Source organism: Corticium candelabrum, chromosome 3 (genome assembly GCF_963422355.1).
Source record: "Corticium candelabrum chromosome 3, ooCorCand1.1, whole genome shotgun sequence".
NCBI lineage: Eukaryota > Metazoa > Porifera > Homoscleromorpha > Homosclerophorida > Plakinidae > Corticium > Corticium candelabrum.
Genome location: NC_085087.1, coordinates 2,162,932 through 2,235,020, shown reverse-complemented (window position 1 = coordinate 2,235,020; position 72,089 = coordinate 2,162,932). Strand labels below are relative to the sequence as shown.

The 72,089-nt window shown below is 42.5% G+C and overlaps 3 protein-coding genes and 2 long non-coding RNA genes across 5 annotated transcripts in view; 1 reads left to right on the top strand and 4 right to left on the bottom strand.

Moving 5' to 3' along the window:
* Window positions 1–22,913: 22,913 nt before the first annotated feature.
* On the bottom strand, window positions 22,914–26,580 carry LOC134177099 (52 kDa repressor of the inhibitor of the protein kinase-like). The gene is made up of 3 exons (XM_062643818.1): window positions 25,163–26,580; window positions 23,941–25,121; window positions 22,914–23,450 (listed from the first exon to the last, which is right to left on the bottom strand). The coding sequence occupies exons 1-3, from the start codon at window positions 26,538–26,540 to the stop codon at window positions 22,914–22,916; spliced, it is 3,096 nt and encodes a 1,031-aa protein (XP_062499802.1). The 5' UTR covers window positions 26,541–26,580.
* An 857-nt stretch (window positions 26,581–27,437) lies between these two features.
* Window positions 27,438–28,008, bottom strand: LOC134177545 (uncharacterized). Its single transcript, XR_009969542.1, has 3 exons — window positions 27,886–28,008; window positions 27,717–27,799; window positions 27,438–27,628 (listed from the first exon to the last, which is right to left on the bottom strand). It is a non-coding gene; the product is annotated as an uncharacterized LOC134177545 (long non-coding RNA).
* Window positions 28,009–39,775: 11,767 nt separating this feature from the next.
* Window positions 39,776–42,511, top strand: LOC134177324 (uncharacterized). The gene is made up of 4 exons (XM_062644098.1): window positions 39,776–40,574; window positions 40,719–40,938; window positions 41,001–41,282; window positions 42,019–42,511. The coding sequence occupies exons 1-4, from the start codon at window positions 40,497–40,499 to the stop codon at window positions 42,165–42,167; spliced, it is 729 nt and encodes a 242-aa protein (XP_062500082.1). The 5' UTR covers window positions 39,776–40,496; the 3' UTR covers window positions 42,168–42,511.
* A 13,437-nt stretch (window positions 42,512–55,948) lies between these two features.
* Window positions 55,949–57,636, bottom strand: LOC134177189 (uncharacterized). Its single transcript, XM_062643946.1, has 2 exons — window positions 57,372–57,636; window positions 55,949–56,649 (listed from the first exon to the last, which is right to left on the bottom strand). The coding sequence occupies exon 2, from the start codon at window positions 56,552–56,554 to the stop codon at window positions 56,006–56,008; it is 549 nt and encodes a 182-aa protein (XP_062499930.1). The 5' UTR covers window positions 56,555–56,649; window positions 57,372–57,636; the 3' UTR covers window positions 55,949–56,005.
* A 13,042-nt stretch (window positions 57,637–70,678) lies between these two features.
* Window positions 70,679–72,089, bottom strand: part of LOC134177550 (uncharacterized) — a 3,304-nt gene continuing 1,893 nt past the window's right edge. The window contains exons 2-4 of the long non-coding RNA XR_009969543.1: window positions 71,241–71,370; window positions 70,947–71,050; window positions 70,679–70,889 (exon numbers count right to left, since the gene is read on the bottom strand). This is a non-coding gene — a long non-coding RNA (uncharacterized LOC134177550). The remainder of the gene's footprint in view (window positions 70,890–70,946; window positions 71,051–71,240; window positions 71,371–72,089) is intronic.

Below are 72,089 nucleotides of genomic sequence, written 5' to 3'. Positions count from 1 at the left end.
CCGTAATAGGACATAAAGCGATACCCGTCCTCCGGAGATGAATATCCACACCCTGCCGGAACGCGTCAATTTTTTTTGACTGCATGAACCTAACTCTCATGAGAGACGGGTTCGAGAGGGAGTCCACCGCAACATCACTAACTGTCGCATGAACCAACGATTCAACGGCCGGTACAGCTGCCTAGTAGTGTAACTTCGCCCGCGCGTAGAAAACCAAAAAAGACAACCAACATCAGCCCAAAGCATCACCACGTCAAGCTCATCCACTCTTGGGGCCCAGTGGTCTGTCAGTCTGAGAAGTACACATCTGGAGTGATTGGTAATCGCCGCCGCCATTTGGGACCTGCCGTCGACCGCGTAACGTCTCGTAAGACCAGTACACCAACAGCGGCGACGACTGCAAGAGGGGTTTCCTAAACCGTGCCGAATGCCAACATAGAGCACCGCTAACAACGCAATTTTTGGGGGTAGAGTGCGCGATAGCCTCGTCCGCTAGGAACGCCACTAACAAGCATAGAGCCCGTTCAGATGTCGGGATTCAGATTGGTGCGACACTGGTTCGCTCGCAGACTGTTGATACCGTGAGTACCCTGATTGGTATGCACGCAACATGAACGTAACTAACCCAACGCCAAACAAGCAATAAACCGATCGCTCCAGCAGTCCGACGTCCAGTCGATGTCGCATATCAGCGTCGCCACGTTTGGTGTCACTGAACGCGGAGCCGGATCAAGAAATGAAACGCTCCTTGCAGTGATGGGTGAAGGGGGTTACAACAGATTGAGTCGACATATCAATCTTGTATTGTGAGGCTGAACTGTTACCTTGCTGACAGTTCTGATCCTTTCATACAGATGATACGGGAGTGTGACTCTGGAAAATCTTTACACTCGATCTAGCGCATGGCTTGTCGGCTTACTGCACAGCTGCGGAGGAGTCTTGCTTTGGACAAAAAGTCGCAGAACTTACACAGGAATGCATCCATCTCGGTTGAAGGTGGCTTCGAGCAAGCGCATAAAACAGATGCGAGACATTACCGTACGAATTGCAGTTCTCTTCGTGTGCGGTCCTGGAGCGGGAAGCCTATGCACGGGCAGTATCGTCGTCTCACTGAGCAACCGCCTGTGGAGATGAAAGAGACCTACGGATGGCTAAAGGCAGCGAATCTTCCTGCTGCAACTGAGGGACTGGTTGTTGCTGCTCAAGACCAAGCTCTTCGGACTCGGTACTATGTGCGCAAAATTCTGCATCGTGATGTCAGTCCTACTTGCCGCATGTGCAGTGTAGGCCTGGGGACAGTCGACCACATTGTGGCAGGCTGTAGTGCTTTGGCACCGATGGACTACACTGATCGACACAATCTGGTGGCCTCCATCATTCACTGGGATGTTTGTCGCCATTTTGGGGTTCCAGTGGAGAGCCGATGGTACCGGTATCATCCTGATAGGCTTGTGGAGACGGATGACATTATTATGATGTGGGATACCACCATCCCCACTGCCAGGAAGATCAAAGCCAATCGTCTTGACATCTGTCTCAGAAATAGGAAGACAAACACTTGTCTTCTTATTGATATCAGCTGTCCTTCTGATGGCAATATTGGCAAGAAACATGCTGAGAAGTTGGCGAAGTACAGCGACTTGCGAGTGGAGATAAGCCGCATGTGGCATTGTCGAACACTGGTGATTCCGGTGGTCTTGGGAGCTTTGGTCACAGTGCACACAGGTATTGCACGGTGGCTGGACATTATTCCAGGTCATCACAACCTGCAGCACTTACAGAAAACAGTGCTTCTGGGATCTACTCGGATCCTTCGTAAAGTCATGTCTTCTTTCTAGACAGCCGTGATGCTCTAAGTACTTCTGAAGCAGGGTTTGCTTCCGGTACTTGCAATAGACTTTACAAACCAGACTGATCTGGTTGAGCACGACATAGAAAGCACTAGATGTGCAAACCCTCGGCCAGTATGCACCTTCAAGGTAATTAGTCGCACTATGACAAAATCGTATGACGGAAACGCATGATTTGAGTAACAAAATTAGATGTGGGAACGTTACAAAGTTAAAAATCAGCTAGATTAGCTAAGCTTTGTTTCTAAATGCATGTTACAAATGTAGTGGTTTCCAAGTAATGGAACAAGCCAAATGTGAGAAGTCGGAGAGCCTCGACGCTAGGCCGGCTGGCAATCTTCGCCTTACGTGATAAAGTAACGGGCGTGATCATTGTTCTTTTTTTTGTATTGGTGGGAAAACTAGGTTACAAACGAAGACCAAACAAGCAGCTCACAAGAATGTAAAAGTCTCGTTCTTTGTGCAGCTTCTCTAGGCGTTTTGTTGTTTGTGCCGCTTCTCTAGCTATATGTCGCCTGCTGTACACTGTACGGTATTTACACTGCTTTCGTCTAACCGCAATTCTGGTTGTTGTAATGAGGTGAACCCAGAGCCAAAAAACATTAATGTGGGAAAACATACACGTGCACATGTAGATTAGCTAGGCGTCTGTTCGCTCTGACTTTGGATACCGTAAAACAAAAATGAATAGAGACGTACTACCGTACTTACAGGTCAGCCGAGCCGCTTCTTCCGACAAACAAACGCTGTCGTGGACAATGCACGTTCTCCTTCGCAAATTCCCGTCAAACGCCAAATTTCTGTTGAAGACGACACTAGTGATCTTTGCAACAACATCACGGCCGCTCAGCCACTCACACCCAAAATTCAAGCTGGAAGACTGTAGAACCACCATGCAGAACACTGTGGAACAAGCAAAATGTTACAAGTCAGGTACAGCTACACCCCCGCTGCTGGTTGTTGTTGAGGAAGCATACAGGTACAAATGTATGTGCTAAACCCTTAAAACAAAGAACTAAACACCATGTACAAGACGGACGCCCGATGGCCGAATTCTCGTTAGCAGCTACCAAAGAAAGAGAGGTGGAGCGATGATGACATCACGTTCGTCTATTGGTCAGTAATGACACCACTTCTGGTCTATTGGTAGGAATAGCTCATTTGCGTCTGTGCTAACCAACTATATATACGGTCGGTCGTCGGGTCGTCGAACGACTACTATACCCTCCACCCGAATATCTGGGCCTCGGGTAATAAGATGGACGTCTAGCTGTATCGTTAGTCTCACAGCTAGCTAAGGACCTCATTCCTTGACAGGAAACCTCCTAGGACGGTGCTCGAAAAGTCGGCTTCTGGAATCACTGGAGCTGTTCGGAAGACCAGGAATAGTTCTGGGCGTAGCGCGACTGGTCTAAATATCTTTCGTGCGGCGTCTGATTTGAATTTGGCTTCAAGTCCCGCTGACGAGACTACTGTGATGCCCACATTTCCTAGAAGATCTTGTGTTTCGGCTAACAGAAGCTTCAATGCAACATTACGACAGAAATAGACACGACAAATAAATAGAGAAGTGATGTTTTGTTATTACCACGTGCTGTTGTCATGCAAGTTCTCTGCTTTCAGAAAACCCATGCATCAGCTGTGGTGTGAGCGAAATCCTTCTATGACTGACGACTCTGAGCAGCGTTTGGCAGACCAGAAGTGATATCTCCTAACCTCTGGAAGTCTGACTGAATCATAGTTGGACGAGATTAAACGCGAAGCCGCAAATGATGGAAAGCCCGGCGCAGGTTTGTTATCTGTTACGACTGATGTTTGTCCTGATGTGCAGATGTCGGCGTTGGATGTGGTTTCTGCTTTATTAACTGATAGTTCAGTTGTCACGCCTTTGCTTGACACTGTCTTACCTTGCATGGCTTCATTTAGGATTGAGCCTGCTGAACGTGGTGGGAACCTGTCGGGTCAATGATGCGAGAAGATCATGAGTCTGCTAATCACTTGGAAGATGGCTCCCTTGTTTATTCAGTCACTGATCTCCCTAAGGACTGCTCATCTGCAAGAGATAGTGGTGCTATCATATCCATAGATGACACTTTAGATCAGTTCAGTGCAGTTCTATAAGGGAATCACCATCCCCTTGTAACTCTGTGAGCTCTGATCTGATAACTACACATCCTAGTATAGCTTCTCAGGTAGAAAAGATGGAAACTCCTACATCTCAACTCAGTCCAGACTGCTGCCAAACGGAGGATGCTCTTTTGCTTGACAGTGATGTTGCTGTAGACCCTGTACTTCGTCGAGAGATGTTTGAGGAGTTGCAGAAAGAAGGCAAATTTCTATCTGCGAGAGACAACGCCTTTCAAGGATCTCTGTAAAAGTGGAACCCTGAAGCTTATTGGTGATCTTAACACGATCATCAATTCGTTAAAGGATAAAGCAGATATAAGTGAAATCAGTTCCTTGGTATACTCTGCTGCTTCACTAGTGTACAAAAGGCGGGGCTTAAAGTTGACAAAGTCAACAAATTCTCAAACACAGACATCGAGACGAAGGCTGGATATGGAGATTCTCACACTTCAACGTGCGATTGCTAGAGGTTAGAAAGGGTTCGTCGAGCAAGTGTATGTTACATGAACTTCGACATCTCCGGCATCAGTTAGGCATTTCCTGTTCGGAAAGTTGTGAGGTCACCATCAATCGGTTGAAAATGGAAGTTAAGTCCAATGTCGAGCAGACCAGGAAGCTGGAGAAGAATCATAAGAGACTTCACCAGAACGGTTTGTTTCAACGAGATGCTGGATGGTTTTACAGAGAGATGGGTAAGCAGACTATCCAGGTCACTTCCTCGCTATCCGAGTCTGAAATACAACAGTATTGGGGTGGTATCCTACAAACTGAGGTACATCACAATGAGTCTGTCTGCCTTCTGTCTAAGACGTCAAATCGATGGCGAGACGCACCGGAAAGACAAGCAGCAGTGGTTACCTATTTCAGACAATGAGGTCACATCGTTACTCAAAAGTATGGGAAACTGCAAGTCTCCTGGTCCAGAGAAGGTATGTTGTTTCTGCGTCAAGCGTATCACGTACCGTCACACTGATCTGACTCGTAACTACAACCTGATGGTTCAGAATCCAAACTCTGTAACGACTGGTTGTCTCAAAAAACAACGACTTTGATTCCTAAGAATGACAAGATTGACGGGCCAAAAATTACCGGCTATCACTTGTCTGTCTGTCTTCTAAAAGACCCTCACCTCGGTCATCAGGCAGAGGATGGCAGGGCATTTGGTTCAGACAAACCTTAAGTTTCCGGAGCAGAAGGGTTGCTGACAGGATCTTTTTGTGCAAAGAATCAGTTGTTGATTAACAAGCTGCTTACTGAAGACTGTAAGACCAGGGCACAATAGCTTGAGCATGGCTTGGGTGGACTACCAGAAAGCCTCTGACAGCGTGCCATACAGTTGGTTGGTCCAATGCCTTCATATGCATAAGGTCAGTCCAGTTTTGTGCGGGTTCTTGTTATGTGTGATGAAGAGTTGGAGAACATCGATGGTGCTTTCTTGCGGGAACAGTACGATCAAGGCAAGGCTTATGCAGGTCAAGAAAGGTATTTCCCAAGGTGAATCACTTTCCCCACTTCCCTTCTGTATGGCTCTAAACTCTCTGAGTAAGGAGTTGAACAGAACCGGTTACGGCTACCGAATGACTAATGGGCATGGTGAGACTGCCAAACGTCAGCTCAGCAGTCATCTACTTTACATGGATGATCTAAAGCTGTATGGCAGAAGCTCTGATAAGTTGGATGGGTTGTTGCACACAGGGCGTACCTTCTCTGATGACATCTAGATGAAGTTTGGTCTGGACCAATGTGCTGTTGCACACTTTTTCAACGGCAGGCTATCTGGACACAACAGTTACTTTGGAGTGACTGTAGGGAAAAGGGACACCATCAAGTGTCTGGAACCGGGTCAAGTTTGCAAGTACTTGGGTGTAGATGAGAGTAATGGTGTTCAGCACAGCATGACGCGGGAGAGACTCCGTCGTGTGGTCTGACCAAGATTCTAGCCATTAATGGGTTTGCACTACCGGTTCTCACTTACGGTTTTGCATCATTTATTGGGGGTGCACGAACTTACAGCAGCTCGATCGACAGACTAGAAAGCTCCTCTCTAGGCACGGTGTCCACCATCCTTCTCAGACGTTGACCGACTGTACCCTTCTTGCAGTGATGGAAGTAGGGGGTTACAACAGATTGAGTCGACATATCAATTTTGTATTGTGAGGCTGAACTGTTGTTACCTTGCTGACAGTTCTGATCCTTTCATACAGATGATACGTGAGTGTGACTCCGGAAAATCTTCACACTTGATCAAGTGCATGGTTTGTCGCTTTCCTGCACACCCGCAGAGGAGTCTTGCTTTGGACGACAAATTTTAGAGCTAACACAGGAATGCATCCATCTCGGTTGAAGGAAACAGATGCGAGACATTACCGTACGTGTTGCAGTTTGTCCGAGTAAGTCTGTTGCAGTTTGTTGCATTGCTTCGAGCTTCATGTGCAGTGCTGAAGCTGGAAGCCTATGCACGGGCAGTATCGCCGTCTCACTGAGCAACCGCCTGTGGACATGAAAGAGATCTACAGATGGCTAAAGGCAGCGACTATTTCTGCTGCAACTGAGGGACTGGTTGTTGCTGCTCAAGACCAAGATCTTCGAACTCGGTACTATGAGCGCAAGATTCTTCATCATGAAGTCAAAAAAGGATATTCATATCCTGAGATGAGGCATGAGTGCTCGAGCTCAAAGACTGCAGCTGGCTGTAACCAAACGCTGTTGAAGAGGCGGTGGCCGATGAAGCTCGTTTTCTTTCAATCGGTGCCGTCTCTCGTACAGAATCGAGGTAGCACTTCAGTGAGTCATAGTCGGACTGGAGTACCGCACAGATTCTTCGAGACGGTGCCTTCCAAAATTCTACGTCTGCATGCATTCAAAGCAACTAGGTTAACTAGTTAAAACGTATATACACACCAGCTAGAGCGCATGCATGCTTGCTAGTGCATTTGAGCATGCAAGGCTTTAGGGTGATCGACATACTCATGCACAGACAAATTAAGGAAGACCGCGCTGCATGCTGCAGACTCGTCTAGAGACACCTCGTCATGCATACTGTACATGCATAGATGTAACGTATATCGTACCTCTTGTTCCGTCGTCATCTGCGAACGGTACGCCGCGGTTGTCCACTAAAATAATTCAGTCGTCACACGGAACAACACCTTGAGCTTCGAAGTGACTCTGAACTAAGTCAGTAATATGTAGTAGGCTGACGTCATTTTCGGCAAAGCGAACGTACGTCTGCGAACGTACTTCGGCTAGCTGCAGTTTGTTTCGAACGACTTGCATAGACCACAGGTCAACACTTTTCTTGATTTCTCTGACTGCAGGTTGCGACGGCGCTTTCTTGCTGCTCGGCGCTACCGATCTAAACACAAACCAAGAGAAAGACCAAGAGTCACTTTGAAGCTCAAGGTGCTGTTCCGTGTGACGACCGAATTATTCTAGTAATCAACCGCGGCGTACCGTTCGCAGATGACGGCGGAACAAGAGGTAGGTTACACGTTACCTATAGGCATGTACAGTATGCAGTACGAGATGTTTATATAAGAGTTGGCAACATGCAGCGCGGTCTTCTTTAATTTGTTTGTGCATGAGCATGTCGATCATCCCAAAGCCTTGCATGCTCAAATGCACTAGCAAGCATGCATGCACTCTAGCTGGTATTTATGTACGTTTTAGACTGATAGATAAATAGACTAATCAAATTTGATCTTATCGCCATCTATTCCGTCTGTCTGTTTGTCATAACGTTATACCGTCTATAAAACGATCAATTTGAAAATATCTTGGTTGATAACTATATTTAACAATTTTGTATGATCTATATATTGAAAAATTCGGTATTTAAATGGATCGTTAGTATGAAATAAATTTGTTAAAAATTGAAATTTCAAAATACACACTATTATATAAAACATTTCAAAATTACAGCAAAGCGTAACTAACCGTTATAAACTTTGAACAGAAGAAACTAGAAAGGAAACTGCAGCAGAAACTTGATAAAACTGAGAATAAATTATTGATTAGTCAATTACGAAGTACACTGTAACCCATCTGAATCAGCTTCTACGGTTTCTATATTTGACATTAAATAGAGACGTAGTTTCTGCTGATGCAGAAAGTGATTGCAATAGTATGTTTGTAAAATAATTGGCCACCAAAGTACAAGGGACAACGGCAGAAAGTAATTAACTTCACAAACACATTGACAGACTTAACTTAATCTATTTTCAGATTAGAAACTAAAATCTCTATTCAAATTATTTTCTAAATAAAATGGCAACAGAGTCGTAAATCTGATTATTATAACATTCCCGCTTCATATCTCAATTAATTAACCAGTTATATTGGGAAGTTGAGATCTAAAGAATGAATGACACATTTTAGGGGTGTGCCTTCATGGCAAATTTAATTATTGGGCCGTTTTTTTCAGTACTCCAGTGGAACTCCCAGTTAGTTCAACATGCACTGTTCTAATGAATCTATGAAAATACATCTGCTTGGAACTTGGGACCCATGCCAGCACTTCAGCATGCAGTTATAGCTTATAAGCATACGATCTCTAGTGCAAATATTGCATGCAGAGCCGACCTAGTTGCACGGAGGTTGTTAGTTAAAATGTACACCTCTGACTGGTTCATTTGCACCCTCCAAACCTCTCTAGTTACAAGGCCGGGTCTCCTCATGGAATATTTAGCTCAATTTAAGTCAACGCTGAATGAAAGGCTTGTCTAAGTTAATACAAAATTGTAATGTTTGAAAATCTTTAGCTAGACAGTCTAATTACAAGTAGCTACGATGCTTAATATTGAAAGTTATTTATAATAGAAAGACGGACAAATAGTTAGCACCGTAGTATACATAAGAGATTCGAATTTCGATGTAAATATTGTTAGCGGGTATACACTAAACAATATATTAGGACAGTAAAAACAAAATAATAAATCAAATAAAAATTGAAAACAATGCTTGTTTAGTCGTTCCAACTGTTGATCTGCCGTTCGTAAACAAGCCTAAGGTCCTGTGCATGATCGTTATAAACTTAGCACTTTCGGTAAGTCTAGAACATCCAGTAACGCGAAAGGATCACAATGTAATGACCAACCGTGTATACGTAGCAGTGAAACAAATATTGTTTGAGAAGCTGCGAGACACCAATTTCGCCTTTTATTATGCACTGCGGGACCCAATTGTATATAATGTTTAGCTGCTGTAACGTGCCGATGCATGGGCGAGCCATGCAGAACAATTAATTTATTAAGCATTACGAGATTCGGAATTTACCCCAATGTCTTACTTTGAGACACGATAGTTAAATCGATTGTATCTTGAAGCCAAAACCAATTACAAATCTATAACCACATAAAATTATAAAATTAATTATAGTAATTTGTCTAGAAAATCGCCTCGTAAGATTTTTTGGGTCATGTCGTCTAGATATTTATAGTTCGCAGCTATCGAGTTTGCTTTAAGATAGCACCAAATGTGATGCGTGTGATCAAGAGTGGAGTCGAGAGTAGCGAGCGCCGGTTCATTGTTCCTAGGCGCAAATAGGAGATCATGTACGGGAGCTCATCCATATCCGGGCTTTCAAGCGCTTTCAAAGATGGCTGCGTCCAGCTTTCGCTGTTCGTGCGGTTGTACTATTGTTTCCTCTAGTTAGCCTGTGTTACATACTTGTACAGTTGATTCTGCAGTGCCAGAGAAAGTTTCTGGACAAGTATATACGACAAACTAGAATTTCAAACTAGCGTAGAACAGGAATTGTTAGTCTAGGGGAGTTAGCTCGCGCACGGTTGTGTGGATGGGAGTTTGGAGTGTTTTGCACTAGTCTTGGATCGCGGGCCTAGCGTCCTATTCGAACACAACACGCTTATTCAATGTTGGTGTCCCGGGGCTTTCACAAATTTCAAGTTTCCGTATAGATACTACTTGGTAGGGTAAAGTCGCCTAGATGTGGACACCGTGGACAGTTGAAGTTCCACGTTTTTCTACCAAACGAATTGGCCATCAACCGCGACGCGGTTGTAGTAGCAAGCACTGCGTCTTAGGGTAATCCGGGGTAACTCCGTGACCGGGGCAACTCCGTGGATATCAATAGCTGTTCCTCACCCTGTTCCAGTGTGAAGCGTCTTACCTCCAGTTTAGGATTTGAAACTCTTCTCCTATTAGTAAACTACTTGGCGCAGGATTATGAGTTTCACTGCAAGTTGCTATGCGGTATAAGAGGCGATTTTGTTGCTATCACTTCCAGGGCCCGGATGTTCTTCCAGGGGCGTACCGTGGCCATTGGAATTGGGGGGGCTGAAATACCCGAACACTGACACGCCCCTTTGACAAAAATTGTATTAGTAGCAACAATGCAGACCACAAAGTATTACGTTTACTCGTATACATATATACAGTATGGAGCAGACTAAACAAGCACCTATTTACTGAAAAATCATCCTGCGGTTTCCTCTTGCACAGAACTCTTACAGAAAGCTACGTAACGCTAGTTTTCACCTGACAAAATGGGAAACGCCCACAAAAATTGGGGGGCTATAGCCCATTTAGCCCATGCCACGGTACGCGCCTGGTTCTTCCATACGTAACTTTTTGTTGCAAGTAGCAATTGACTTGCTAAGGAACAGCGAAAGATCTAATAGGTGTGACTTATTTGTCGCTACCACAATATGTGCAGTAGATACGCTTGTCTACTCGTACCACTTCGTCTCCTCAACGTCGGAATGGGCGTGGTAGGTACATGTAGTAATTGCTTATTCTCGATATTGCAGCAAGCTATAATTTCACAGTTAGCAAATTGAATTGTCTGACTACCTAAACAGTAGCTATATAAACAGGTAAGAGGCTGCCAGGGAGACCAACTTCACATAGACTTGTAGTAGACTCTTCATGTGTCGGCTGACTAGCAAGACAACGCAGTTTACTACAATTTACTAATAACGCAGTGTTCTAAACCACTTTATGGCTGTCAGGGAGACTAATTTCACATAATAAGATCTTACACTCCTACTGAGCACAGATAAGTCACACCTCCAAAAGTCCACAAGTGAAAGCAATCTAGTCTACAACAAATCACAAATACCTTTGTACTTACTACTATTAACTCAGCTACAAACCACTAAATGGCAGTCAGGGAGACTGAGTTCACATAAGAGGATGGTACACTCCTGCTGAGCTTAAAAGAGTCACCCCTCCTATGGCCACATCCCCAGGCAATCTACTGCAGTGTGCCACACCTATGACTGTCTAGAAGACTGAGTTCACACAACAAGGTGGTACACTCCTGCTGAGCACCAAGTCACTCCTCCAAACAGAGAGGATATATGTAGCACCCAGCTTGCATCAACATTCATTTACGTGTCGATTGTGATGCACATCATTGTTACAAGTTCTCGAATTATTGGTTTCAGTTTGCTTTGTTATCATGGTCAGGAACTACAAACCCAAGTCCAGAAAGAACAAGTGGTCTGACGAACAACTTGCAGCGGCTCTCCAAGAGCTCCGAATAGGGAAGGAGCCATCAGTATCAACGCAGCAGCCAAGAAATATGGAATTCCCTGGTCAACTCTCCATGATCATTATGAAGGTATCTCTACAAAACGGTATGGAGGCAAATCAACAGTGTTAAGCAGAGAAGAAGAAAGGGAAGTGGTACTTACTTGCATCAGCTTGCAAGAGCTTGGATTTGGTTTGACCAGAGCCACTGTTGACCATGTCATCAAAGACTACCTGTTATCCAATGGCAGACTAAACCCTTTCAGACAAGGAATTCCTGGATATGACTGGTGGCAAGAATTTTTACGACGATGGCCCATTGTGTCTGAAAGAAAACCTGAACACTTGTCCGTACAGAGAGCACAAGCTGCCACCAAATCCAAATTACAGCAGTGGTTTGAATTCCTGGCAGAAAAGTTAAGCAATCCACAGATTCCAGTTGAAGACAGACAGAGTCGACTGTGGAACTGTGATGAAGCAGGCTTTTTCACTGACCTGACTTCAAAACGCGTTCTTTCACAGCTTGGAGCTCGTAATGTATACCACACTAGTGGTGGCTCTGGAAAACAGATATACACCGTCCATGCATGTGGTTTTGCAGCCGGCCACCTACTCTCACCATACATCCTATATCCAGGTAAAATTAATACAATTGTAGTTAAAGCTGAAGTGGTAAATTGCCTCCCTTCATTCTAGGCAATAATATATGGGATAGGTGGTGTTTGAATGGACCCAAGGGAGCTCTTTATGGTGTGAGTGAGTCAGGATGGATGGAAAGAGACTTCTGTAGCTGGTTTGAGAAGCTTTTCATACCATCTGTGAGATATTTGATTGAAACAGGCCCAGTAGTTCTATTTGTGGATGGCCATGCTTCCCACCTTGGACTTAGTCATTCAGAAGGCTAGAAAGAACAATATCCACCTAATAGCAGAGCCAGCCCATACCACACACATCACTCAGCCAGTTCGTGTTGGAGATGGTATCATTTCCGGTGTGGGGCCTCACTGAATTGCCAAAAGAAACAGAGGATTGGTACTGTGAGCACTGTTTGTAGCCTAGATCAATGTTTAGCTGTCAACTACGCTGTAACTTGTTCTGAACTGCGTAACAAGTAGTTTCCATAGTCTAGTTTCATTGTTGAAATATTCCTGCTATTGTAAGTAATACACATCAACGTAAGAAGTACTGCCTGTCAAGTGTTACAACCATTTTAAAGTCGTCTACTCGTCGCAAAGACTTACGTCTTGCGAGCGCTCAACTCCTTTGCAAGCTTGCAAGCTCTGTATACAACGCATAGGAATAGCGAGGTCACTGTTGAACGGATTTCACGCTCAATTTGAAAGGTTCAGATATCGAAACGATACCTTTCTAGTATACACGACATGCCATTTAATGTGCTATGTCTTTCAGTAGTCTAATAAAAAGGGGTGGTCGAGAAGGGCTGGGCTGAACATAGGAAGTGGTGATCATAATAGGGACCTTCGAATAGCCTCCAGACACCTGACAACATGGTCTACACAAATTCTATTTTTGACTTAGGTCGTTCTATGATCCAGCACGACTCTTTACATGCTATGTACAGATCTATACCATAGTTATCACTGTCAGTAATTGGGTTGACCATTGCTTGGAGCAGCTGAAAGTCATCATCATTCACTGGGCCATCCCAGTCAATTCCAAAGCTTTCCCGGTCCAACTCTTCCTAAAAAGCCACATCCTCTACAAAACAAACTTCAACTTGTTTATCTACTTTTACTTGCAGACACCAACATTTCTTGAGCAGGGGTGTGATTACTGCCAATCATGTTTAGAGTTTTTTCTGTCCAGAGCTGTAGGGGTGTTCTTGATTGACCACTTAATGTATTGTTATTCCAGCCTCAGCGCCAAGTCTTCAAATGATTTGATCCGAGGAATATAGATATGGTGCAAGCAAAACAAGTCCACATTATCATTTGGATTGAGAACTCCACATTCTTCCAAGTGTGTGAAAAGAGAATAATACAATGAAAGAACACAAGTAAAAACCTCTCTCCAAAGACGCTCAATACGCTGATTATGCACACTTCGACCAGTTATCATGCTCCTACGAGCAGGTTCAAGACGAGGATGATTTAAAATGTAACGTGCCACCTTGACATTTTCTCCTCCTTGATCAGACCGAACTGTTGATGCTACACTCGTGATGGTACACTCTTGATGGTACACTCTTGATAGTACAACGAAAAATGTAGTAGTTTCAATAAAGAGTCTCAGCACAGTGGAAGACGGGTTGTCAGAGCAACAAATATACACAGGTAGCCTTGAAAATCCATCAACACCAGCATGAATAACAAGTCTCCACCTATAAAGAAAATACACCTTTTTATTTTATTTTTGAAAATGAAGAGGCGAACTTCATGATTTAAAAAGTGATTATTTAGATACCTTACAAGTTTGTGATTCCCATCTATATGCCATATTGCCTGAGGACCATATACAGAGTAGGAGGCTCTAGGATGAATCTGACCCAGCCACCTTAGTACCACACCATGAGGATGACACCTTTGCATGGCTCTTCTAAGTCTTCCTTGCTGAATGCGGAGTCCACTCCATCGAAGGTACCATCCGTCATACGATATCCACTACTTGGAAACTCGTGGATCAAGCTTTGTATAACTGAGTCTAGCTCATCATCAGAAATGTCAGTGTAGATAGCAGACACAGAGAGATCGTACTCAGCCAAACGCCTACAAATAGTTCGAACAGACACAGAAACATCGCACTAATAGCAGAAGCAGAAGAACGCTGCTAAAGGTAAGTTCTAGTTTTCCCCAAATCTACCATGGCGCAAGAGCCCGGTAGTCATACTCTTCTTATAATCTTTATAGCTGTAATACTGAGATGATAAGACTAACTCCAGAGAACAAGTGGAAGCTGTTGGATACAAGTTGTCCTTATTGAAATGCAAAGAGGGAGCTGGAGAAAATTTAACAGCAGGAACTTCATTAGATCCTGAAAAGAAGATCATTACGTTCTTCAAATTAACATCAAGCGTGCCTCCTGTACGGTAACATATATGGTCAGCAATTATGCAGACAATAGCACAGCTAATGGAATGCTACTTTGGCATTCGTCCAGAAAATCCCCCCAAAATATAAAAATGTAGCTTCTCTTTCTCTCTCGCTTGTGCCCTTTTCTGAAAAGACCTTGTTTTCAAACAAGTCTCATATATACTCTGAAAAAAGTGATTCTGAATATGAATATAACAACTGTCTCTCTGTAAATGACAATGCATATCAGCAGTTACTTCTTCAACATCTGCTTAAAAACACGTGAAAACATGTCTGGCGCTAATCTAATTTGTCCAGTACTCCCAAATTTGCCATGTCCTCACACAGCTGATCGATTTCACCTTTCACTGCAAAAAGGGCAATGATGGAGACAGAGCATACGAAAAATGCAATCTTTGTTCTTTTGATTTTTTGCCTACATAACGCGCCATAAGTACGTGTTCATAGCGACTTAGATCACATGCAGGCGACTCCTGTTCACGGCGACTTTTCTGTTCACGGTCGACTAACTTGAACACAAAGTCCCCGGTGAACAGGCTAGTCCCCGCTAGAGCGGCGACTATTCTGTTAACGACGACCATTTTGTTCACAACGACTATTTTGTTCACGGCAACTATGTTGTTTACAGGCGACTATCCTGTTCACAGCGACTATTCTGTTCACACCGACTACACGTATTCTGTTCACGCGCGACTGTTTTAGCGAATGTTTTGTTCACAGCTACTACATCGTATTCTGTTCACGGTCGGCTATTCTTTCACGTGAACAGAAAAGTCCTCGGTTAGCAGGATAGTCCACTAGAGTGGGGACTATTCTGTTCACAGCGACTCTAAATTCGCGATCGATCTGCGCGTTCGCATCGCTTCTCCGTCAAATTTTCACATCAAAGGTTTATTTACAGCAATTATTTAAATTACATCAACAGTAACATCAACAGTAACTTTGCAAAAACATTTATTGTTCATCCAATCTTTATTTATAGTCTATCTAATTCAACGAAAAATTTGTCTCGTCTCAAAACCAAGTAATTAACGGTGCACTATTTCAAATAACACTTGTGCACTTGTATGCTATTGTAGCTGTAAATAACTACTAATTATCTACTTTGATACATCTCTTAAAACATAAAAGTATATTTGAGTGAGTCTTCTCATCTAGAGACGTTTAACAGGAATTGTAGGCAATGACCTGACGGCAGTTATGACATCCTTTTTTGAAAAAATGTTTAGGTCGGCCGACATAAAGTCATGATGGTCTAATCTGTTTATCAGACTGTCTCTGGCCTTTTGAAATATTAGTTGGCATATGCCTGCGTTCATGCCGGCAATCTGTTGGTCTTGTAGCTGGCTGATTGTCTCTTCAATTGAAGAGTCGTCATCGACGTGATATTGGTTCTGGATTATTACGGATTGCAAGATCTTTCCTAGCTCTTCGTAGAGTAGTCGGGGAAGTTTAGGACCAACGGTATACGTGTCTAAAGACCTGCATTACAATCAAAAAATTGTTTCATCTCTAGCTCTAGGATAGCCGGCGAAGATCATGACAGGATCGTGAATCTCCATCTCTCTCATACGCTCTTCTACAGCACACTTTCCGTAATCTTTTTTGCTGTCTCCTGGAGTTAGTATGTAGGCTTTTTCGACAAACAAAACGCCATCTTTGCTTTTTTGAATAACTGATCTTGTTGCTTTTTCGTTTGACTTATGTACTGATCTATTAAGCATTACCTCTGCACTTCCGTTAGCTTGGACTTCGTTAACCCAAGTAAATGCAGAATCTCTGTTATTTAACACTTACATCAATTATGATTTACGGTTTAATTAAGAAAACCTACAAACGTACCGGCCATCATTCGTGCTATAGTGATCTTTCCCGTTTCTGGATTTCCAGTGAATGCCATGTGTGGTGGCGGGTCAGGCACGACTGCTGTCTCCCTGGCGGTTCTGGCTTTGGCATAGACAACCCGCTTTGCAAACGATTCAATCTCTTGTCGTAGACTCGGCATTGCTTACAACCATCGATCCCTGTTACTGACGCAACTAACTTACTATGCATTAATTGCACTATACAAAACGCTATAGTTGCTGTAAATTTACTAGCTTCTTCCTACCACTCGCCAACCTTCTCCAGGGTTGTCCCCAGGATTTTTGTAAGGCATGGCGGAAATTCTCATGACCACTTCCCCGCACAATTTTTTAACGTAATGCATTTTAATCTAGAAGTCACTCAAACTTGCTTGACAGTCTTAGAGATAGTATATATAGACCTGTCTATATACCCAGTTTTCTACTGATGTGAACCAAACATAAAACTTATTTTGTTCTCATTTGTTGCAACATTTTTGGACAATTTCTACCGGGAATCAGATGCCATTGCCTGTTAAAGGGAAAGAAACATTTTTAAAAGTTTGCAACAGTACGCCTTTTTACCGCTACACTTTTGTACAAAATACTGGCAAGCGCATGCTATGCATATGCATGATATACTCAGATTAAAAAATTCTAACTAAGTTGTCCTCTAGATTCCTGTAAAGGATCGGCTATAATTATCGTATTTTTAGCAATCGGAATATAGAGAAAAGTGCATGCCTAAGTGAGTATGTAACACCGGCATTCAAATTTAAATGTACAAATTTTAATGACGTCATCATATTGTCACCTTCATCAGACCGCTATTTGCAGCCAGTGTGATTGAATCCATAAGATTTGCATTCTATGTTGGAAGGTTCAAAGCTGCAATTTGATTTAAGTTAAACTCAATCAAACAATTAGCTGTTCTCACATTGTGCACACCACTATGTATAGTACAGTACGTCGCAGCTGACTCTCATTTGTTTACGTGCTAGATTCCCCACATGCTAGATTTCCCCACGTGCTAGATTTTCCCACATGCTAGACTCCCCCCGGGGAGACGTGCAGCGCTAACAGTTTACTAGCTAGTGAAAGCTGTTAATTAACTAGCAGGAATCGGAGTTTACGTGCTACGGCTCAAAAGCAATGAAAACAGAAAGATGACGACCGGCGTCGACAGGTTGTCGAAAAGAGTCAGCAGCAAGGCAGCAGTGCAGCTTACAGAGTCTTTAGTCAACCAAAGCCTGATAAGAGATGTAGATGTTTACATACGGTGTACGTAACCCAAGCAACGGCCACGAACGATGACTTGGCAAATAAGACTCTAGAGACTACTTGCAGAATGAGGTAATGACACACGACACTGGCAAAAGCGGCGTGCGGTGCGGTGCTTGTTACCCGTACATGTGTTATATTATTTTAGCTGAAGACGGAGTTCGCGATGACTGGCTGGGTCAGCAGCAATTCGTCCTGATTTGGAGGTGATAAAGATAAGAAAATTACGAACTACCTTAGAGCTAGTTGGAAAATGCTTCACTAGAAAGAGGTGATAGTGTCCGCTGGTCACTAGCGGAGACACGTCCACAGACATGAAGAACAACAACATCGTTGGATACAGCACTACACGTTTAGACTACACAGCTACGTTAATTAAGACGCCTATTCTTTGATCTTGCCCAATCAGCAACTGCTGCTTCAAAATCAAATTCTTTAAATGGTGGCCCTTCTACTGATATGAACATCAGGTGATTCAGTGAGTATTCTGCGAGGCTGTTTCTGAGTTTTGTTTTTATCCTTCCTACGGCAGAAAATCCTCTTTCGCAATCAACCGTTGACATAGGCAGCACCCAGGCAACGCAAGCCAAGAAATACAGATTGGGGTAAAGGACCTTTAGAGCCTCGCTTTTTTGCGAACATCTGAGCTACTTGCTGAGCATTTTTTCATCTAGGTCCGCGCCATCAGTCTGCACAGAAGCCTTCCAGATTCTCCACTCTGACAGCAAATCATCTGCATTCACAACTGCTGGATTAAATTGCCTCGCCAAAAGCTCTACCTCTCCTTTACCATATCCAGGAGTTTTGCATTCTTGTAGAAGAGACGTACCGGAGAAAATTTCAAATTCAGCAATCAAGGTAGTATTTGGAAATCTGTCGTCGAGGTTGTTCACCACACTCTGAAGATATGGATCTTCAATTTTGGTGGCAAGGTTTATTTTCTGACGCTCAGGGGGCTGTTGCACGCCAACGTCTTCAAGTTGTTTGATCTTAATATCTAACTTGGATAGATACGTTCCTTTTCTTTGCACGAGGGCAGTGATTGCTGCCTTAGTGCCGTCTACGAGAATCTTAATGTCGCTGAAAGGAAGAGACTTGAGTTGAAAAGCCTTAGAAAGGTTAGCAAGAGGGGGGAGGACGTCAGATAGGAGAATGGAAGCTACAGACTCAAACTTTCGACAAAAGGTCAGCAATTCAAGTGCCTGAGCATATTTTCCTGTCATGCGCTTTGGTCTCCAGGTTCCGTATTACTGACGAATAGGTTCGTCTCAGTGCTCTCACAGCAGCGTCATAGCTTAACCATCGTACATCTTTTGCTTCGGTCAACTTGATGTTGTCGTTTCCCAAAATATTCTGCTCACAAACACAAAGGCTGTTAGTATTTCATTCTCCTCAAGGCATGCGTTCATGCTGATATCAGCTACAAACCACGTTTGAATCAACAGACTATGCACTTACTTACCTCTATTTCTTTCAATCCAGCCGTTCGCACTGCAGACTGATCGTAAAACCGAAGCAGTTGCGCTACAACTGATTTAAACTCGTTCAGGTAAGGTACGCTGTTGGCAGCCTGATCTGCTGCGAGTGCCAGTCGGTGCGCAACACAATGATGAGAGACCTGCGAGAGATGAAAGTCCTTATCAATGAAGTCACTAAGTTGTATTGCTGAAATCCTATATAGCTTCGTAAGTGTTTGACTAAACTTCTAATTGCCTTTGAATAAATACTTTGGCGGTGGAACCTTATTAATATTGCTTAGCAAATGTGGAGTGCACTGTCGAAGTTTTGACGCAACTCCATTGTGTCGACCTATCATCACATTTGCACCATCTGAGCCCAACGCAACCAGCTTGCCCTATAGACAGCGAAATATTCGAAATTACATTCACACAGACACGCGCGCGCGCGCGCGCGCGCGCGCACACACACACACACACACACACACACACACACACACACACACACACACACACACACACACACACACACACACAATGCATGCACCTGCGTGCACCCATTTACCTGGAAGTTGAAGTTTTCACCTTCCTCAAAGTTCCTTAGAGCAGTGTAGATGGTATTTGCTTGCCCGTTGTTGAAACTGATTATTGCCAAGAAAGAGATAGCTGGAAGACATTGAGAATTCAAGTATTTTGCGTACACGATTAGCTCCTTTGTTACCGAAACATCAGTGGATTCATCAACTATGAGCGCAAAATACGGTGATGCGGTGGCTTCTGCGTAAATTGGCCTTTCGATTGTCAGTGCCATGCTTGAAGTGTCTCCTGTATAAACCGTCGAGATGTGTACTTGGCGTTATCACAAATTTCTACGACTGAAAGGCATGCAGCACCCAAGAATTTGCCAAGATCAAGCCGAGATGTAAATTTGTAGTGTGTGCTATTTCCTCCTTACATAGCCAGTAGAGACACTTAAAACGACCGATTATGCTTCTCCTGGTGATGCTTGTGAGCTCGTCCTTGGTGTTTTGTCCAGTGCACAGTTGAGTTTCATCTTTAACGGCTTTTGTATGGCAAACTCATGTTTCATGAGCTTGAAGAGAATTCTTACGTAAGATATATATAATATATATTTCTAAATATATATGGCATAAGTAACTGAACGTATATACAGCGACCCTATTTATTTACTTTAGTATATCTTAATTAGAGGTTCCTGCTGTAGTTATCGATTGCCTTAATGCAATTTCTCCACGCAGACGGGCCATCCTCACCAGTTTGCAGGGCGAAACGTGTAAACACTACTTGCTGTACAGCCCCTATAACTTGAGGGTCCAGCCTCCTCTTGCCTCTTTTTCCAGCGACGTTGGAAGTTTTAGAACAGACGCTGGAAACAGCCTCCTAACAAGCCGAGAGGCAAAATTAGCTCTGTGCTTGCTGTCTTGCATCTCCTGGCTAGTGAGGGTCTCCGGAATTACAAATTGGCTTACGTCATTTCCGGCCGGTGCGGCAGGTTGCACATCGCAAGGTAGCTGCAGTTCCGCAGATTCAATCTCAGGCTGGTGCAACAGGCTCTCCACAGCTTCCTCGAGAGGAAGCTGGGTCGATTCGAAATCTACGGAAGAGCGAGCAAGTTGCAAGCAATTTGTTGTTGGACTCTCGCTGTTGGCAGCTGCAGAGTTTAGAACCTTCCATTCCAGCGCTTCCATTCCAGCGCTTCCATTTGGATGGATTGTTCCTCTAATTTCAACGCTATGGACTGGAGCGTCTGTAGGATATCTTGCTGCCCCTCGAAGATGGCAGCCAGCTTAGACTGTGTGTCTTTATTAAAATCTTGACAGTTGCAGAAAGGTGCGCATGCATGTTCGAAAGTATGTGCACTGCCAGCGTCGATCTTGGTCGGAGATGTACGAGCAGAGTCTGATTGGTACGCATCCTGATGGTCCAAGTCATGATCCAAGACTGTGTCTTGTGGCGGAGCATCTCCGGTTACAAACTAGAGAAATAACAGATCATTAAAATGGTTTCATGTACAGTAGCCCGCCAGTGTTTCTCAGTTTACTCAATATAACAAATATAAGCGCAGTCTCATCTTTGCACCTGAAATGTTTCCAAAGTCTTTTTTGGTTGCTTGTTTTTGTTGTTATTCTGTCTTTTTCCTGCTTTCATGGTGGTAGGCAGTTCTGTTACTTTCGCTGTAAATCTTCTCCTTCCCAAGTTGGCCACCACCGTCTCTCCAACATCAAATTCCCGAGGTGTTATGTGACGTTTGTTGACCAAGTTTTGTAGCCCTTTATGTGGCTCTTCTAACCACTCCAGAAGCGCCATGTTGGTCTTTGCTATGCTGCTGAAAGACTAGCACTAAACTAACTGAGTGAATTGCTTGCAGCTGCACTACATTCGCGGGAAAGTAGAAGTAGCAATGGTCAATTAGGCTTGTAGTGTACTTGCATACGGTATTCAGTCATACTAGCTACTCTTTCACACAAACTGTCTTTGCACCTGCACACTACTAAAAAATCCGCGTAATAGTTGGGAGTAGGCGTGGTCATATTCTATACGTACAGTAACAGCCTACTCTCTATTCCCCATAATCTGAACTTTTGTGCTTTTGCAAAGACCTTGATATCAGAAACCTCAAAACAGACATTTCTGTTTATTGGATTACCTATAGATGCTACAATATCGTCCTGCAGACATCAAAGGATACAAATGTGAAGGAGAGAGACACCACACCGCGAAGAGAACAATAGTTGATGGTAAAGATATATAATGAGCAAAGTTTCAGTAAAAACTTTCTGGCTCAACGTATGGCTAAGATGTTTAAGAATCTCTAACAGTAGGTGTTAAGATCAGGTTGTACGTCCTGTCGACAAATTGACTGTAGCCATTCTCGTCGTCTCTAGCAAACACAAGACAACTACACTGGAGCGGTGTTGACATTGATTCATGCCCTAGCTTGATATGAGTTTGGGTATTGCTGGTGCTAAGTGATGTCTTCTTCTGTTTTATTTTAATGCGTAAAAAAGGTGAACGAAATTTTGGTTTGCAAGGCCAAAATTGGTGAACTGCTATCAAATCTGGAACTACTTCTCATGATATATTGATAGCACACACACACACACACACACACACACACACACACACACACACACACACACACACACACACACACACACACACCACACCACGCACACACACTCACACACACACACACACACACACACACACACACACAACCAAAAGAGCACCTTCAATTTCTGGACGTCTGCCTGTTCACGCGACCACCAGAAATGGTTGACTATGGACCTTTTCCATGGTCTTAATTCTGCAAGCTCCTTTTTCTTTGATGCCTGGAAAAGAAACAAGCTATTGAACTGATTTTGAAATAAAATTCGTTTTAACAAAAGCCTAAAAACCTCAGACAACGCTTTTGCTAGCTTCTTGGCTTTATGCCAGACATGTAGGGAATGAAAGATCTCTTTTTATATTCAGCATCTCGTGCTACACAGTATAGTAGAAAACAAGAAGATAGAGTCGTACCACCTGTGAGTTAGCTGAAAAGGTTATACCCATCATTGCTTTTACACTTGTATCCGGATGCATCTGTGACAAGTTCTACTACGTTGATCCTGAGTCGGACAGATGTCATTCCTCGCTGAAGACCAAGTTTTTCCATCCTCATGCTCTTTCAGTCTACATCTCGTTTGTCAACAATTTGTACATCAATATCTTTGTGGCTCTCACAATCCATTAACGAGTAGACACAGTACTTTGCTGAGAAACCTGGTGAGTCGTTCCTCCCATCACCAGCTAGGACAACAGGGCAGTTGCAATGTCAGCAAGATTTGTCTCCCTGGTCTCCGACCAAAGTTCAAAAACTGAGGGACAAATGTAGAGTCTTTGAATTCGATAGAATGTTGATTGTGACTGGAACTTCAACCCCAAGAAACAGCACATGAGCTCAATCTTTGCAAACTGGTTGCCAGAGAGAACTATTGAGGAAGCAAAAAGCAGGTCGTTGGTGAAGAAGGGATATGACTTTCTTCCCTTGCAACGCTTAGAGCTACTCCATGAGCCTTCATGACGATTTCTGCAATGCCATTGTAAACAAAGTGTGCCACCAACATACGTTTGCTTCACTGATATCTTCTCTTGACAGAAGGGATGCCTGCATGCTGTCCCAAGAAGCTGCAAGATGTTGTCTGCATCACACACCGCTCGAGCACAAGTAGTCGTCTCTTCCAAATCATCCTCCAAGATGGTCCTTTGTGCTGGTATGGAGCTGCCATGAGCACAAAAGTTGATGACTTGAAGCACTGGATGTGGTCGTGTGTAATGGATTGGAACCTATAAAACATCCTGATACTACACATGTGAGTTAATAAATTTCTACCCTCTCAACCTCAGTTTCATTTTGAGAAGGAATTGGTCCTGCTGAAGAATTTATGTCTGAATTTTCTGGCAGAATAGATGTATCCAAGAAACTTGCGTCAAGTTCATCATCCAAGCAAGGGTTTCAGTGGCGGATCCAGGATTCTCACCAGGTACAGGCGCGGTCTGTCAGGTTCGGTAATGACGTCAACAGTTAGTCACGTGTCCATGTTCAACATTTTCGCAGCTGGCCCTCTAGGAATATCTTATAGTCATCAGTTCAAATGAGGTCGAGTTTGTGATATTTTCATATTATAACTATATTTCACTTTACTCAACACATGCAAAACAGGTTGATATATAACATCAGAAAACAGAGGAGTGTGGAAAAGTAACATCACTGATTCAGAACTGAAGAAGAAATCTGATGGACCGACAATACAACCATCACTGAAAACAATGTCACCGTCACTGTGATTGTGCTTCTTCTGTTGTAGCAGTTGGATCCAGGAACAGCAAGCGTCTCGGATATGCCTTCGCAAAAAGAGTCTATCACACGCTCATGGTTGACAGACAAGTCCTTGTGGACAAACATGAGCACTAGCGCATTTAGCCTGTCTTGTGCCATCGTGCTCCGCAGGTCTGTTTTGATCAGCTTTAGTGCAGAGTTCGCTCTTTCAACTGTGGCTGTGGTGACGGGTATTATCAACAACAGGCGAAGAATGCAGACAATATTGGGATATGCCACTTCATTCACAGCACCCAGCGTCTCTGTAACACTGGTTGGTAAGGTAGCAGCACCTGCATACTCCCACTTCCTCTTCCATCGGCGTATCTCGGCCTCGAAAGTTGGGTCATCAGGCAAATCTGGAGCATAAGCCTTCAGGATAGCTGCCTGGTGGTGAGGAGTGAGGCTCTGGCAGTGTTTTGGCAGGAGCAGCAGTCCTTGCACTGATGCATGGCTCATGTCAGTGAATCTACTGCCAAGTTCACTGATCATGCTGTCAATGAATGGAATGAAGACAGCTCTCCGCCAGTAGCTCTCTGGAGTTGATGCAGGATGATTGCTGCGTAGTGTCTGTCGTGCAGCTAAGCGAGGAACTTGTGGATGGTCTTGGTCTTGGTCTAAGACACGGGATGTAACTGCTGATGCAGAGGCGAAAATTGAAGAGAATTCTCTCTCACTGTTACTTCTGATCTCTTCTAACAGACCTAGAACTTGGTTGATTTCACCATATGCCTCCAGCACATCCAATTGCGATCCTTGCAGTAGAACACTCAGACACTTTGTGTAACCGAACAGATATGTGCAGCAGTGCAGAGCTACGATGAATGAATCTGACGTTATCGAGCGGAGGAGGCCATTTGCCTCAGTGACAGACTTCGCATCGTACTTAGAGGCAGCAGTTGGAGTGGCAATGATCTGGCCTGAAATAACTTGGAGGCAGTGGACTAAGGCAAAGTACATATCTCTGAAGTCTTTTAAGGCAGTATGCCGTTCTACCCAGCGAGTTTCACACAGTAGCTTTAGCTTCTGAGCTCTGATTGGCTTTTCACCGGCAGATGTCCGCTTGGTGTTTTCTTGTTCAACACTCTGCTCTAATGTACGTTGCCGTTTTGGGAGTACTTGAAGAAGAGCCCAACAGCCTTCAAGTCGGAAAGCATGCAGTGAACTTCAGACACATTACAAGACTTTGTCAACGCCAAGTTCAGTTGGTGACTACAGCAGTGATAGTACTGTGCCCGGGGTACATGGTCTCGAAAATTCTTCTGGCAACCGTTAAGGTGGCCAGACATAGCACCAGCACCATCATAGGCCTGGGCTCGACAACGTGTTTCATCAAGACCAAGCTGCCTCAAGGCATTCCGTATCTCAGCACAGATGCTACTACCTGTCCCAAAGCTGCAAGCAATGAACTTAATCAACTTCTCTTCTGCCTTGTTGTCCTTCATGTATCTAAGAGACACTGCCAACTGCTCCCACCCACTTACATATCTTACTTCATCTGCCAGCACAGCAAAAAAGGGACTACTTTTTACATTATCCACTATTTGCTGAATTATGTCATCTGCCATCAATTTCATGAGGTCATTCTGGGTAGTTTTCGACATGTAGGTGGCATTACGAGAACAACACTCAAGGTGCTCCTTCAGGACAATATCGCCAGAATCGATAGCAAACTTCACAAACGCCATGAAGTTACCTTGAGGTGAATGATCATATGTAAGGTCATCACGGTGACCGCGCAGCGCTACACCTTCACGTGCAGCTAGTTCTAAACACCTCAGAACAGACAACAGTATACAACGATTGGCAGATACCCTTTCTGTAGCTGCTTGAGACTGCATCAGGTCTATCCTCTCAGAAGGGTGCTTGTCAGTACTAAGAAATGCCAGCAACTTGGCAGCAGCATTTCTGTGGTACTGGGTAGATTCATGCTCAGCAGCATCAGCAATAAGATTCTTCCAATCCCTGTGAAGACGGACAACAAAATTATCACCACGGCATGATCCCTCTCGATAAACGGTAGGAAATAATACGCAGGGCAAACAAAAGAGGCCTTCTTCCTTGCGTTTGCCATAGTATCCTAGCCAATCAAATTGGTCAAACCACTTTTTCTGGACAAATCTCTCTGAGTAGCCACTCTTCCTGCGCTTATCAACATACATCCTAAAAGGCAATATTGTCTGCTCGCTTGGTTTTCTCCTAGCAATCACTTTCACCTTGTCCTCATCACTGAGTGCTTTCCCTTCCATGGCTGTAGCTACAGCCTCCAAGAATGATCCATGGTCACTATCACTAACAACCTCTGCAGTTGTCGCAACCACGTCCTGACTACCACCTCCAGACTTCATATTACCAACTCCGTCACTTACTGTCTGCACACTGTCATCGTCCTCACCAGCAGCAACCCCACTTTGACTGTCGTCCGAGATACAGTTAACACTTGTACTAGTGGCCGCATCTCTACACTCCTGGGATACTCTCTTCGCTGGCTGAAACATTTCTGCCAAGCTCCTCTGATCAGCAGCCCTCTGCTTAGGAGGACGCTTATGACCGTACATCTTTCAATGACTTCTCTCCGCCAACAACGAAAACTAGATAGTCGACCCTCCTGTGGAAAGTTCTCGCAACTTCCGTAGAACTGGTCTCGCGTAGCCAGACCTTACCCGCTAAAGCAAAGCGAAGCGAGTACTGTAGGGTCTGGCTACGCGAGGCTACCGAAGAACACTAGTAGTCCAAGACAAGCTCGTGTGCTTTGTGCCAAACTGGCGCGCTAAAGTTCCAGAGCTCGAGTTCATGCATGAAACACACGTGCACGTTAGCCCAAACGATACGTGGGAGTCGATGAAACGCGCACTACCAGTAGTCGACGACGTGTGAGGTACAGGCGCGCGCCTCTCGCGCCTATCCCTGGATCCGCCACTGGCTTTTCATCTATCAGTTCAGGTAAGGAATCACTGCAACTGGATAACAGACAAACGTACCCCTATTCATGCCCAAGCAACTTTGTAAATGAATGAAGAAATCTAGGTACCGTACGTTTCTAAATGATGGTCAATTTCAGATGTGTCATCTGATTCACCTTGAATTGCCAGTAATCGCTGTATCCTGCAAGCAGAATGTATGCAGAGAAAGTAATGAAACCATGAAAATGGCTTCCAATGAAGGATTTACTCAGATTGGTTGTGGATTTCTTCATCATCTTCTTCTGACCTACTCAAACAGAATCTAGAATCAGAGTACATGACAGCGCAGACAAGCATTCTACCCTGATGTTGATGAACTGACATCCGAGTGCTGCCACACACCTACGGACGCTTTTTCTTCGCTGTTACCTTGACTGCTGCTTGTAATATTTACTGGTGTGCACCCATCCTCGACCCCTGACAAGGAATCTTCACTAACCGTGTACAGAGAGTATATAAATTATGTAGAATTTACAAAACAACTTTATCAAAACAATCGAGAAGCAGCAATCTTCAAAATATATGAGCTATTGCCTCGATCACTAATACAATATCGTGGGCAAGAACGTAAATTGTCATCTAAAATATATTTTACCATTTCTGACTGATAGGACTCAGACGTGTGGCAAACCGTTGTCTTCCTTGTCTCACCTGGTTGGGTGTAGAGCAGAGATTTAGTACACCTGTGACACATATGTACATTGCAGGGAGAGAAGTACCAGTAGGCTGTACATGTCCAATCAACACACAATGCAGTCTAGTGTTGTTTACCTTCATACTCTCTTGAATCATCAGTTCTTATTCGCTTAGATGGTAAGGAGTCTTCAGATTCAGGTGCTTCATGTCTTTGGCAACTAAATTCATACGGAACGAGGGCGCACACATGCACACAGCATTACATAATACTACAGTGATTAATTCACATGCAACAATCTCTCACCTGCAGGACTCAACGAATACCAGAAGTAAACCAGCAAGCTCTCCAAAAGACGACACCTGCCACTGAACCTTTAATCGCCAAAGCCTACTATAGATGTCTTGCGACAGTTTAATAGTCTTCATAACACTTGTTGTGCACTTGTGGCGACGTCCTGCCCCTTGACGTGCACCTCCATGGCTTCTCTTCTGAGATACCGAAGTCATATCGGTGACAACTTCCGGGAATCTTGTCCATCACGTGCGGCTTGCAAAGGGCCCGTTTTCGCCGTAGAAAGTAACCGTTCGAAGTCGGAAAACAAACGCTATACTTGCTCTATATTTACAAAACTTATACGACGTATCAAATCCATGCGCAATGACCTAGTCAAGTACGACGATATCAGCTGTCAGGCACTCAAAGCACGACAAAAGTCGATCTATTGCCAAAACGTGGCAGATAACGCAATATAACTACAGGTAAAATCGCACTTGCCAACGATTCCTCATTTTGGAGAACTTGAAAAATTTCTACCTAAATTCAAGTTTGCGGGCGCGTTTACACGCTAGGTATCCGAGGATAAAATCTTGACAGTGTCGCTTTAATTTACATGCATTAGCTATAGTATATAGCTACAGCTAATTAAAATATACAAGTAAAATGCTGGTGTAAACAAACCAATCATCTGTTAGTGCTTGCATGTTTCTCGTTCTACTCACCGGTACGTCGTAACGCCTCGGATACTACTCCAGCAATAATTCGTAAATGTGACAATTCTAACAGAGTCTACTACCGTTTCTTCAATTAGTTAATTAACCGCCGCGGCGTTTATTTTTTCAAGATTTTTTAAGATAACCACACCTTACTGGTATACGCATTTCACACTTGAAGACGTCATGCGTTGAAACGGTAGTCGATGAAACATTTGCCACACCTATGCCTACGAAGAAGTCGTATAGCTTTCTTATAAATTTGAGCTAATGCATTAAAATGTGGCGTTTCTTCGAGGGTGCCGTGTAATCGAAAGTACGTTTGTTGTAATTATGGAATTGTCGTACGACTACGTACATTGTTTGACTTGTGGTATACACAGCTAAAGCTTAGGTAGAATATATATATTATTATTAGCCATCAGAAAAAGTACCGGTATGATGTTTAGAATTGTGCTGTAGATGCTACAGCTATAGAGATTAAACAGAAGTAACTGAACGTATATACAGCAGCCCTATTTATTTATTTTAGTATATCTTAATTATAGTTTCCTGCTGTAGGCATCGATTGCCTTGATACAATTCTCCACGCAGACGGATCATCCTCACCAGTTTGCAGGGCGAAACGTCTAAAAACTACTTGCTGTACAGCCGCTATAACTTGAGGATCCAGCCTCCTCTTGCCTCTTCGTCCAGCGACGTTGGAATATTTTAGGACAGACGCTGTAAAAGCCTCCTAACAAGCCGAGAGGCAAAATTATCTCTGTACTTGCTGTCTTGCATCTCCTGGCTAATGAGGGTCTCTGGAATAACAAATTGGCTCGCGTCATTTCCTGCCGGTGCGGCAGATTGCACATCGCATGGGTAGCTGCAGTTCCGCCGATTCAATTTCGGGTTGGTGCAACAGGCTCTCTTCCCGTTTAGTCTGTACTTTTTACTCTCTCTTTCTCACGAGAAGCTGTGTCGATTCGAAATCTACGAAAGAGCAGGCAAGTTGCAAGCAATTTTTTGTTGGACTTTCGTTGGCAGCTGCAGAGTTTAGAACCTTCCATTCCAGCGCTTCCATTTGGACGGATTGTTCCTCCAACTTCAACGCTAAAGACTGGAGCGTCTGTAGAATATCTTGTTGCTCCTCGAAGATGGCAGCCAGCTTAGATTGAAAGTCTTGTTTGACATCTTGACAGTTGCATATAGTTGCGCATGCGTGTTCGAAAGTATGTGCACTGCCAGCTTCGGTCTTGGTCGGAGATGTACGAGCAGAGTCTGATTGGTAGGCATCCTGGTGGTCCAAGTCATGATCCGAGATTGTGCCTGGTAACGGAGCATGTTACAAACTAGAGAAATAACAGATTATTAAAATGATTCCATGTACAGTAGCCCGCCAGGGTTTGTCAGTTTACTCAATGTAACAAATTTAAGCGCAATCTCATCTTTGCACTTGAAATGTTTCAAAATCTTTTTTTCTTTGTAGTTGCTTGTTTTTGTTGTTATTATTCCGCCTTTTTCCTGCTTTCGTGGTGGTAGGCTGTTCTATTACTTTCGCTGTAAATCTTCTCCTCCCAAAGTTGGCCACCACCGTCTCTCCAACATCAAATTCCCGAAGTGTTATGTCGCGTTTGTTGACCAAGTTTTGTAGCCCTTTATGTGGCTTTTCTAACCACATGTTGGTCTTTGCCATACTGCTGAAAGACTAGCTCTAAACTAACTGAGTGAATTGCTTGCAGCTGCACTACATTCGCGGGAAATTAAAAGTAGTAATGGTCAATTAGGCTTGTAGTGTACTTGCATACGGTATTCAGTCATACTAGCTACTCTTTCACTCAAACTGTCTTTGCACCTGCACACTACGTAATAGGTGGGAGTAGGCGTGGTCATATTCTATACGTACAGTAACAGCCTACTCTCTATTCCCCATAATCTGAACTTTGAAATCGGCATTATCTCCTGTATTTTGTACCTTTACAATGATCTTGATTTCAGAAACGTAACGCGCCGCTTTCAGAAAGAGCACATAAACAGAGTGTCTGTCTCTTCAGCTTGGTTATTCTGTGATATAAATGCTTGCAACTTAGGCCACTCGATTCTGCCGAGATTATCTGAAACGTGCACCCTTGATACATATTTTCTTTGGTAGAAGCGTTCACAGCTACAGCAAGCATTGTCTGTCTGAGTCATCAAGTAGCCGTGACTCGCTAAATGTGGATTCAGTATTGGTAGATGCTAAATCGTGAGATTGTTTATAGCTCCATTCCAAATCGCGGAGCAGACATTTGAAGTTTTCGATTTGGCACATTTCTATAAGGACACGAAAATTACCCTTTCCAGAAACTGGTCTATCTTCCCAACATTGATATGGCTTGTAATTGCATTATGTAAAGGGATCAAGAATGTTCTTAACTTTGGATAATGGTAGAAGCCGCTCTGAGAATCCGAAGTTAGCTGTCACATCCTCCGTCATTGAAACAAACCAGAGGATGACCTCGACTGCATGTAGTGCCAATGTCGAAGCACTTTGTGTCTTCTACTTTGACATAGCGTTCATTAGGACATCCACGATTATATGAGTCTAAGGCCTGGTTCACAATATTGACGGCGACGTCGACGTCGACGTCAACGCGGCGTCGTGACGTCCACCTGGACGTTCGAATTGTGAACAACGACAAAGTGGCGCGGCGTCAAAAACTGGAGTGGTCAGCGTCAAATGAAACCACGTGGGCATTTTTAGCGAATCAGCAGAGCTGTAAGCAACCCGGATCTAGAATGGAAGAACGCCGATTGACGCTGCAAGAGAAGCAGCAAGAGAAGATCATCATTGGAATCGTTGTCCATGATTAGACACGCGTGCGCGATCTGACTCAAGACTCGAGACCAACCTTGACGCGCGCAGCCTAGGTACGTCTCAAGATATTGTAAACAAGACGACGCTGACGCTAGCGTCACGACGCCGAGTTGACGACGACGTTGGTGTTGACGTCGACGCCGACGTTGGCGTCAATATTGTGAACTAGGCTTAAGGCAATTCGAACTTGATTCGTTGAAGTTTTAGAGGTTTGCGATAGTTCGACAATGGCATCTGTATTTGCTAGACGTAGAGTTTTACACTCGCTACTACAATTCCATTGCATTACAACATCACTATCTTTGTTTGCAGACGCGTCTTGCACGTTGTGACTAGTTGTTCAGCGGCTACACATTGACCACTTTCATTCACAGTTATGCTAGCATTCGTTTCTGTTATTTGTAAGCCGAATCGTAAAAGTATGGCTCAAACGACACACTATGACGACATTCTCCGAAATCATGTTTTTCAATGATGTTCAGTTTTCTTATATAGTTAGTCATCTTGATCAACGTTGTAGCATAGCACTTGCACAACTCTAGGGATTTGCTAACTAGTCTTCTAGCGGCTACTTTACAAGCAACTATAGCCTGATATTTCGCCTTTGCTGCATGTGCAGTGACAGCGAGTTCTTTCAATACTCTCACAAGTGGATCTTTGACTTCTGTGTCATGTAGCAAGTTGCACTGAATTCGGTTGATGTAGACCGGTCTAGCGTCATTTCTAGGCTCAGCTACATATAGCGCATACTTAGCACGCATATCCGCTTTCTTGTGTTCAGGTGCTGCCCTGTATGCGGCGAGCGAATGAATCCGCGAGAGGGCACGTCGTTTTATTGAGTGAGCCCTCTCTGCGGCTCACGAGGCTGCACGCTGTTTGATTGGGTCAGCTCTGTACCTGGCACGGGCAGTCGCCTTGTTCAGTTCAGGTGCAGCCCTATAAACAGCAACTGATCTAGCACGAGAAGCTTCCTTCTTCTCTGCAGACACTGGTTTACCAATTCCAAGGTCTTTAGTTTTACAGTAGTAAGTTTTGTTTAGGACACGCCTTTTTCTAATGCTGACCATCATACGCGATACCTTGCGTAGCATTATACGTATCGTACGTGGCAGGTGTATCGGCGCACATGTATCTATTGATGCTTGTTCCCTGTTTCAACTTAATTGCAAAGACACGTACGTACAACTGCCAATCCCTACATCACAAATACTACATGGATTTATATTCCAGCTACACCTTCTATACACGAGGCAGCTACCAAACCAAGGTTATGTGCAAATATAACTCTAGGCAACATGATCAAATGTAGCAGTGATCATTAGAAAGACCATGCAACAATAAACCTAAGACTCACAGCACTGCATGCCAACTAGTGATTGCATGGCCCTCCAATTCACTTTAGAAAGAAGACATTCAACAAGGAAACAGATTGATAGAAGCTAACGCTGGGTCGGCACAGTTCCTGTTGGAGGACCGACTGCTCCACTGTTTGTTATTTAAATGGTGCGAACCATCATTCACTTAATTGTCAAGAGTCGTAAGTATAACCGTTGATCGAACTTCCGACACATTTCCAAATTATTCAAGTGTGCACGTCCAAAGCGAGACTGTACAAGTTCAACATAACCTTTAATTAATCTTAAAAGTAAATGACTGAGTAGATCGAGCTATGCTGACATCAACCAAAACATATATGTAAGCAGTGACCAATATAACTTTTTGCAGTCAGTAGGCAAATGTCAGATCACAATGAAATTTGACCGCGCATATAAGAGTTTTGATCGGCCATGCATAAATTAAATATTCGTTGTACCTTGGTTTCTTAGGTCCATATTTTAGAAAAGCCAAGAAACGTAAGGCCTTACTTAGATTCACAGACTAAAACGCGTCCTACGCTAGAATCCCAATCATGATTTTTAGCAAAAGTTACTGGAACTGTATGGTAATAATGTAAATTCCTCGTATTTTAAGCATGACCAAGGTCAACTCCATGCCGGAGTGCTAGGTCTTAAATGCTGGGATATTTTGCAAATGCCAAATTCTCCTTGGCTATCATGTAAGCAATTTCAAATTCCCTCTGCATTCGTGCTCTTGTGGATTCATCCATAGCCGTGACAGCTCTGGCAATAGAGCAGCTACTGTATGCTGTAACAGACTTGCGCTTGAATTCTTTCTTTGCTCTTCTTGTTGCCGAGCTAAGGCCGTCTTGTGTTGGTCACGTGCTGCATGGTTCAGAATATTGATTGTTTTGTGATTGGTAGACCTGTCCAATCATACTCTAGAGAAATGCTTGACTTAAACAAATTTTAGCTTCAAAGCGACGACAAACTTTGCACCAAAGCAAAGCCACAAGAGACTTGTCAACAGGATCAAAACCACACCGTACCAAGACGTTGTCTGACTTCTACTCTGGTGTTTTTGCCACTTTAGGAAAGTTTTTGCAGATACTTGACTTTTTTACTATAATTCACAGAGGACACACTGACTACATGTTCCAACTTGAAGTGAATAATTCAGATTATCCAGCACAGCTTGTATGCCTTGTGAGGCAGTATCTTCTGTATTTAGTACCTTTGCAATGATCTTGATATCAGAAACCGCAAAAACTGACATTTCTGTTTATTATATTACCTATAGCTACTACAATATCGTCCTGCAGACATCAAAGGATACAGTCATTATCCAATTATCGTGTAATCTAGCTATGCTGGCAACATCGTCTGATTGCAACTGCTTTCCATCGTCTTTGTGTATATCTGGTTCATCTTCTTTTTGTTCAGAATCAGAGCCTTCTCCCTCTTCTTTGTACGTTCCTAACTTCCATATGATCGTTCAATGCCCAGTTCTAGGACTATCTACCCTCTGACAAACTTGTCTGTGTTTGCGACAAATGCATATCTCCTGACTAGCGGACAAGTCTCTTTCGCTTGCCGCAAGAGGAAGATGGGATTCAAGTATCACAAATGTAGCGTTTCTGGAAGAAGAGAATGGACTAGCTGCAAGAAGACTACGTGTAAATCAACCATATAGCTTTCAAACATTTCACATACTGTTCTCCATATTGCTACTCAATCAAAATTATCAACGTTGATAGTCAGTCGGCGCTAACGTTTCTACGCGCGATAGTGTGGTCGGTGGTGCCCGGGTAATCGTCCTTGTCTCGGTCGTCCCGTGGTGTGTCGTCGTTCGTCGCGGGTCGACGACTCGCGCGTAGTCTGATTCTGAGTTTGCGGGCGAAATTGTCGAATTCTCGTATGTGGCGTGCTCGATTGGGTCTCGTCTCGGTGGGTACGTATGTTAGTCCCTTGTCCAGTAGTGTTAGTTCGGTGTGTGACAGTGTGGCGTGACTTCTGTTTACGACGTATCTACCGACGGCGGCGGAGGCGTCGAGTGTGGACTTAGAGCTATTGTGCACGGCGGAGCGCGACACTGGTGTGAGATTTGTGACACGATTAAGATTCGTAACGATGCTATCATTGGTCGTATTGGCTACTGTTATTAGAACGTTAGAAGTAGAATTACTGTCTGTCAATGGTCTGTCTGGCGCTTCGTCTAGCGTGTGGTATCGGTCGTATCTCTTACGGCGTCGTTGCCGTAAGTGGTTGTTGTGGTTGTTGTGGCCGTTTCCGCTGTATTGCGTCTGGCGCGATCTATGTTTAGAAACAGATAATACATGTTCAGCGTGTTAAACATCATAGACGGGTATCAGTGTGTTAACGTGGCCCTTTCGGGTCCGTTCTGTGTTATTACCGTGAGCGCCGTTGCCGGCTTCGTACGGTTTACGTCGTCGGTTCAACCTCGCGGACGGTGTCCGGTGTTTCGGTTCATTTACTTTGGCACGGCGTCTGCTCTCGTTTGCCATTCTTGTTGTGATTAGATTGCGCTTGAGATCGGCTGCATGTGTTCGAACCAGAGACGTCTGTCTCGCTTTTGCGGTCGCATCACTCTCTGCCTCGATCTTATTGGCGATGAGTTGTTCTGTTCTGGCCTTGTCGTCTTGCAGTTCGGACTTGGCCGTTCGGTAATGTTCTGCAAGTAGGTTGAGGGCTTCACAGCCGAAGCTGCGTTTCAAGACTTCGAACTTATTTGCGACGTCCGTCCTCTGAGCGAGGACGGGTTCGATTTGATTTGTGACCTGTAGCCACGTGGGTATCACGCCTTCCTCCTTTGCTTCTAGTGCGTAGGCCTGGTGATGTACGAGGCTCTCCATTTTGTGTGTTTGATACGTATGCTTGCCAAGGAGGCGTTCGAGTGGTTCCGTAGTGACGTGCGTTTCGTCGTTCGCGGGAATGTCGTCCGTCTGCTGCAGGAGCGTGAGGATCGTTGAGTGGGGAGTCGGTTGGTTTGTGCTCATGAGGGGTGGTAGTGGTAGTGGTAGTGGTCGTTGTGTCGATGGAGGCTGTTGTTGGGTGGTCGTGGCGTGAGCGGCGGCGGCGGCCCTGCCGAAGCGTCGACCCGTCGTCCCGGAGTTCTCGACACCCTTCATGGGTTGTTGACCCGATTGACTCCTGGTCTGATGGCCACGCTGTTGCTTAGCTGTCGTCTTATCGGCGTTGGCCGTGAAAATGTGGCGCAAAGAGTCCGAGTATGATGACATCTTTCTAGATGGGTATAAATTTTTCAAGACAATCGATTTCTTTGTTTTGGAAAAGATGCTTGTCAACGAAGTCTCTTAGAGATGCTCCAAGAAGTGGTACTTCAGCACGCCTCATTCTGGAAGGTAGGAGTCTCATAGATGCGTTGCTGAATCATGATGATGAACTAACTTCCAAGCAAATAAAGGTTATCCTTCAGCGCGAACTCAGTATCTCCGTATGCGAGTCTACCATCCGTCGTGTCGTCAGAACACAACTTGACTGGGTGGTAACAAAACCATGCTACTGTCAATCCATGCGAGATGTAAACGAAACGAAGAGACTTGAATTTTTCAATCAACTATAACTTCAATTTTAAAGACATCATATTCTCGGATGAGTCAAGTGTGGAGATGATCTGGCACAAAAAGATCTGCTGCAAAAGAAAGGATTCTCTCTCAAACTGAAGCGAAGCCAAAACACCCTCTCAAGATGCATGTTTGGGGCGGAATCTCTTGCCGTGGAGCAACGCCAATTTGCGTTTTTACTGGCACCATGATATCGGATCTCTATACCAAAATTTTTAGCGATCACCTCCAACCCAGCATAGGCTTATGCAGGACAACGATCCCAAGCATGTGAACCTACACACCAAGCAATTTCTACAAGGTAGAGGCATCAACTGGTGGCCTACTCCACCTGACTCACCAGATCTCCATCCAATTATTAAAGTTTGGAACGAATTAAAACTTTTTCTTGAGAGTGAGATAAAGCCTTTTACCAAGAATGAACTGGTAACAGGATTCTTGAATTTTGGCGCACTAGGATGCCCCCACAGAAGTGCCAAACTTATATCGGCCATCTTTCAAAAGTGCTGCCAAAGATGGTAGAAGCACAGGACATACCAACTGGAGAATGACTTGTAGCCTAAAAACATGGCTCAATTTACATGCATTAGGTATAGTATATAGCTACAGCTGTTTAAAACATACAAGTAAAATGCTAGTGTAAACAAACCTATCACCGTTAGTGCTTACATGTTTCTCGTTCTACTCACCGGTACGTCGTAACGCCTCGGATACTACCCATGCATCCAGCACTCATCCGTAGAGTTGACAATTCTAACAGAGTCTACCACCGTTTCTCCAATTAATTAATTAACCGCCGCGGCGTTTATTTTAGCTAGGGTTTCAACCGCGGCGTTTAAACAAGGGCAGCGTTTAAATGATGTTGGTATTTACTCAATTGCGGCGTTTATTTACGCTTTCTGTCTGTGATTTAGGAGCTTGTGTGCATGTACACGCTTTAACTTTGACATCCATTTTTTCCAGAGAACCACACCATAATGGTATACACATTTCACACTTTGAGACGTCATGCTTTGAAACGGTAGTCTCAAGAAACGTTTGCCACACCTATGCCTACGAAGAAATCGTATAGCTTTCTTATAATTAAAACAAACGTACTTTCAATTACACGGCGCCCTCGAATAAACGCCACATTTTAATAAATTAGCTCAAAATTATGGAATTGTCGTGCGACTACGTACATCGTTTGACTTGTGGTATACACACCTAAAGCTTAGGTGGAATATATATTATTATTAGCCATCAGAAAAAGTACCGGTATAATGTTTGGAATTGTGCTGTAGATGCTATAGCTATAGTGATTCAACAGAAGTAACTGAACGTATATACAGCAACCCTATTTATTTATTTCAGTATATCTTAATTAGAGGTTCCTGCTGTAGGCATCGATTGCCTTAATGCAATTTCTCCACGCAGACGGGCCATCCTCACCAGTTTGCAGGGCGAAATGTCTAAACGCTACTTGATGTACAGCCGCTATAACTTGAGGATCCAGCCTCGTCTTGCCTCTTCGTCCAGCGACGTTGGACGATTTTAGAACAGACGTTGGTAAAAGTCTCCAAACAAGCCGAGAGGCAAAATTAGCTCTGCACTTGTTCTCTTGCATCTCCTGGCTAATGAGGGTCTCCGGAATAACAAATTGACTTGCGCCATTTCCGGCCGGTGCGGCAGGTTGCACATCGCAAGGTAGCTGCAGTTCCGCCGATTCAATCTCAGGCTGGTGCAAGAGGCTCTTTTCTTGTTTAATCTCTCTTTCTCACGAGGAAGCTGTGTCGACTCGAAATCTACAGAAGAGCAGGCAAGTTGCAAGCAATTTTTTGTTGGACTCTCGTTGGCAGCTGCAGAGTTTAGAACCTTCCATTCCAGACCTTCCATTTGGACGGATTGTTCCTCCAACTTCAACGCTAAGGACTGGAGTGTCTGTAGAATATCTTGTTGCTCCTCGAAGATGGCAGCCAGCTTAGATTTAACGTCTTGTTTAAAATCTTGCCAGTTGCATAGAGGTGCGCATGCGTGTTCGAAAGTATGTGAACTGCCGGCGCCAGTCTTGGTTGGAGATGTACGAGCAGAGTCTGATTGGTACTCATCCTGGTGGTCCAAGTCATGATCCGAGACTGTGTCTGGTAACGGAGCATGTTGCAAACTAGAGAAATAACAGATTATTAAAATGGTTTCATGTACAGTAGCCTGCCAGGGTTTGTCACTTTACTCAATGTAACAAATATAAGCGCAGTCTCTCATCTTTGCACCTGAAAATGTTTTCAAAATCTTTTTTCTTTTTGGTTGCTTGTTTTTGTTGTTATTATTCCGCCTTTACCTGCTTTCGTGGTGGTAGGCTGTTCTATTACTTTCGCTGTAAATCTTCTCCTCCCAAAGTTGGCCACCACCGTCTCTCCAACATCAAATTCCCGAGGTGTTATGTCGCGTTTGTCGACCAACTTTTGTAGCCCTTTATGTTGCTCTTCTAACCACTCCAGAAGCGCCATGTTGGTCTTTGCCATACTGCTGAAAGACTAGCACTAAACTAACTGAGTGAATTGCTTGTAGCTGCACTACATTCGCGGGAAATTAAGAGTAGTAATGGTCAATTAGGCTTGTAGTGTACTTGCATACGGTATTCAGTCATACTAGCTACTCTTTCACACAAACTGTCTTTGCAGCTGCACACTACTAAAAAATTCGCGTAATAGCTGGGAGTAGGCGTGGTCATATTTTATACGTACAGTAACAGCCTACTCTCTATTCCCCATAATCTGAACTTTTGTGCCTTTGCAATGATCTTGATTTCAGAAACGTAATTCGCCGCTTCCAGAAAGAGCACATAAACAGAGTGTCTGTCTCTTCAGCTTGGTTATTCTGTGATATAAATGCTTGCAACTTAGGCCACACGATGCTGCCGAGATTATCTGAAACGTGCACCCTTGATACATATTTTCTTTGGTAGAAGCGTTCACAGCTGCAGCAAACATTGTCTGTCTGGGTCATCAAGTAGCCGTGACTCGCTAAATGTGGATTCAGTATTGGTAGCTGCTAAATCGTGAGATTGTCTATAGCTCCATTCCAGATCGCGGAGCGCCATGATGCCGCTTTTCTACGTAGGGCGCAGCACTCACACGTACACAAATGCACTCACACGTTACAACGTGACAACACTAAACGAGGACTGATCCACGAAGCGATCTGTCCAAATTCTGTTCCAATATCTTGCTCGATATCCCGCTCCTCGTCACCAAATGCAACAACGTTACGTGTCGTCTTTCTTACGTACCAAGACTACAGGTGAACTCCATGGTCTCACCTTCGTTGCGAATTCCGGGCAGGACGTGATGACACAGTCGAATTTAGTCCGTTGAGCTGTAATGTTCTGGGTGGTAATTGTGCTTTTAACCTGTACAAACCATACTTCTGTGTCGGTAGGCCAAAAAGGAGAAAGTTTCACGCTGACGGCGGTAGCAGCGACTGAAGCAATGCCATTTCGTCTAAAATCCAGGCAGAGGCAGAAACATCATTTAATGTTGATAGATGGTTTCTCAGCAATATGAAGAAGGGCAGCTGTGTTGGTTTTAGACAAGCTGCCATCTGTCCCAGCAACCGACCAGGGAAGTGGCTCGAGAGGATATTCAAGAGCAGTTGCCAGATTTATTTTCCTAGTTTGCGCTTTTACTTTCATTCGAGAAAATATAGGTTTATCTGCTTTCAAAACAATAGTTGCTTTTGATGTTTTGTCTGTGGTTTTCGAGTCATTGCATCGAAAGTCTAGAGATTTTGCTTTGGTAGTGTACTGAGACAAGAAAGAGACCACGCGGTGGGCTGTGTGCACCATACTAGATCTGGGTCTTATCTTATCGCCGTGCCCGTATATGCGGCGTCTAAAGTACAGTCAGTCTAATAACACTACATCTCCCTTGCAAGTCTCTTGCGAATAGTTTCACTAAACTAGCAGAATGAACTTTTGTACATAACACAACACAACGCAACAGTGATAGTATATGTGTTCTCTATCAGTCCAATTCCTCCGGTTGTTGACAACGCGACCGCTGCGAGTAACGACTTATCCTGAAGAGTTACCTGGTGCTGAACCTTTTGGGGTGTCCGTTGGGAGGTCAGCAGCTGTTCTATTGCCTTTTCCTCCGTGTAGTGACGCATGAGCCGTGTCGTCAGAGGATTCTGTGTTGTTGTTTGCCAGCTGATCGTCTGTCAGAAGAACTTGTCAGGAAAAAAGGTAATACGACAACATATTCTTAATACTCTAAATGAGCGGCGCCGACGAGTCAGGAAAGGATTCGACTTTACGCAACTTTTATGTTCTCGCTTATTGCATGTGTATCTAAGTTTTTAATAATGGATTTTGCTATTTCTATTTTAGGACGGACGAAAGGTTAAGAAGGTAAAAGACCCGGAATCAGAAAAATCACCTAGTACTAGTACTAATTCTAAGGACGTCGACAATGAGCCATCTGCATCCGGTACGCGCACAGCTGCAGAGGAAATGCCGGTGCCTGATGCTAGTGCTATTTCAAATTCAGAGGCAAAAGACCCAGAAAATTTAGAGAAAGATGGGAATTCAAACTTACCTGCTATTGGCGGTCAGAACATGTTAGGTGCAATCAACTAACTGGTGCACATGTATTTGTCTCTGTTTTAATAGATATCGTTCACTTGCTTGACAATAAGAATATTAATGTAGGAACTGGACAGATATGTGGTCTTCACGGATCACTGTGCCACATGAGACCAGTACCACAGAGCCACATGAAAGTCAAAGTTCAGTCTCTTAGTGGAGGTCACAGTGAAACACCTTACCCATGGACAGAGAACATTTATTGGCATCATGAGCCAGTGATGCCCAACTCTTTCCTAGTGTGGCCTGCAAAATTTTTGCAGAAACTGCAGCTGGTTCAAGACGGCTCATCTTCAAGAGCCACAGAAGGTATGTGCAGCAAGAACTAGAGAAAATTTTCTACGAACATTACTCTGATTGCTTCTTTGCAAATTACTTCTTCTTTTGCTGTCTCTGCATGTTAAACTGTTCCATTATACGTGATATACCAGGCCCGACGGAAGCAACTTGAAAGTGGAGCGTCCTAGCGCGCGTTAGAGGGTGTGGCTTAGCGCACGCTAAGGGCGGGTTAGCACACATTCGTGAGTAGTGAGCATGCGCACAGAGGGCTGTCACAGAGTTCGGGGAATATAGTCCAGGTAACGAAAGAGAAGTCGTAGGAGACTTCAAAACAGTCACCAAATTAGTACAGTCGCAATCCGGTAGATGACCAAATATATTATTTTATTTTATCAGCTCTACCTTTAGACCGGAAGTATGCGGCAATAGTTCGCTGGCTGAAGTCGAGTTTTCACAAAAAAAGTGGGGCGGCTATGGGCCGCTGCTGCCGCTGCGACTCCGTCGGCCCTGTATACATTATATTTTTATAGACATTTCTACTAGCCTCGTACCAGACCCTCTCTCAGGGGTTGTCGTGTTATACGGGAACCGAGCACGACGGCGCGAGAGGGTCTGGTACGAGGCTAATTTCTTCTATGCATGTAAACTATAATTAGTCTTTGTACATGCATTTGTTATTAAAAATGTTTTACACGTCCAAGTTTATACAACACAATTACAAAACTGCTAAATGTTAAAATGTTAGCTAATACTTTTGTTGTTGAAGGTTGTGAACGCAAGTGCAAGTTGGAACTAGCCGTAATGGTTGGATTTGAAGTAGCAAGACTTCGAGACGTGAGTAGGACGCACTCATCAGCGCTTGCCGGAGTCTGGAAATTCAGCTTGGGCCAGACAAAAGCAAAGCCAAACTGCTGACGTTGGTGGGTGACGCCATGCTGAAGGAGGGAATTGTCAAGATAAAAGAGACAATGCAGTCGACGTCAGACGTCCTACGTAGAGATGACTTCTATAAATCAAAGACATTTTAGCTAAGTGTGTTGTTCTGGTACATGGTAGTTTCAGTGCAGCGTATTTTGTTGTTCTTTTTATGGATACTGCTAAGGTTTGGATTCTTTTTGTAGCATCAATGCATTGTTTTGAGTGCATCTTATGTACGTGCGTAGCAATTCTCAATGTTTGCTTCTGCTTTCAGCTACTGACACAACAACAGTAACCTAACTGGATTGTATTGTATTTTCCATTAATGTTATGAATAAACCTAAATGGAATGTACTGTATTTTCCATAATGATATAATTACCAAAGCAAAATAAGCATAGATTGCCATCAAGGTAAATGAGTCATTGTCCAACCACGGCATTTCAATTTTCAAAGCATGGTAAATGACAAGCCATTAATGGATATCATAAATATTTCCATACATTAGGGTCCACGTACTCACTTTTTTCCTAATTGTATTTGCAAGTATCAAAAATGGAACAAGAAATATACATTCATGGTATTCACGTAACTACAAACATGGAAAATGCCATTCTAGCCATGAATAGTAACTGTGCTAAATAACAATCATGAAAAACAATTTCCAAAAATGTAACCTACTATTGAATGCTACAATTTCCATTCATGGTATGTGTTTAACTATTCCATGAATGGAATATGTTAATGGTATTTATTGCATTTTCCACTGTATATACCATTAATGGAATTTGACAAAGTTTTCCTGTGAGCTAGCTAGCTAGCTATATAGTTCTTCTAGAGCCTCCTCCGCTTTGTTTCCCTAGCGACCGTATACCTTCAAGGCAATGGGACGAAACATGTACCCAAGATTTGGTGACTTTACAAGGTATTTGCGATCTTTCTCCGTCTCTTCAGCTGCAGCAAAATCAGGTTTACTACAACTGGAACGGACTGACCGTTTTGCCACGGAGTGAGTAATGGTTACGTCTAAAAGGAGGTTTTCTCCATCTGTATAGTTGCAATGTCCGGACGTTGTTTATTCTTGAATTTCGCCGTCAACTCTTTCCGGCAATGAAATCCCAAAAATTTGGACATGTCGTAGAAGCAGTCGAGTGCTTTGTCATGTCGTTTGATTGGGCCATCGCTCCACTTACACGTCATGGCGTTGTATCCTTCAACATCTATTGGTTGACCACACTGGGCAACACAACGATCCAAAGATTGCAATCATGGAATGGCTTTACCGAGTCGCAGACATTGACAATGTTGGCATTGCTGAGAGTGAAATGATGCGAACCCCGTATTGCATCCAGCCCAGCCCCAGAGTTTGGACAACCACAACCTTTATTCGAGCTTGATCATCACTATTGGTGCACTGTTGTAAAACCTGGTTAAGCTCAACAGCATTTTTGGCTTGATGAAGTTTTGCCCGTAGTTTATTTGGAGCATCTGGCAGTTTTGATGTACATGATAACAAGTTCCACGTATCGTCAAAGGACTGGTGGAAACTTGCCAAAGCACTTGACAATTCACTGAGAACTTGAGGCTCTTCTTTGCCGTTGACTCTCACAAGATTATCACACAAACTACTCAGACGACCATCACGATGAGGGAGATGGCCTACGGTGTTGGACCAACCTCCAAGAAAGGCCTCAAATGTAGAATGCTTTGCAGACCGAAGATCAAATCCTTCTTGTTGAATGTCAGGTTTGAGCTGTGAGGATTCAAGGGCATTGGGAGAACCACATGCAAAGTTGTTTTGAAAAGCCATGATAACCATGGTATCATGCAGTTCTGCCGCTTCAGATATTAGCGATAATGGAACAGATCGAAGATGATGAGTAATCTTGAGAACTGAACAATACCGTAAAAGCAGTAATGCAGACTGCATGTCATCTAAAAGAGACAACTTTGCTAAAAGGTCACTTTCGCACTTCACTATCTCTACGCAATTTTTCCTTGACAAAACATCTGATTACACTGGAGTGCCAGGTATTTCTAATCCATCTCTTACGGGTATAGGCAGATCCCAATCAACTATCCTGAAGGACAGTAAGCCTCACATTTATCTTCTCGCAAATCCAATCCCATGTTTGTTAGGTCGTCTTTCGTCTCAACAAAGGCGGACACTACCTCTTGTTTAGAACCAATGTGATTGTGGCGTCATTAAGGTAGCATGGAATCAAGACTTTTGGGTGCCTCTGGCTAAGCTTCGAAATGACTGAGTGTAGAGCAAGGCAGGAGAGGAAATGTCCTAGGGGATCCCCTTGTTGTACACCCTCCTCGGATAGAATGCTGGTATGCTGGTATGCTCACCATTGATTGATACAACCAGTGGAATTGAGTTGATGTAACTAACGTTTAGACACAAATAGATGAAGTTGCGAAAAAATGTGCATCTACTACTTCCAGAATGATGTCACGATGAATGCTATTGAATGCATTTTGCGTCAAATTATATAATGACAGATAATTATCCTGCAGGCATAATTGTATTAGGTGTGTTATGACCTCTGTTCCTCCAGGAGTCGACACTCGATACTGGAAAGGAGAGAGGTATTCTGCCATATCTCTCTTTAAATGTAAGCAAGCTGCCTTGGTTAACCGTCGCCTGATGCAATTGCCAATTGCAGCAGGACGAACATCCACTTAGTTCTTCTTAAGTGGAATCAATTTAGCACCAGCTAGTGCCTTTATAATTGAATCTGATACCTGGCCGCCAGGAATGACGGTGCAAACACTGAAGAGTAAATCTCGTGTTAGGTCTGGTTCCAATAACATTTTCAAATGTTTAAACTTCCAACTATTATTCCCACAGCTGGACCCATTAGGGCAATCTCGTAATGATTTAGTGCATGTTTTGTTGATATCTGTAAAGGTTGGAAACTGTGTGGGAAGTGTGGCTGAAAGCTAGTTGAGAATGACCTACGTACAAGGTGTTTCGCTTCCAGTTTCTTAATTAATAAGGTGTCATCCAAGTCTTCAGCAACCCCAGAGCTTGCTAACACACTTGCAGCTGTTGAGATTTCACCAGACTTGATCTTACTTCTAACAAAACGAACAAGGCAAGGATTGAGTAACATATCCTGGGCTGTCTCTTGATTCGAAATTCCTTGACTACGTTTGTGTCTTGTAGCCTTTGTGAGGTGAGACAGCTCCCCAAATCTCTCTTCTTTGAACAATCTAAATCTCTCAATATCTTTCCTTCCCGACTGGCCTTCTCGTGACTCTCGTTGTAATAGTAGTATAGGGACTAAAAGAAGCAGCTTCCATGCGGACTCATTTTGAGGATCTACTTTGAGAAGCTTCAAAGGCATGGCACAACATAGGGCAAAAGATTCTTTCATATTAGGTTTGATTTGACGAACAAAATATACAATGTGATTGCTTATTTCATGAACCTCAAGCTTTTGTAGAAACGTATATACGGGTATTCAGTGGGATCATGTGACAAACTACCAATCACAGATGGATCCAAATTTTGAATAACGTCAGATAACGACCAATTTTTGCAGAAAAACAGAGCACGACGAAGCAACCGATAAAGCTGACGCCGGCAGAGAATCGAAAGACCTAGCTGTGTGACAGTCTGATTGACGTATTGAACAACGTTTCATGTGTCTTTTCAGACGATTGCTGCCATTAGAAGAATTCTTTGCGGCATACGGTTTGCAACAGAATTTGCAGGTCTGTAGGGAGTGTTTCATACGAAAATGTAATATAATGATGGCTAGTTCGAACATGTTCGAACACGTGCTCGCGCACTCTCTCACTCACTCACTTATATTTCAACTCAGAAAAACGTAACCAAAACTGTTCGTAGCTAATTTAGTAAGCTCAATCAGCATAGAACAATACTAGAATAATATAAAAAGGAAACATGTAAAACAAGCAAATTGAAAATGAGAATAACTCTACTACATAACTACACCCTAAAAACCACACGAAAACCATACAACTACTTACGTAAAGTCACTAGCAAAGTATCTTGCTGAAATGGTAAAAGCAGCGTCACTCACTCACTCACACTCACTCACACACACACACACACACACACACACACACACACACACACACACACACACACACACACACACACACACACACACACACACACACACACACACACACACACACACACACACACACACACACACACACACACACACACACACACACACACATACACACACACACCTTGAACCTTGAACCCGCCCATTGTAAAACTGATGATGGCGGTGTCCTTAACTTAAGCATAGAGCCCTGGACAAATGACTAGATTGTTTCATTAACTGTTACAGAATCGGCTGTGTCTGGTGAGGTCTCCCTTCTGACGAAAACGTTTACCACAAACAATCACACCTTTGGTGCTGCTTGTTTCTGCCTTTCTCTAGTCATTTTCTCGTAATAATATCAAAAAATTTCGATTTGCAAGATCGAAATTAATTTCACCGCCGCAACAATCTGAACACGATAAGTAGTAGCGGTTGATCAACTTTCAGCCGTAGCTCCATTAAGAAACCTACGTCACCAGGGTACGCACGCACAATGAGTACGACTTTCACTCAGCAGTTGTTTACAATTTGTCTTTGATGAGCATGTTCATGTGAAAGAGTTCAATTCTGGAACGACATACTTGATGACAGATATTTTAAACTTTCTTTGTACCAATAATCAAGTTTGTGGTGTATAGTTGTGCCGAATTAGTCTCTTTTCTTCAATTTTGTCAATTCTGTCTTCCTCGTAACGATCTAAACCTAATCTCATATTTTCTTCCACACTGAACGGTCACATGCTATCATTTCCCAATTTGATACACACACACAGACACACACACACACACACACACACACACACACACACACACACACACACACACACACCACCACCACCACCACCACCACCACCACCACCACCACACCGCACACGCAACTACATGCACATAAATATACGCTCGTAGCTCTGATGCGCGTAGAACGCAGAATCATTTACTAGTCTAGTACAATATTTCATGATGATACGTATCATGACAATACGTATGCAACTGAAATACTATAACTGACTATATGCATGAATTTGAGAGTTTCTTTTAGAAAATATTTTGACGAATATACTTAAATATATGACAACATTTCAAGTAATTGTCAGCTTTCTAAAATTATAAATTACACAGTGATCCATTGCGGAAATTATTTGCGCATATAACGTCTGGAAAACAAGACGCTGAGGGCTACTACGGTACAGTACTGTCTGTGACCCAGAAGTCCAGATATTGCCTAAGTAAACTTACGAAATCCCCAGCAATCATATGAAACAACAAGTTGAACTACGTAGTGCAGAGTAATGGAAATATTACGATTTCAGTAACTGTTAAAATTAATTATAGTAATTCATGTCTCACAATTTTACTTTTCATAAAGATGACGCTCTCAAAATTGTGACTGCAGTTTCACGTGAGTGGTCGTAACTACACCAGACAACACCCACACTAGTAAAAATTTGCTGGCTGTACTGGTTTACAAGATTGTGACAAAAGTACCTGCTTTCTAAATAGTAATGACTTAAACCGTAGTTGATTGTCCAACGGAGGCAATCATCTGCAAAATTTTACGTTTGGTATTAATAAAATTATTTAAATTATTTTGCCATCAAAATCATGTTTATACTTACCTTCGTCTTCTGAAATTGTCTGTCTGGAGAGGAGTAGAGGTTTCGTCCATTGTTTTTCCACTTGCTAACGTAACAAAATATACCAAAAGTATATACAATGCTTGCCTTTAGTACGTGGGTTTATATTAATTAAATTATGTACACAAAATAATGCAGTATATGTGCATCTATAACTGCAGATATCATTATTAGCTCGACCTGATTCTTGCCTTCTTCTTCGTTCTTTAGAACAAGAAAGAGTACGTCGTCAAACACTACAGAACGTATAATGACGATTTTGATAACGATATCTGTTCGCAATAGGTTGTTTCTCATTGTATGTACTGTAAATAGTCAGAGACAGCCAAGACACGAAACAGTCGCATCGCTGCAGCTTTCGTGCTGACGGACTGGGGTTGAGCCACTTGACAGTGTCTTTCCAAACGTATGTATCCTTGTCGACAATAACACGAGCTTTCATCTAATAATTTATAATCGAAATTGTTAATTGGTTTTAATAGTCACCATGGTTATTACATTAAATATACATAATGCTGTCTAGAAAAGAGGACTATACAGCTGCTGCTACTGGACTACGAAACATGGAATGAAAAATATGAAATCATTTGGACAGTCGAAAACCAACAACATGCAATCAAGAGATAACTGCCCAGAGGTTTAGTATTATTACTATTATTACTATTTGTATTATTATTCAAATTGCATGTTTTGCTGTCTACCTCATTAGAGCACAACTTGAATGCTAGTCTTATGAAATTTTGCCACAAACGAGACTGAATCTCATTCTCATTTTGCGGGAGCGCTGTAGTTGTCGTATGTGACACTGTTGTCAGCTGTGACCAGACAGACATTTCAGACCAAGATGAATCGACAATGCTAAGCTCTAGTGAAAGGTAAGCCTGAACGCACAAAACAAAAACAACGACATGAAATATACCGTAAGCACGTAATTTTGCCTAATTGTAAGGTATTATTTAATGCTAAATGTTATAATATGATATCAATCTCTGGAATAATTTTGTAGGTTTGATAAGCGCTAATAGGAACATTTTAACCTTTTTACTCGCTCGGTTTTCTTTTTGTAACGCAGTTTGTGATACAGAATCATTTCTTCTAGCAGGAACTTCCACATTCTTTACAATTTCGTCGATCATTTCGTGCAACAACCTTACGAAAGTAAGATGAAACTAATGGCGTCACCCGACCATACAATGACAAAAGTACATTTCCACTTCATATCTCAGTTCTTCTCGTTCTGCGTCGCCATTTTTGTGGCAAACTGTTGCAATTGTCGCAGATTCTCTCAATTTGCTCTCGCTATGCAAAAGTTCATCGACGACTCTGAAACAGAAAATTAAAAAATTAATCACTAATTGTCAGTATATGACGAGTGCTATCACTCATTGTCTAAGCGTCCCTTAGTATGCTACAAAGTATTCAATGGTATTAATTAAGATACAATTCGTGATCGTAGTGTACAGTTTTCAGTTTAGCGAAATCAGACGTCTCAGGGAAAGTTTAAGCATCTAAATTCTACTCAACTGATGACAATATTGTTGATCTTCGATCATTGCGAGCAGTCTGTGCGGAAAGTGTCACAGACTTTATATATATATATATATATTCTAACATTTACGAACGACTTAATATCATTCATTTTTGTTGTTTACAACACGAGAATATTATTTTGTTGAGGACCATTACTCTAACACAACAATGAAATGTATCACTTTACAATTATGACGCCACAAATGGTTACCACGATTACAAAAACAGTCTTGTTACTTTGTACTTTCTTACCTTGCACGTACAGATGCAGTGTCTGAGATTTTGTCTTTATCATACAACAAAGTAGCGATAATTTTACCTTTTCTTCAATTTTTTGTTTTCATCTACAACTTTTCTTGCCTTCAGTAACTTGCTGATGTTTATCGTCATTCTTACATCTAGACCAACAACAGCCCATTTCTATATATGTATATATATATATATATATATATATATATATATATATATATATATATAACCAAGTTATCTCTCAACGCGCTTGTGAACAACAATATGATGCACTCGCACAATACACACTAAACAAAGTGACGCAAACAAAGGATGTCGATATTAATTAGTAATGCATGGGTATGCTATATATGTGGTACACAATACTAAAATTAATGCTTAGAAACATGAATATAAATTATGTTTAAAGAAAATATATGCGCAACAGCACCCGAAATGCGTTGAACTTTACTGCCACTTGTTATTGTCATTCTTACAATAATATTGATACCGCGAAGGCTTTCCAGAGCATGCGAAGTTCATTCACTTTACTTGTTGTGTGTGTTTCCAGAACGATACGCAGTGACGCGAGTTGGTTACTGCGTTTGCTAAACCTCTGGTTGTTGATTGCTGGTTTCTTTGGCGAGTTTAAGCGCTTAAAAAAGAAAGCCAGAGACTCGGGGCCAGTACATGCTTCGCTTGACAATAAAAGAAGCGTGCTAAGGGGTGTTGGCTGCAGACTGGTCAATTGAAATTGTCTCATATACGATATTGCTATAAAGTTAGTACATCTCAGTGTTTTTCTTACAATCACATCTCAGTGTCTTTCTTACAATCCTTTTTATCCGTACATGTAAGCAACTTTTGCTCATTTTACGCAACCCCGCTCTCTGAATCAGGTGTGCTTGTAACACAGCTACTAAAACTGATTTTTTACACTTAAAATAAACAATTCTATTTGATGCTGTATTTACTTAGTAAGTCTTAGGAATTATATCATGCATTTTATCCTATAGTATGCGGTTTGTTTGGAGAAAGTCCCGTGGCTGGTACATTCCAATTACAGCTCAAAACAATTCTGAACGCAAATTGAACAGCTCGGACGCAACTTGAATTGAGAGTTAGCTAGGAAAATCCCTGCAGCTGTAGAGCGCAGTTAGGTTGTATTGGTATAAGCACTTGATCGGTAAGCTATTTCTGAGAAGGGCACATAATTCTCCAACAATTACACTTTCTCTGAATGTTGAATTACCACTACAACAAGAGTTACTGAGCCAACATAAATGCATAAATGGCATTTATTTATTACTTAAGCAAACTCAAGGTTATTCATTGCCAAAATAGCTCTATTTCATCGCCATGCAGAGATAACCTTCCCTACTAGGTCTAGGGTATCACAGATAGCTAACGTTTAGCGGGGGCACGTGCTCCTACGACACCCGCACGTAATTAATTTCGTCGCCTATAAATCGCATCTTCTTTCGATCAACACGCGGATGTCCGATGGATGCGCTCCCACTTTTGTTGTATTTGCATCAACCGGCGACGTCAATCCTGTTTTCATTTCCTTCGTTAACCCATATTCACATATTAATTAATTGCATACAACAGCTACGGTATGTCCGAATTGTGCGTTTAACCCTTGTGTTGAGTAATCAAACGCGTAAGAACTCCCATTAACATGGAGGTTTACCGAGTGCATCACTCCGTATTTAGTGCTAATCACTAGTAGGCTTTGCAATGTTCTCCCTTCTTCTCCAACAACAAGCCAGTAATGCAACGGCAAACAGGGAACATGAGTTAGGCTTCCTACCTAGAGAGCAAACACGGAGAGGTGTTATTAATCAAATGAGCAAATAAATGAGTGTGCAGAGCAACCCTCAGTCATGTTCGTTTACGTCTGATATCGCTCTGATGACGAAGATGACTCTAACAACAGTTCTGTAGGTCGTTAGCGTTCTTCTCCTCTCTCACGGTGGCAGGAGTTTGCCATCTCACTATTGCTCAACAAAATGATGCAAGTGCAACTTCAAACTGTCACGATGAGATTTCTACAATGTATGCACTGTTGACACTGTCAGCAACTCTCGCCAATGCCAACGTTGGAGAGCCATACTCACTAACAATTTACCATGCACCAGCAAAGAAAGTCTTACCCATCTGTTACGCATTCCGTTGCAATAGTAGGTAATTTTCAAACTGGGCTAGTAGCTAGACGTTGTACCTACTCAAACAGAAATCCAACCTCTTCAAAGTTAAGTTGTTGATCTAGAATTACATCTCACGGACGGAGTTTATGCGATCGCTTTTCACACTGATGACAAGATTAAATTAAAGATTATTTCCTGTGCATCCTTTTGAAATGTTGAGCAGTCAAAATTTTAAATCACTAAACTGTACTAACAGAGAAGAGCGATGCTCATGCAACCTGACAACCTCTTATTCTGTAAACTTTCGGCTGGAACCAGACCAACCAGCATCAACCGTCTGTTACAATACTCTGATGTCTCTCCATCATCGGTATACACTGATAGACTACAACTTCAACGCGGCTTGTATCTGGAATTCTACCGTCAAATTAACAACAGTTATAACAGCTTATCTTTGATCGTTCTGGTGACTCAGTTGTCTCTAACAACTCCTCTGTACGTCGTTACCGTTCTTCTCCTCTTCCATGGTGTTACGAGTCTGCCACATCACGATTGCTACAAACGTGATGCTATAGTGTGACGTCGAACTGTCAGGATTGGATTTTCTATAACACACGGCTGGCGTCCTCGGCGAATCTCACCAACGCCCACGTTGGATAGCCGTACTCACTAACAAAGAGGAGGAATGTGTTTCATCGCCAGTAAACTAGGAAAACCAAACAATTTCCAAACTGTGCTGATAGACGTTACCCTAATGTGTGTGTGTGTGTGTGTGTGTGTGTGTGTGTGTGTGTGTGTGTGTGTGTGTTTGTGTGTGGCGTCTTTAGCTCAATTGGTGTAGTTCAGACCAACCTTCTATCTTGATTGCGTAGCTATACAATCAAGATTGCGAGGGCGTAGCGCTAAACGACGGAGTGTTTCTGTAAGCTGACCTTCCTAGTGTCTCGGTCACCAATGGATTGCCAAGGAGATGCTTAGGCAAGTCAGGCGGCTCTGTTACTGGTGCATGTTCATTGATCAACAGAATCGTTAGTTTATCAGTCGACAACATTTTAGAGTAAAAGGATGGCCGACTTCTCTAGCGGAGGTTGTTTTGCAAAACAAAGCTGCGACCACCTGTAGAATGTGCTTTCTCAATATGGAACCAATATCTAGAGCAACACTTCCATCCTCAATGACTCTTTGAAGAAACGAGCAATCCACTGTAATTGTAATTCATATACCCTCATTTTCTTGCGATGATTTCCCCTCATCTTCGAGTGACAAAACGGCAACAAGTTTAAGGCTTTTCAAGAGAGCGTTGTTCGAAGTCTATGGGTAATACTGACGTCCCCGTTGAAGAGAGATAGAACGATTTCATACTGCGATAAGTGACGCTTTAGGAGAGCAACTCCCCTCTGCTTCAGTCAAGCAAAATAACTGGATTACAGACAGAAGTTTGCAACTAATAGAAAAAACCTGACTTGTATCTTGTATCAGTACAAGATGGAATCGAGAGACCAGTATATACACGCTGGCAGTTACGTCGGTAGGTTGAAGCAGCAGTGAAACAAGACAAAGAATCTTTTAGAAACGCAAGCAAAAAGTACATAGGGGACATCACGGTCTGTGTGCGTGTGTGTGTGTGTGTGTGTGCGTGCGTGTGTGTGTGTGTGTGTGTGTGTGTGTGTGTGTGTGTGTGTGTGTGTGTGTGTGTGTGTGTGTGTGTGTGTGTGTGTGTAGCGTGTCCGTCTAGACTGAAGCAAGACAGGAGGAGGAGGATGTGTGTGTGTGTGTGTGTGTGTGTGTGTGTGTGTGTGTGTGTGTGTGTGTGTGTGTGTGTGTGTGTGTGTGTGTGTGTGTGTGTGTGTGTAGCGTGTCCGTCTAGACTGAAGCAAGACAGGAGGAGGAGGATGTGTGTGTGTGTGTGTGTGTGTGTGTGTGTGTGTGTGTGTGTGTGTGTGTGTGTATGTGTGTGTGTGATTGTAATGCACGTAGTTATGTTTGTATGACAGTACATAGGTATTTGTGTGGTCAAATTTCAAATGACAAACGCGAAAAACGTTTAATCCAATACAACCCCAATTTTCAAGCTAAATATCTATATCTGGACACATGGAAGAAGGCAAACAGGGTGCTCTTTAATTCCTGTTTTACAACAACAAGTACCTTTTTCAATATCAGGAAGAGGCAAAGGTGGTTCATTCAATGAAGAAATGACCTACAGATCTGGATACCTAACCGTGCCAAAGGCAGGCCATTTTATGTCTGACTACAAGCGGACTGTCCATTATGTGAGTGCTACAAGGACACAGGCGGCTTACGCTTATTACAAACAGAGAGGCTTAACAGTGTGTGGCCAGACGGGGTTTACGTAGGAGATAATTATTGCACAAGACAATGGCTACTTTAATGGTTGGGCGATGCAGATCTGACGTTCCTGCATGTCTCAACTAACCTGACTTGATGTTTGTGTGGCAAGTCCCCCAGCTATTTCACATGTCAATGTACTACTACTGGCATGTCTTTTTGTGATATTGATATTGTATGCCTCGGACAATCAGTTCTAGGAATAATTAAGTTTGCTACATGCAGGTTGTTGTGGTAACAAGCAATCGTAGAAATAGAGCAGAATGGATGTCAAATGTTGCTCCACCATGCACCGTAATCGTCAAACATTATGTCACCTGCTTGTAATAAATGACGTCATCATTTAGCTGTACAAACACTTATACATCCCCACTCATCCACACACTCTTTCATTTTTGGGAAGAATTTTTCTTACAAAAGTCTAATTTGTAACAAATTTTTCTATTATGATAACACTGGCGATGTATGTTTTGTTCTGGTAAGAATTAAAGTCAATTACAGTCTAATTCTTCTTGGCTTAGTTGCCCCTTCAAGTGCACTTTGTAGAATTTTGGCTGCACAAGGAATGCTTGTTGTTCCATTAGCAGAAAGATACTAATTATTCAATAATAATGCAACAAAACAACAGCAACAAGCCAATTTTTTGTATATATTTTGATAGTAAATACAGTAGTGAATATGATGCAAGAAATAAGGAAATTAAACTAAAATGTTGATGTCAATAATTACAAGAAAGGACTGTGATATCAATTATGAACGAATGCACAAAATTTAAAATGTTAGGTCAACCTCTTTTACTAGAGCATGATGTTTCACCAATTTTTTCCTATATTCCACTGTGTAAAAAATTCAAGGAATTTGTTTCGTTTTGTCTTCTGAAAAAAGCAAAATTAGGGTTTAGTGTACATGCACGCAGCAATAGAGTAAGCAATTCCATATGCAAATTTGGTTGTAAATCTTTCTACCTGTTTGGGGCAGTCCTTGTGATACTTTACTACCATACACGTAGCACGTTTGCAGCAGTCACTTTTCCGTTATACATATTGACAATCCTTTGTTAAACGTTTCCACGGATTCATGTAGTCATGCTTCATGCAGTTATGGCAATATAAATGATATTGAAAAAATCACTAAATGTGTGCATTTAATACTAACAACAGTGTAAATGTGCTAATCTCTCACAGTGGGTGACACTTGTACCAGAACGAACAATCAATAGTGCATAGTTTCGTTTTCTAACAGCGAGATTTCTCGCTCCAAGCAGTTTACATCCCACTCTCGGATTGTTCAACTGTTTCGTAAAAAGATGTGCTCATCGTAATCTGATGTTTCTTGCGTCACAAAAAATGCATGCTCCAAGCACATTCTGCCAACCTCAAACATCTACGTTGTTTATAGGCCAACATCGGGCTAAAAAATATGACAACACATACTTGAGTGTGACTGGTATGATAGCCTGCCATTATGAGCATGCTGAGTGAAAACAATACCTAGACTACTAATGTGAGTCCTTATATTATAGCAAACACTACAGTGGGCCTAGTCCAATCAGAAGCATGTGAATCAGTCCTTGGTACTACTGCATCACAATAGCTTCATCATCAAACATCATTCAATATTATCAAGCGTTTGACAATGACTCTTGCATTAGACATGTAAGAAGAGGTTTAAACACCGAACGAGCGTTGTGTGTGTGTTGTGTGTGTGTGTGTGTGTGTGTGTGTGTGTGTGTGTGTGTGTGTGTGTGTGTGTGTGTGTGTGTGTGTGTGTGTGTGAAAAGTCTAAACAGTTGGATTCGATAAGCTCACATTATCACAAATTAGTACAAACTACCTCCACCTCATTCAGAACACTATACATGCCTTGATTTGACTGCTGGATGAGGTGACAAGCAAAGCAGTGGTTCATCGACAAATGACACTGATAAATCTGATTGTTTATGAAAAGTTTGTACAGTTCTCCGCTTCTTAACTGGGATTGCAAGACTACAAGATAACGATCGTTTATTATACCTCCGGTGGTCAGGCATTGAATGTAGTGGTTTAGGTACATCAGTGGTGAGTGGTTTAGATACATCAGTGGTGAGTGGTTTAGATACATCGGTGGTGAGTGGTTTAGATACATCGGTGGTGAGTGGTTTAGATACATCGGTGGTGAGTGGTCTAGATACATCAGAAGAGCCTTGAAGAGGTAAAGGCGAAGGACATCCTTCAGACAGTTGGAATAGCCTTCTGGCCAACTTCCCACGATCCGTGAAAATGTGAGGCAATCCTCTACTCTTAATGTTACCAGTCGACAAGCTACAAAGATATGATAATTGGTCTTTTCCTGATAGAGTTGGATCTTTCACATCACTGTGTGCAGACACAAATACATGCCTTGTTGGTGGAGTGATCAGCATTGGTGCCACGCTAGCACATGGTTGTTGTTTTGAAACTGCTGCACAGGGAAGTTTTACAGCATTGGACAAGTCTTGGTCAGGCGTCCATGCAAGAGCTAGTAGAAAAACAAAGATTAACAAGATATTAACCCAAAGCTAAAAGATGCGCCCAAAACACATAGTATAGTAGTCAAGACATATCAATATGTGACTAAGAAAACTAAATAATTTCTGAACGTGCATCCACACTGAAAATATTACATGAGCTTGAGACTGTCCTCTCACTAGCATTGAAACTGTCCTACTGTTAGAACCAACTCAGTCTCAAGAAACAAAATGAGGAATACATGCAAAGCTAAATGAGTGTCTAAGCTTGTTTGTGTTAATTCTCTTGTCTGAAATGTTAGGAGAAGGCAGAGGGGTAAATTCTGAAAATAGGATGCCCCTATCTAAATCTAGGAAAGCCGACAGCTTCAGTATATGAAATATTCATATTCACAGTTCAGTCTCTTTCTAATACTATATGAAAGGCAAAGCTCCAAGTGCTCTTAAACAGCAATGCTTTGGTTGCTCTGCAGCATTGCATCACACAAACAATAGGAAAGTCATTCCATTCACTACCTATCTAGACCTACCACACACAACACACACACACACACACACACACACACACACACACACACACACACACACACACACACACACACACACACACACACACACACACACTTGCATGTGTACATACAGACGTGATTTCAAGCAAGACAAGGTTATTTGATCACGTCTCATTAGCCTTTAAAGCTGACTTCTGCTATCAGCACAAATTTTACATTCTTACTGTCTGTTGGAAGGTTTTCCGTATCCCATATGACATCACCACATTTTGTTTTTGGAACAAACTCAAAGATAACATCTGCCTGAGTTTCAGTCTCCTCGGTGTCTTCACGATTACAGTCTTGATCTCCATTAACAATATCTCCTACAACAAAAGTATCAATAACAATATTGCTGTCGCAAAAGTTGTTTAGGAGCCGGTCATTATTAAGTGTCAGGGGAAGGGCTAGCAAAAATGTAATGTGAGAGCCATCAGTTTGAAATTCAGTGATTTGCAGGGGTCACCATCACTAAGCATTTGGGTCATCTTCTATTGGGGGTCATAATGTTTCAGGATTTTCTATCTTTATCCTATACAATTGTATGCAAGAACTGTATATCTATTTCCAAGGGCTTTGCTCACTTGCATTGCTGAAAGCGGCAATTCTTGCTTTACTTGTTTTGTCAGTGGGTTGAATGGAAATTACCAACTTTAGAAATCATACCTAGGCCGCACTCGAACCCTGAAACAAACTACTTTTTACTGTACATACCTATATGATTATATATATAGCATATGCACATATCTGGGGTCATCTAAAGCTAAGCGACAGACAGTGGGGGCCAGAAGTTTTTAGCAGGCATATTGTGCCAGGTTCCACACAATTTTTTTGAACGAGGTTGCGACTTAGCTGCTGTAGCAAACATGGTCTGTTTGTAGCTTTATCTGTGTGGTGGTGCAGCTTTGATTCTTAGTAGTCAATGGACAGGTTGTAACAACAGTTTGTCATAAACCAAGTGCTGCTTTTTTGTGCATATTTCGAACAGTACCCAGCACTGTTTAAAAGGGGCTTGGTTTTGAACGTTGTTTGGTGAACATAGTTTTCTCGGCACAAATAAAATGAACAGTGGCAAGAGTGATTTAATTATTCTTCATGGTTAAACAAATTTTCATTTTTCCTAAAATCTTTTTTAGATGCATGTGATACGTACACTATATATATATATATATACATGGTTAAACAGAATGTAATTCTGATACGTTTCAACCCGAAGGCCGTTTTCAATTAGGTATAACAGTAATTGACTACTGTTTGTTGTTTTTAAATATGTTCTCCTGTTAAGTCACAAATGTGACCACCAATCGTTAACTACATTATGTCCAGCATCCTGATTCATACTATGCTATTTTCTAATCCATATAGCCTCTTTTTACTCTTCTTTGATAGCATCCTCCTTCTGTAGTGAGTTTTTGCAAACCTCCTAAACGCAGTGGCAGCACATTGTAGGAAACTAGGACATCAAATGGACTGGGGAAAGTGCAAAAAACTCACTAGGGTAATCCGGGGCAACTCCGTGAACAAATTAGAACATGCCCATATGTTGCTACGTGTGAGTGTTGTAGTCGCTTGATTTTACTACCGTGTGGAGCAGTAGCCTTCTGCCAATCAGCACGTGGGCAGTCATCTCTAAAATCTTAATCATTCTTGAGGTAATTCGGGACTTTCACCGACACTGTTAATCTTGTGGGTGGGGCAACTTCATGAACAGAGTTTTGTTCTGGCAACTACAACTTTAAGAATGGTTGTAACACTTGGCAGGCAGTACTTCTTACGTCGATGTGTATTACTTACAATAGCAGGAAGATTTCAACAGTGAAACTAGACTATGGAAACTACTTGTTACGCAGTTCAGAACAAGTTACAGCGTAGTTGACAGCTAAACATTGATCCATGCTACAAACAGTGCTCACAGTACCAATCCTCCGTCTCTTTTGGCAATTCAGTGAGGCCCCCACACCGGAAATGATACCATCTCCAACACAAACTGCAACCGATCCATGTGGACTATTCTTCGTAACTGACGTCTTCAAAGGAGAGTTGACAACCTTGGCAGTAATTGTCGTCTTGTTTAGAGTCCGTAGCAACACATGTTGGAGTGGCATTTGGTGCTTTCTTTGCTTTCTTCAGTTTTGATGCTGTGACGGTCGTTGCTGCTTTTGATTTTTTGCAGCTTGCTCTCGCAGGCGAAAGAACACTTCATCGGATGTCAAGGCATTCTCTGTAATGGGTTAATCCTACTTTCTTCCTTCCAACAGCTCCCTTGGGCTTTGTTTTCTAGTCATGTGCACCTTGTAAGACCTTGGTGTAGTGTTTCTTGAGGTAAGTCTTTACTATTGGTGTAGTTGGTGTGATCATAACTGTTCCTGTAAAGGTAATCTCTAAATCAGTGTCCAGTAAAGAGTCATTCAGTACTTGCTGGCTGTCGTTGTCTTTGTCATCAGAAAAGACTTCAGATGGCGACAACTTTTCATTTGGGATGGCATATGGGGAGAACGGAAATATTCCAGTTTTGTAAAAGCCACCTATCAAGGCTTTAGACCACTCGCAATCCCATAACTGAGCCACGAGAGATGGGAAGATAGCTTTGTCAACTACTGCTGCTGTAGTTTTCCTTCTTAAGTCATCATTTATTGCACGCCATTTCGACTTCACGGGTCCAAACAAGCCAACATCAAGTGGCTGAGTGATGTGTGTGGTATGGGCTGGCACTGCTATTAGGTGGATGTTGTTCTTTCTAGCCTTTTGAATGACTTTCAGTCCAAGGTGGGAAGCATGGCCATCCATAAATAGAACTACTGGGCCTGTCTCAATCAGGTATCTCACAGATGGTATGAAAAGCTTCTCAAACCAGCTACAGAAGTTGTCTCTTTCCATCCATCCTGACTCACTCACACCATAAAGGGCTCCTTGGGTCCATTCAAACACCACCTATCCCATATATTTTTGCCTAGAATGAAGGGAGGCAATTTACCACTTGTCTCTGAAAAATCAGATTTAACCACAGTTGTATTAATTTTACCTGGATATAGAATGTATGGTGGAAGTAGGTGGCCGGCTGCAGAACCACATGCATGGACGGTGTACACCCGTTTTCCAGAGCCACCACTGGTGTGGTATACATCATGAGCTCCACGCTGTGAAAGAACGCGTTTTGAAGTCAGGTCAGTGAAAAAGCCTGCTTCATCACAGTTCCACAGTTGACTCTGTCTGTCTTCAACTGGAATCTGTAGATTGCTTAACTTTTCTGCCAGAAATTCAAACCACTGCTGTAATTTGGATTTGGTGGCAGCTTGTGCTCTCTGTACGGACAAGTGTTCAGGTTTTCTTTCAGACACAATGGGCCATCGTCGTAAAATCCTTGCCACCAGTCATATCCAGGAATTCCTTGTCTGAAAGGGTTTAGTCTGCCATTGGATAACAGGTAGTCTTTGATGACATGGCCAACAGTGGCTCTGGTCAAACCAAATCCAAGCTCTTGCAAGCTGATGCAAGTAAGTACCACTTCCCTATCTTCTTCTCTGCTTAACACTGTTGATTTGCCTCCATACCGTTTTGTAGAGATACCTTCATAATGATCATGAAGAGTTGACCAGGGAATTCCATATTTCTTGGCTGCTGCGTTGATACTGATGGCTCCTTCCCTATTCGGAGCTCTTGGAGAGCCGCTGCAAGTTGTTCGTCAGACCACTTGTTCTTTGTGGACTTGGGTTTGTAGTTCCTGACCATGATAATAAAAGCAAACTGAAAGCAATAATTCGAGGACTTGTAATAATGATGTGCATCACAGTCGACACGTAAATGAATGTTGATGCAAGCTGGGTGCTATATACATCCTCTCTGTTTGGAGGAGTGACTTGGTGCTCAGCAGGAGTGTACCACCTTGTTGTGTGAACTCAGTCTTCTAGACAGTCATTTTGTGGTGTGTTGTTGAGGTTGTAATGGTCTGTGGTAAGGCATAGGTGTGGCACACTGCAGTAGATTGCCTGGGGATGTGGTCATTAGGAGGGTGACTCTTTTAAGCTCAGTAGGAGTGTACCATCCTCTTATGTGAACTCAGTCTCCCTGACTGCCATTTAGTGGTTTGTAGCTGAGTTAATAGTAGTAAGTACAAAGGTATTTGTGATTTGTTGTAGACTAGATTGCTTTCAGATGTGGATTTTTGGAGGTGTGACTTATCTGTTCTCAGTAGGAGTGTAAGATCTTGTTATGAGAAATTAGTCTCCCTGACAGCCATAAAGTGGTTTAGAACACTGCGTTATTAGTAAATTGTGGTAAATTGCGTTGTTTTGCTAGTCAGCCAACACAGGAAGAGTCTACTACAAGTCTATGTGAAGTTGGTCTCCCTGGCAGCCTCTTACCTGTTTATATAGCTACTGTTTAGGTAGTCAGACAATTCAATTTGCTAACTGTGAAATTATGGCTTGCTGCAATATATAGAATAAGCAATTACTACATGTACCTACCACGCCCATTCCGATGTTGAGGAGACGAAGTGGTACGAGTAGACAAGCGTATCTACTGCACCTATTGTGGTAGCGACAAACAAGGCACACCTATTAGATCTTTCGCTGTGCCTTAGCAAGTCAATTGCTACTTGCAACAAAAAGTTACGTATGGAAGAACATCCAGGCCCTCAAAGTGATAGCAACAAAATTGTCTCTTATGCCGCATAGCAACTTACAGTGAAACTCATAATCCTGCGCCAAGTAGTCTGCTAATAGGAGAAGAGTTTCCAATCCTAAACTGGAGGTGAGATGCTTCACACTGCAACAGGGAGAGGAACAGCTATTGATATTCACGGAGTTGCCCCGGTCAAGGAGTTACCCCGGATTACCCTACAGAAGGAGGATACTATCAGAAAAGAGTAAAAGAGGCTACATGGATAAGAAAAAATAGGCATAGTATGTATCAGAATGCTGGACTTAATGTAGTTAACGATTGGTGGTCACATTTTGTAACGTAACAGGAGAACATATTTAAAAACAACAAAAAGTAGTCAATTACGGTTATAACTGATTGAAAACAACCTTCAGGTTGAAATGTATCAAAATTACATTCTGTTTAACCATTTACGGTGGAATTCTCTTGCGATCTTCTTTCTTTCATGTATCGACACCGTACGACGCCATACCATATTATATATATATATATATAAAGTATAAAAAAATTGGGGAAAAATGACAAAGGTGTAGGGTTGCCGTATGAAATACAGACTGACTGAGCAATACTACATTGCACCACTTTTTAATTAGTAAAGTATAAAACACATTATAGCGTCTCTAATTCCAAAAATGGTGCAATGTAGGGATGATGTATTGCTCAGTCAGTCTGTATACAAAAGACGTCCCAGTACATTCTACATGGTCTTGTTTCTATTCTTTTTCATACGGCAAACCTATGTCGTTCTAATTTTTTCAAAATGTTTTATACTTTATTTGCATTCTTTCTTGAACTTCTTTAATTAAGAAAGTAAAAAGAAATATATTGAAAGCACGGGATTGTTGTTACCTCAGATCAATATACTTAAGAGTTAGGGGCCGGTCATTAACAAGTGTCCGGGGGGAGAGGGAGGGGGAAAGCTTGCAAATTTGCTGTGGGGCCACCCCTTACAGCAGGAGCTAGCACATTGCTAATGTACTGAAAGTCAAGCATTCATTAATTGTGACCTACTTGCACCACAACTAATAATTCATCTTATTGTAGAGCAGTCTAAACATGTCTTAGGAAAGTTCTCAGTATGGGATATTGAGGGTATGCTTGCCTATTAAAGTATTCTCAAAGTACTAGTACAGCCACCATCATTAAAACACCAAGGGGTGGCTCAAATTAAATAGACAATGGGAATGATGACACACTCTTCTTCATTTACATGTACAAAAAATCCAGCAAGGAATCACTTTTCCTAGCTCGAAAAATTCAAACAGATTTTACCTCCAGAGAACTTCGCAACAATTCTAAAACTACACATGTACACCCAGATTCAAACTGAGCGTAAACATGCACAGTAGGTGAATTTCATTCTGAGACAATAAATGCCGCCATTTTGCTAGTAACCAGATGTGCAGTGTACAAAGGTGGACACGCATTGACGGTAGAAATCGACACACTCCCCGTGTAGCGCTCAGTGCAGGGAACGTGTAAGTTGAATTCGGTGCAAATGTAATCAAAATTCAGAGAGAACTGCTAGTGTTAGAAGAGCGGCTTCAATCAGCCTGATGCCTTCAATTGCTGGAAGCGTCCCGGAGGGCGACGACAGGTACAGTCTACACGGGGCTGGCGTAGGCATGTATTCAAATGAACTGGGAGAAGTAACGTTCGCGTCATCATAATTCTACGTGGGCGTCGGTCCCTCGAGAGGGAACCATGCACTGCAATGACAAATTTGAGTAGCCATGGACATGTTCCACTGCAAGCGCAGAGGTTTGGTATAGAAATCAGCTTTGTAGCATAAACAGCTGATACTGATACCCGCTCTTACAGAAGAACTGAACACAAACTCAACCCTACATACCAACACTACCACATTGGTGATACACATGCACGCACACACAGACACAGACACACACGCGCGCATACGTATGTATATAGCTATTAACTGGATTGCATCACTTGTCAATATTTACACTGTTGCATGCATCAAATTGCAGGGTTATAGCCAAGCATGCTAAGGCATAGAGCCCCGCTAAGCCTTCAGAACTGACCACCATGCCTTCAACAGGCCGTGTTCAGAGCTGACAGCTACACCTCCAATATATGCTGCCTATACGTGTACTGTACAGGCACACATGAACACGTGCAATCCCTCTCCATTATGACAAGGGGAGGGACTAACTACTTGAAATGTTTATCAACAGAATGATTATGAGGGAGAAGGTAGAGACTTGTTACTCGTGAGTCTAGTCTCTAATTGCTTTGGGATAGCATAGTAATTGGATGTTGCCTAGTATTAAATAGTATTGAGACTGGTTCTTATATACACCATGCAGAGCGTGGTACGCAGTAGGTATGCTAAACCCCTTCCCCAAACCAGCGGTAGTTTTTATTCCTGAAGTTTGCACAGACACGTACATGACACGCCCAAGTGCCAGACTCATGTGCTATGCCCATACCGCTATGCCTTGCAAAAATTCTGGCTAGAACCCTGAATTGAATTGTGTACTATTTATTACGACTTTATTTCCTGTGTGCAATTAAATAATATGCAATTATTAATTAATGCAATTAGAAAAGTGCAAAGTACTCGGGCAATTTTATTCTATTTCACAACTACTACTACAAAGTATTTATTTACAGATAAGCATTACACAATTACAATGACAGCATATGATATGTGTGTAAATAATATTTATTAAAGCGTTATCTAGTTGGTATAAACTAGTATATTAAATTGATATAATGTATGCACACTTTAAAATCATTACAAAATTAAATCATTTAATGCAAGCAACATTTCAAAAAACAAGTATAGAAACACTTTGATAAATGAGAAAGATGTAGAGTTGCCATACGAAAAGAATAGAAACAAGACCATGCATATAAGGGTGTGCTTGTGACATCTTTCGTACACAGAGTGACTGAGCAATACATCATCTCTAGATTGCACCATTTTCTAATTAGTAAGGTATAAAACACATTACAGTGTCTCTTGTACTATTCTTTTTCTGCATGAGCATACATATGTGCAGCAGTAACAATGTACACAAGCAGATACAGTATGCAATTGCAATTGGCGAGATGGACAGTGAGGTTAGAAATCGACACAGTCCTCATGTAGTGCTCGGTACAGCAAATGTGTAGGTTGGATTCGGTGCAAATGCAATCAGAATTTAGAGAGAAACACTAGCAGTAGAAAAGCAGCTTTAATCAGCATACAGTCCCCGATCGCTGGAAGTGTTGGGGAGGATGATGACACGTACAGTCTACACGGAGTTGGTGTGGGTGTGTGTGTGCAAATGAACTGGAAGGTGTAGCATACACATCATCAAGAAATATTACACGGGAGTCAATCCCTCGAAAGGGGGCCATGCACTGCAATGATAAATTTGAGTAGCCATGAACCTGCTCCGTTGCAAGCGCAGAGGCTTGGTATAAAAATCAGCATAAACGGTTGATACTGATACCCACTCTTACCGAAGAGCTGAGCACAAACTCAACCCTACATACCAACACTACAGAGTTGGTGATTACCAGGTCCTAATGCATACAACATGATGAATGATGATGATGATGATGATGATGATGGTAATTTGCAACATTTGTACCTGATGCATGAGAGCCATTGCGGCTTGCCACTAAAAATCTATTTGCAGAGGAAGCAACCAAATCAGAATAAAAATGGCAATCATTGATGTCTTCTTTCATCTGCAATCCTCCAGGGAATTAAACAGCTTCTACCCTACATTCCCCAACCACACTGTACAAAGCCACATAAATACCAAAAATACTCTAATAACAACCCTGCCTTGTATGCAAGGTAATATGGTATACTTCGTTCTTATACACTTTACTTGACATTATTATTAGCTGCCCATGCTGGCAAGTTTGTTTCTCAGTAGAGCTAATGTATGATTCATCTACGACTTCTGTTATTCCATTGAATGCAATACATCGTGTAGCCTCAAACTTCCAGACCAGACTTTAGTCTGGACCAGAACCGTACTAAAATTATTTTGGAAATAACCTTCTAAGCCAATCAGCGTCTTAGATCCAGAACGTTGGCTCTAAATTCTGATTGACTTAGCAGTAATTAGTTATGCTAAGTACACTAACGCTGATTAAGTGCACGCCAGAGGCGCTAAGTGCACGCCAGAGGCGCTAAGTGCATTCCAGAGGCGCTAAGTGCACGCTAGAGTCGTGATTAGAGACTCTGGTGCATTAGATTTAATTTCAGCTCCAGTTCTCCAATCTTATCAAGCTTGCAGTGAGAGGACATGCACAGCAGCGTCGCTAGACCATCACCTTTTACAACTGGTCGAATAGCAGCCTCGCTAGTCGAGTGGTTAAACTAACTAGGGTTCTGCCGCAGAATCGAAGAGTTGTCATTTCATGTCGTCCACCAAGATATCGCCATGAACACTGCAGACGTCTCTTTGTTCGTGAGATCCCGTGGCATTTATGTTTGTGTAATGCAAAGCGCAGTATCTTGACAACTGGTCAAATAGCAGCCTCACTAGTCGAGTGGTTAGACTAACTAGGGTTCTGCCGCAGAATCGAAGAGTCGTCATTTCATGCTGTCCACCAAGATATCGCCATGAACACTGGAGACGTCTCTCTGTTCGTGAGATCCCGTGGCATTTATGTTTGTGTAATGCAAAGCGCAGTATCTTTCCATCTCATTTTTAAACTAGGCAAAACAATCCTACACTGTTAGACTACCCAGGTTTCCCCTAGTCTCACGTAGCCAGCCCCTCCCCTTTTCTATTTTTTGGGGTAGGCGGGGAGGGTCTGGTGCAGTTGCTTTGATGTCTTTGTGTTGCCGCTTGTACGATAAACGTTCAACTAAAGACCGGATGTGCCTGGCACAAAGTTGGTACTTATCTCTTATGCAAACTGGCTGGAATTTCCTTCTCTTCGTCTTCTTGCAAATTGTGTTGTCATGTAAGCGACGCAGTCATGTCTCTGCGAATGTGTAACTTCTATGTGTACTTACACAACACCCAGGGCGTCGACGACAGCCTAGACATAACTTACGAGTGTCGATCAGTCGCCCTGTCTCCGTTCAGTTGCCCCATGGCCTGTCTGCCGAACTGTTGTGTGTGTTCTTATGCTCATGTTTTGTCACGCAGAGCGCGCTCACTGTGTAGTCGGTGGCCATGGAAACAATGGACGTTGCAGTGTGAAGACGCTCGATTCTTGCTGTCACTGTTACGTCAGTATTCAGGCACATATATGTACATACAAAGGTTGGTGACGGAGACAGGGCAACTGATCGACACTCGTACGTTACGTCTAGGCTGTCATCGACACCCTGAGTGCTGTGTAAGTACACATAGAAGTTACACATTCGCAGAGACATGACTGTGTCGCTCACATGACAAAACAATTCGCAAGAAGACGAAGAGAAGGAAATTCCAGCCAGTTTGCATAAGAGATAAGTACCAACTCTGTGCCAGGCACATCCGGTCTTTAGTTGAACGTTTATCGTACAAGCGGCAACACGAAGACATCAAAGCAACTGCACCAGACCCTCCCTGCCTACCAAAAATAGAAAAGGGGAGGGGCTGGCTACGCGAGACTAGGTTTCCCCATGATATTTTAGCAGAGCGGGCTGCCCCGTTTGGATTTAAAGGTGTGGTCCTAAAGTATTACCAACAATGTATGAAAATTTCTGGATCTCAGGACTCTACATGAGTATGAACATTCTATCTATTTGAATGCATACAAAGGCACAGATGGAGACAATATTAAATACTGTAAGTGTACAGCTTGTACAGCTTTCTCGCAATGCGATCTGTGAAGTTCCACCTTTAGACCTGCCTTGTTTTAACATCAACAGGCGAACACACATTTAATTGCATTCTTTAAACGTCATTGGTGAAATTGATCTAAATTAGCTGTCATTGTTGTCCTCCTACTTTGTGGTGAAGGTCTCTTCACACTGTCCGTGCTAGAAATATCGTTTGATTTAACTCCTATTACCAATTTTTCTACTGATTGTTCAACTATACCGTCAGTAGCTCCGTCAGTAATAATAACCACATTACATTAATATTAATAACAATATCTTAATATCAATAATCCACCCGGTTAGATTTTAATTCTGGTGAAACCCTGGACTACCATTTAGCATTGCTTTTTGATAAGTACTTCCGAAGTCATTTTAGTATCATTTTGGTCCAGACTAGAGTTTGCACGCCTCGTGCGCTCTCTGGTCTGGAAGTTTGAGGCTATGGATTGTGCTGCATGCACACAAACATACTGCCCATGGGGCAGGTCCCGCTGGTACAATATTAAATTTCAATAATTATACATACTAAATGAACACTTACGAACAAATAGAATTCACAGATATTTAGGCCTATCCTTGGAGTCCCAAGAAGGCACTGTTCAGATACATGTACATGTGTGTACAAGTAACTGTCTTCCTGGTTGGAACACAGAAATTTGATTAGCAGTAATTAAAACTTTTGTTAAATTGTCAAATCACAGTAATTTGAGACCCCAGTAATAACCGGTTATACAGTATTAGAACATAACATGTTTTAATATTACGGCTATTTTAGACGTGACCAAATGATAATCTGCCAAATTTTTTCTGCTTTTGATTTAAATTAAGTAGGTTGGCAGGTCTGTACTGACTCTATAGAGATGGCAGTGATTTTCCTACAATACATTTGATGCGTCCTGGGACGCATTTGAGGAGGTTGGGATGCAGATTTCAGACAGCGGGACACATCCTAGACTATTCCCCATAAGGTTGAACTTCGAAATCTGCAATATTTCTGCTGCCTTTCGGACCTTCCCGATGATCTTGGTATAGCAGAGCCGGGCATTTTCGTTTATTAGGTTAATTAAACCCTTCCTACAAAGGAAACAGAGGATTCAGAAACAAGGGGTGGAGCTATGATCATTATCCAATTATCTTGTTAGACCTACAGATATAAAGCAACTGGAACCATTTAGGTAAATGATGTAACATGTCCAAGCTCTAATGAGCACACCTGGTGTGACCTCTAGCTCATAACTCATCATCAGTTCCTTATGGGGTATAGACTGTAAGGTTACTAAAAGTTTTAGCAGGCGTGTTCAGTTTAGATACACTGCTAAACTGACTTTGTGTCTAGCGCTTGCTCTAGTAACTGTTGACAGTTGCACTTGTCATACCAGTAACAAATGCTGGCTGTGAAAGAGGATTCTCTTGTCAGCAATCGTATTATGACAAAACTAAGAAACCGTTTGTCTGAAGAGAAAATTGACTGCTTGATGCGCATTTCACTAGAAGGACCACCTATGTATTAGTCTATTTTTGAGCGTGCATTTTGCAAGTGGAAAGAGCACAAAGCTAGAAGGTTACTTGGACAGCACCCTGGGTGCAAAGTGTTAGAGGCACTCACTGCCATCTAGCATGATAAACATAATTAGACTATTATTAAAAGTTTGTTTGCACAAGTTTGGTTAGTAGACTACTAAACCATGCCCACATGTTTGTTTGATATAGACTATAGTAGAAAGTATTTGCCTATAATACTTGGACAGCATCTAGGCGTAATTTGTATGACTATATTGTAACATGATGAGCATAGTCACAAAGTATTATTATTAGTATAGACCTTCGTTTAAATTTTGGTTTAATAATGAAACCTGTCTACAAGTTTGGTTGATATACATACCTTACAATTACATTCACCATAGAAAGCGTTTACTACTGTGCCACATCACCGACTTAGACCACGCCTCTTTAGGGGTGGAGCCAAATATACGCAAGATGAGGTGGCATGTTTGAAAGAGGTTAGGAAAATCACTGAGCTAGGAAATATTAGAGTGCTTTCCTGCCTAATAGCTAAACAAATATGTAAGAGGCCTATAATAAATAAACAAGCCAGCCTTTGCTGTAAAACCAGTAATAGTAGATTGTACTTTCAAAGTTTGTACATGTAAAGTGTAGTCACGTGATCAAAGACGGGTCGTCCCATAACACCCCAATGTTCAACTAAATTGTGCTTACCGTCTCTCAGACAGATTTGGTAAGAGAAATCCACAACGGTTGCGTCGTCATCCGTTTGTTTCTGTCACAAACATGAGGTCAATTTCAATCTGACACCTCGACTCTGTATGGCCGTTGAAACCGACAACCTTCGCAGCGATAGTGACCTTGTCGCAAATTTTTCTCAGAGATGTGAGATAGTGAGCAGAGAACTTTTCCTTGTCAACAAAAGTGGGAAAAGCGGACATTGACACGCGTCGTCTCGGTGTACAGTCAGTCAGCGCTGTCGTCTAAACCAGGTCCCGTATAATGAGCCTCGAAAACCCGTTTGTGTGCACGTGTGATAATTTGTTAGAGAGCAGCTTAGCAATGTGACCAAGGAATGGAACATTGACAGGATGAGAAGAAGCCATCTTGCTCTCGCACCATGCAGTAGGAATCCCTGATGTTTGTTATGATGGTCCCCAAATTTCAGATATAATATATCAAGTTTGCAGCAGATTATGTTCTATTAGTAGTGTATTGTTATGAGTGTTTATCAAAACCCAAGGAATTATCTACACCCTGTTGACCCAACTGAGACTGTATGCAGCATGCAGACTAGAGACATCCACGGTGCCACCGGCACATTTGAAACATTGGCTTTTGCGATTTATTATGTGGGAACAGTTTACAGTTAGATACACCAAATACACTACAGGAGGGAAAAACACTCTTTGGCTCTACTGGAGAAAGTTTGTGAATTAGAAGGTTGACTGTATATACGTATGTGTGATCAATAACAATCTCTACTCCTCTATGTCATAAACAGCGCTATAATCTCCCAACTGTATCTAGAGACTATATGCTAATATGTGTTTGTGCACAGCAAATACAGATCACCCATAATATATCCAAAATGATATGTACAGAGACCCATTCACAATGGACACACAGTAACACATATTTTCAAACATTTTCTTAGAGACTACTATAGTATCATCTATGTTATGTAGTCACACAACTTCAAATAGACTTAGTAATTCTTCTTGATAATCTTGGTTAGCCGTACAAACACCTGAAAATATGGCAATCAGTACAATTCTACTATGCCGCTTGAGAATAGTGATTGAACCTCTGGCAGAATCACACAGAATGTAAAGGCAAGTAATTTGCCTTCTGGTAGTGCTTTCTGCATTTCTTTCCATGAATAATTTTTGTAGGTATGACAGCTTCCGCCTAGGTTACAACGTACTAATTCAGATCAACATGATGGCAAGTGGCAACAGATAAATTAGAAACAGTTATCACTGCATTAATAAAATTGCTCCATAACAGCAACTAACAAGCACATACAAAGAAAAACGAGAGCCGCTAGGCTACGTGAGCAATGACAAAGTGACATCAATTCATTGTCATGATTTCTCACTATATTTCCTTTAGAGGGAAGTAAGAATGTGATCTCCATTGTAATTGTGTTCTCTCTTCTTTGCTCCCTCGCTAAAAGTTGTGCATCTGGCTGATGGTACTTTGCCTTTTGCAACATTCACTAACTCCACCTACAAAATCAACATCTCTGAATTAACTCTAATGGTTAGATCTATAATAGAGTTATACTTGAAGTATTAAATACAAGACTCTGTAATCACTGCACATTTTGAAGGCAAACAGATGTTCACACAAACTGACAGACAACAGACTCTCTGACTTACAAAACACCATACAATACTAGTAAATGAAGCTGTGTTTATACCGTCGCTTCAGAGCTATGAGTGTGCAGTGTGTGTGTGTGTGTGTGTGTGTGTGTGTGTGTGTGTGTGTGTGTGTGTGTGTGTGTGTGTTTGTTTGTGTGTGTGTGTGTGTGTGTGTGTGTCCGTGTGTGTGTCTGTGTGTGTGTCTGTCTGTGTGTGTGTGTGTGTGTGTGTCTGTGTGTCTGTTTTTGTGTGTGTCCGTGTGTGTGTGTCTGTGTGTGTGTGTGTGTGTGTGTGTGTGTGTGTGTGTGTGTGTGTGTGTGTGTCTGTGTGTGTCTGTGTGTGTCTGTGTGTGTGTATCAACAAAACAAATATGGACAGCACACTCATTGAACATGAGTGTGCTGTCCATATTTGTCTTGTTGATCTGGAAAAAGCTTTTGACTCCGTTCCTAGAGAAATTCTCAGACTACTTTTGAAAGAGAGAGGCATTGAGGAACGAGTTGTACAATTGATTGTTGACATTCACGATGGAACACATTGTGTTGTCAAATCTAGTGGCGAGATCGAAGTCATCAAAATTTGAA

Excerpts from the sequence above, each read along its gene's own strand:
- LOC134177099 (XM_062643818.1), bottom strand. The coding sequence starts at position 26,540 with ATGTACGGTCATAAGCGTCCTCCTAAGCAGAGGGCTGCTGATCAGAGG. Across the intron at positions 25,122-25,162 it reads CTTGGCGTTGACAAAGTCTT|GCTGTTGGGCTCTTCTTCAA; the intron begins GTAATGTGTCTG and ends TCCGACTTGAAG. Across the intron at positions 23,451-23,940 it reads GAAGCACAATCACAGTGACG|GTTCCAATCCATTACACACG; the intron begins GTGACATTGTTT and ends GATGTTTTATAG.
- LOC134177324 (XM_062644098.1), top strand. The coding sequence starts at position 40,497 with ATGAGCCGTGTCGTCAGAGGATTCTGTGTTGTTGTTTGCCAGCTGATC. Across the intron at positions 40,575-40,718 it reads AGAACTTGTCAGGAAAAAAG|GACGGACGAAAGGTTAAGAA; the intron begins GTAATACGACAA and ends TTTCTATTTTAG. Across the intron at positions 41,283-42,018 it reads ATCTTCAAGAGCCACAGAAG|GTTGTGAACGCAAGTGCAAG; the intron begins GTATGTGCAGCA and ends TTGTTGTTGAAG.
- LOC134177189 (XM_062643946.1), bottom strand. The coding sequence starts at position 56,554 with ATGCTGATCACTCCACCAACAAGGCATGTATTTGTGTCTGCACACAGT.